Below are 60948 nucleotides of genomic sequence, written 5' to 3'. Positions count from 1 at the left end.
TTCTATCACCCTCGGTTTAGTGATAAATAGTGACAATTGTGGTTATTGGGAGTTTTTATGGTATTTGTTAAGTGCTCACTATGAGTCAGACCCTGTCCCTGACCCTCATGGGGCTCACAGTCTTAGTAGGAGGGAGAACAGGAGAACTGAGGCATAGAGAAGGTAAGTGACTTGCCCGAGGTCACACAGCAAGCATCTGGCAGAGTCAGGATTAGAACCCAGGTCCTCTGACTCCCAGGCTCGGGTTCTTTCCACTAGATCATGCTGCTTCTCCAAGGATGATGTTAGGCACCTATTACATGCTAAGCACTCTACCAAACACTGGGTTTAGCACATTAGGTTGGACGTGGTTCCTGACCCTAAGAGGGCTAAGAGTCTAAGTAAGAGGGAGAACTGGCATTGAATCCCCATTTCACAAATGATGAACCCAGGCCCAGAGCAGTTAAGTGACTTGCTCAAGGTCACACAGCAGACAAGTGGCGGATATGGGAGTAGCTGCCTGCTCATTGGCACATCTGTGATGTGTTGCAAAGGGTGTTTCCACTCTCCCTTAACACATTCCAACAGAAGCTGTGGAAAAAACAATACCCAGGGAAGAAAGGGAGTGACAACTGGGCTAAATACAGCAGGGAGATTTAGGTGCCTTGATAGATTTCCTAACCACGTACAAGTCTGCCTCTAAGTTTAATTTTTAAATAAGTGACTAGACCGTAAGCTCCTCGAGGGCTGGGATCGCGACTCTCAAGTGTACTCCGCACAGAGTAGACTACTAGCAATTTGAGGACAGGAATTGTGGCTACCCTCTGCATTCTACTCTCCCAAGTGCTTTACACAGGGCTCTGCCCGCAGGAAGACACTTAACAAATATTGTTGACCGACGGTTTAGGAGTTTTATGAGGGGTGGGAATGTATGATGGAAAGGCTGGCCTCCTCCGGATGGGCATGAGTGAGCGGAAGGAAGAGGGTAGAGGTTTTCATTTTCCATTCTGTGCTTGGGTGAAACCAGATCTATCTCCTAACTGATATGGCCGTTCAGTTTTTTTTTCTCTGTGTGTGTGTGTGTGTGTGTGTGTGTGTGTGTGTGTGTGTGTGTGTCTTCAAAAGTTTTCGGGTCCCGCTGTCTTCATGAGCCCAAGGCGAGACTGCTCACAGTCGAAGGAGAGGAAATATTTGAGCGCTATTTTTGGTGTGAGGAAATGGGAGTGAGTCAATATCGGAGCTATGCAATGATGCAGTTTGACTGGGGACACTGTGGAGGGCTCAGCCTCTCTCTCAGCTCCTTAACTTTCAGCACATCAGTGTCAGTGGCCGAGGGGCAAGAGAGCCCGGAACCCAAGCCCCCCGGCATGAAGAAGAGACCCGGACAGCACTACCCCGGAGACTCCTAGGGTCCTGGGAACCCGCAGAGGGGAAGGTGGGAGAGTTTTGTGGCTGCCCTCAAGGAGCCCCCAGAAACAGTAGGGATGGGGCACACTACAAACAGGCCCCCAACACCACCAAAGGTCCAGCACTCAGCACAGTGCTGTGCACACAGTCAGCGCTCAGTAAATATCATCGATTGAAAGCAAGCCGGACCAGGGCAGGATTATTTGGAGTGTGCTCTGAGACAGTCCTGCTTGATCCTGTGGGTGGTTTGTCTCTTAGACCTTGGGGGGAAGTGGACTTCAAGCCCCTCGGGGGCAGAGGTTGGCCCTACCCACTTGGTTGTTCGGTGCTCTCCCGAGTGCTTAGTCCAGTGCTCTACACACAGTCAGCTCCCAGTAGCTAGCGCTGGCCGATAGATAGACTGACAGCTCCATTTAGAGGGTGGAACCTGGACATAAGGAGGAGGCAGAAAAAGGGTGTCGGTCCAGACGGGTCAGCGGTGTGACCCTCCCATCAGCTCCTGTCTGGCCTGGAGGAAAGGCAGGAGGGAGGAGGGCAGAGTTCTCCCCAGGCCACCGCCCTACAGGCCCCATCGGAGTCAAACATTTCCTGGCCAGAGTCCAGTAGCCCTGGGCACCCAAAGCCCACGAGGCCCCCTGGGAAACTCCAATCAGGTCTCCAATCCGACGACCCTCTTGGGACCAAGAGGTCAGACCGGGCTTAGACCATGCTGGTCTCCCTGTCATTGGCAACGGACCGTTCATTCATGGACGACATCTTCGTGACGCCCCTGTGGCTGAGGTAAGAGGAGTGGGCGGTCTCCTCGCTCAGAGCGTTGACCAGTCGAGAGAAGATGGCCACCTGGAATTTCTTGAAGTCTTGGCCCATGAAGACGTAGAGGATGGGGTTCATGCAGCTGTTGGCCACGGCTAGAGCGGTGGCCAGGGGCACCCCCAGCTTGAAGACGGCATGGGGGACCACGTGATAGAAGAGCTCCAGGAGGCCCAGGGCGTGGTAGGGGCTCCAGCAGAGGAAGAAGGTGACGATGATGGCGACGATGATCTTGAATGGCTTCTTGGACTTGGCCATCCGGTTGCGCTTCAGCTTGCTGACGATGACCAGGTAGCAGGCCGTGATGACGATGAATGGGAGGATGAAGCCCCCGAGGAAACGGGTCAGGTTGACCGCCATGTGCCTCCGCTCGCCCGACTCCCTGCTGGCCCGGTCCTCTAGGTGGGGGTCGGAGAAGGTGAAGTTGTTGAAGCAGGTTGTTCTTCCCTTGGCCAGGGCTGTGTCCCGGAAGACCAGGGATGGGGAGCTGAGGAAGAAGGCCAGGACCCAAATGACCGCGCAGGCCCCGTAGGCCAGCCGGACGTTCCGGTGGTTCTGAGACCAGACGGGACAGACGACGGAGATGCAACGGTCAAAGCTGATGGTGGTGAGCAGGAACACGCTGGTGTACATGTTGTGGATGAGGAGGAAGGAGTTGACCTTACACATGGCCGTGCCGAAGATCCAGTCGTGGTTCATGGCGGTGTAGACGATGTACAGGGGCAGGAAGATGTTGAACAGGAAGTCGGCCACAGCGAGATTGAGGAACCAGACGGTGTTGACCGACTTTTTCATCTTGAACACCGTGATGACAATCACCAGCCCGTTTCCTAGAATCCCTAGCAAGCAGACCGCGCTGTAGATCACCACTGAAAGGATGCCGGCCACACCAAGGTGGCCGGGGGATGCCTCTTCGGTGACTTCCTGAAAGGAGTCTTCTCCTGGGTCGTAGTTGTCGGTATACCAAGTGTGGTTGTAATCTTCGGTGGCCATTTTCTGAAAATAGAGAGGCGGGGGACGGAGATGGAGGAGAGGACATTTTATTCAGGACTTCATCCCTGAAGCTGTCTGCTCCCTCTGAATTCTGGGAGGGGGGAACGAAAGGAATCGGTGAACGGGAGGCTCGGAGGGGACGGTGACTGCACTATGGGCTTCGAATTTGTGAAGGGTTTGTGGAGGTTTTTATGAGGAGAAGGTTCTGCCGTTTTCCATTTCTAAGCTGGGCCGAAAGAGAGGAAAGAGACTCACATGCGGCAAGAGAGCGTTTGGTGGCCACGAGAAAGAGCTCCTGGACTAGAGGGAAACAGTGTGGTCTGGTGGAAAGAGCTAGGGCCTGGGAGTTGGGAAACTGTGTTCTAGACCCAATACTGCCACTGGCCTTCTGTTGTGACCTTGGACAAGGCACTGCCTCTCTGGGCTTCAGTTTCCTAATCTGTAAAATGGGGATAAGGTACCTGCCTCCCCTGGCCTCTTAATAATAATAATAATTAATAATAATAATGGTGATGATGGTATTTGTTAAGTGCTTACTACGCATCAAGCACTTTTCTAAGCACTGGGATAGATACAAGCCAATAGGGTTGGGCACAGTCCCTGTTCCACATGGGGCTCACAGTCTTAATCCCATTTTACAGATGAGGTAACCGAGGCACAGAAAAGTTGAGTGGCTTGCCCAAGGTCACATAGCAGACAAGTAGCAGAGCAGGATTAGAACCCAAGTCTTTCTGACTCTCAAGCCAGTGCTCTATCCAGTAGGCCATGCTGCTTCCCAGCCTGTGAGCCCTGCGTAGGTCAGGGACTGTGTCTGATCCGATCATCTTATCTTCTCTAATCCCTGGCCAGGAGAAAGGCACTGAAATGACTTTATTATAAATTCATCATGATCTGGTTTATTCACCACTGGAGTAGTTACCAAGGGATCTCGGGGAACACGCATTTAAGAGGTCTTTAGAAAAAAACTAGATTTCTGCCCAACCTGAATGATATAGACAGTCCCTTGCTTGGAGGCAGGAAAGTAGATTTCTTTGGGCGAATCCTGCCTCCCCATCCAAGTCTACCATTTCAGTCTCACTATCCCTATTGGGTCAATCGATCAAAGTAAGCAGTGCTATTTAGTGAGAGGTTTCTGGGGGCAGAGCGCTGTACTAAGCTCTTGGGAGAGAACAATACAGCATAGTTGGAAGACGTGTTTCCCACCCACGACAAATTTACAGTCCAGACGGGGAGGCAGACATTCAAATAAATTACAGATTCGTTGGCGCTGTGGGGCTGAGCGTGGGTTGAATATGAAGTGCTTAATCGGAACAGATCTAAGCTCATTGATGATGAAGACGGGTGAGGGGGATAGGGTGGATACCTCCTTCTCCTTGAGGGTCTCCCTCACCTGCTGACTCAGTTTCCTGTTGTGACCCTGCAGCTGTGACTTTATCCGCTCAGTCAGCAAGGTCCTGACGGCAGCTCAAAGGGCCTGCAAAGATCAAGACCACAATTGGTTAGGTATTCACAGAAGCACTAAAGCAGCATGGCCTAGTGGATAGGGAGTCAGAAGGACCTGGGTTCTAATCCTGGCTCCACCACTTGCCTGCTCTGTGACCTTGGGGAAGTCACTTCACTTCTCTGTACCCCAGTTCCCTCGTCTGTCAAATGGGGATTAAGATTGTGAGCCCCACATGGGACACGGTCTGACCTGATCAGCTTTATCTACCTCAGCGGTTAGTACAGTGCCTGGCACATACTAAGCGCTTAACAAATGTCATTTTTAAAAAAGGGAGCAATCACTTTCCCTGGACACTAACTTGTTCTTTATTTTAGGGTCTGTTCCCATTGCTAGACTGAAAGCTTGTTGTGGGCAGGGAATGTATCTGTTTACTGTTGTACTGTACTCTCCCAAGCGCTTAGTACAGTGTTCCACGCACAGTAAATGCTCAATAAATATGATTGACTGACCCAAGACAGGAATAGTATCCTCCAATTCTATTGGACTCTCCGAATAGAAGCAGCACCATATTGTGGCTGGAGCCCGGGCCTGGGAATCAGAAGGCCAAGGGTTCTAATCCCGGCTCCACCATTTTTTATAGCATTTATTAAGCGCTTACTATGTGCAAAGCACTGTTCTATGTGCCTGCTGCGTGACCTTGGACAAGTCACTTCACTTCTCTGGGCCTCAGTTTCCTCATCGGCAAAATGAGGATTCAATCCCTGTTCTTCCTCCTATTTAGACTGTGAGCCTCATGTGGGACCTGATTATCTTTTTTTTTTTTTTGATGGCATTTATTAAGCACTTACTATGTGCAAAGCACTGTTTCTACCCAGTGCTTAGTACAGTGCTTACCAAATACCACAGTGCTCATTTTCTTAGGTTTTTGCCCACAGTAAGTGCTCAGTCGATACCTAGATTGATTCTAGAACACAGCTGGTCAAACATAGGTTCACCCCAACGCTGACTTTATAATTTCCATCAGTGAGTCAAGGATTGATAAACTAGAGTGGCTCCAAGATGAGGAAACAAATGGTCTCTAGGCTGCCTGCACTTCTTGTTTCGGGATGGAACTGAAATCCCATGAGCACAGCATTTCTAAAGCTGAGAAGGCCCAAGATCAAAGGTCAGTCCCAAACACAACTTGTTTGGGACCGCCCCAAACTTTTATTCAGGAGCCGAATCAGGATTTATCGATTTGTTGAATTTCTGATGGGATTCTATCTCTCTGTATGGTATTTATGCAGCATTTCCCGGGTGCAATCAATCTGTGGTGTTTACTGAGCACTTACTGTGTACTTAGCACTTGTGAAAGTGCAGTACCACAGAGTTGGTAGGCACATTCCCTGCCCAAAATGAGTTTCCAGTCTAGAGGGGGAGACGGACATTAATTGAAATAAATAAACGACGGATATGGACATAAGTTCTGTGGGGCTGAGGGAGGGGAGGAATAAAGGGAACAAATCAAAGGGCAAGGGTGACATAGAAGGGCATGGGAGGAGAGGAAATGAGGGCTCAATCAGGGAAGACCTCTTGAAGGAGATGTGCCTTCAATAAGGCTTTGAAGGGAGACAGAGTCATTGTCTGTTGGATTTGAGGAGGGAGGGCGTTCCAAGCCAGAGGGAGGCTGAATCTCTGAAGAAGATGTAGGTGGGCTTCTCAGTCCTTGGAAAAAGCCAGCCTGGAGTGTTTTGGACAGACTGAAGGGCCTGGGGTTAGGGGGTCGGAGGAAAGGGAGGGCCTAAGGTAAAGATACAGAAGTTCATCGACTGAGTAGTTCAATCCTGAAAAGCAGTGTGACCTAGTGGAAAGAGCACAAGTCTGGAAGTCAGAGGATGTGGGTTGGGTAGGGACCGTCTCTATATGTTGCCAACTTGTACTTCACAATCGCTTAGTACAGTGCTCTGCATACAGTAAGCGCTCAATAAATATGATTGAATGAATGAATGAATGGGTTCTTCCTAATCCCCGCTCCACCACATGTCTGCTGTGTGATCTTGGACGAGTCACCCCACTTCACTGTGCCTCAGTTACCTCATCTGTAAAATCGGAAAACTTCACCAACTCATCTCTTATCTCTCCATGCTATTTCCCCTCCCTATTGTGTCATCCATGCACTTGAGTACACTTCGAGACTGTAAGCTCATTGTGGGCAGGGAACGTGACTCCCAACTCTGTTGAACTGAACTCTCCCAAGTGCTTAGTCTGGTGCTTTGCACACAGTAAAAGCTCAGTAAATCTAATCGACTGAATCATTCATTCATTGTTCAGTTGTATTTATTGAACACTTACTGTGTGCAGAGCACTGTACTAAGTGTTTGGGAAGTACAAGTTAGCAACATATAGAGACGGTCCCTACCCGACAATGGGCTCACAGTCTAGAAGGGGAGACAGACAACAAAACAAAACTTGTAGACGGGTGTCACTCCAACCCCACCCCACAGCACTTGTGAAGATAACTTAATACTCGGTTGCTTCCCCATTCCTATAATTTATTTTAATGTCCCTCCACTCTAGGGTGTAAGCTCCTTGAGGGCAGGGAACATGTCTACCAGCTCTGTTTATAGTTTAATAATAATAATGATGATGGTTCTTGTTAAGCGCTTACTATGTGGCAAGCACTGTTCTAAGTGCTGGGGTAGATACAAGGTAATCAGGTTGTCCCAAGTGGAGTTCACAGTCTTAATCCCCATTTTACAGATGAGGTAACTGAGGCACAGAGAAGTTAAGTGACTTGCCCAAAGTCACACAGCTAAGTGCTCGCCAAGTTCTTAGTACAGTGCTCTGCACACATTAAGTTCTCAATAAGTAGCATTGATTGATTGATGTTTGTTTTCCCTGCTATATTATAAGCTCCTTGAGGGCAAGAATCAAGTCTACTAACTCTTTTGGACTCTTTCAAGTGCTCAATACAATGCTCTGAACACAGCAGATTGTAAGATCCTAGAAGGCAGGGAACGTGTCAGCTCACTCTACTGGACTCTCCCCAGGACTTAGTACAGTGTAAGCTCCTTGATGGCAGGAATCCGGTCTATTAACTCTTTTGGACTCTCCCAGGTACTCACTACATTTCTCCAAGCACAGTAGCTTGTAAGCTCCTTGACTGTAGGGGCTTGTCTACTCATTCTTTTGGACTCTCCCAAGTGCTTAGTTGTAGCTCGGCTCCCAGTAAATACTCAAAAAAAGGAAGTACCTGAGTTCCCCCAGTATTCCAGGGGCAGGTCTGGGATTACACCCTATTTCTCCTGCCTCACAACCCCTCTCCCTTTAATAGTAATAATTACTATTATTATTATGGTATTTGTTAAGAGCTTACTACATGCCAGGCACTGTACTAAGCAAATACAAAGAAATCGGGTTGGACACAGTCCCTGTCCCACATGGGGTTCGCAGCCTCAATTCCCGTTTTACAGTTGTGGTAACCGAGGTCCAGAGAAGTGAAGTGACTTACCCAAGGCCACACAGCAGGTGAATGGTGGAGTTGGGATTAGAACCCATGGCCTTCTGATTCCCAGGCCCAGGCCCATGCCCTATCCACTACACCTCGGGACTTCCCTTTCCACTGAGTCACAAATTTCTCACTTACCTCTCCAAATCTTCGTCTTCTCCTCCCAGCCATGCGTCTCCTTCTAGGAGACGGAGACCCCATCCCCCACACCCCAACCGCCTCTTCCCCAACCACAAGAAAGTCCATTTTTGCATGGACTGGTTTGTTTGAGCATCACTTACATTCACTCTACAGACACCAGGCGAGTCAGCCCTGCTTCCGAGAATGAACCCAACTCCACTCTGACTTCCTGTGAGGGGAACTTCACCGACTGCAAAGGGGTGGCAGATGAAAAAAAGTGTCAGAGCAGATTAGATCTCTGCCCACATGATAGTTGCCGGAAACATGTCATCCCAAGACCTCGAGGCTGCATTCGTCGACCTTTCCCGGGGTGAGTCCAGTCTCCTCGCCAGCATTCCAAGGATGGCCCATGGTGGGTCTTGTCAGAGTCGAGGAGACTCTCATGGGATCTTCTCCCTTCCCTCCCCCTTTGAAGGGAGAAGCAGAGTGGCCTAGTGAAGATAGGAGGGGCCTGGAAGTCAAGGATTCTGGGTTTTAGTCCCAGCTCTGCCGCTTTGCCCACTCCTGTGACCTCAAGCTGGTCACTTCTCTTCTCTGGGCCTCATTTTTCTCATCTGTAAAATGGGGGTTCAAGCCTACTGAGCTCTGAGCCCTAGGTGGGACAGGGATTAGGTTTGATTTGGTTTTGTGTAGCTACCAGTCGGTCAGTCAAAATACCCAGTCTCTATAGGTAGAGTCCGTCTCTATATGTCACCAACTTGTACTTCCCAAGGGCTTAGTGCAGTGCTCTGCACACAGTAAGTGCTCAATAAATATGATTGAATGAATGAATGAATGAATGAACAATCCAATCTATTGAACCCTTCCTGTGTGCAGAGCACTGTACTAAGCACTTGTGAGAGTACAATAGAACAGGTGCATTCCCTGCCCACAGTGAGTTTACAATCTAGAGAGGGAAGACAGACATCAATATAAATAAATAAAATCACAGATATGGACATAAGTGCTGTGGGGCTGGGAGGGAGGATGAATAAAGGGAGTGAGTCAGGGTGATGCAGAGGGGAGTGGGAGAAGAGGAAAGGAGGGTTTAATCAGGGAAAATCTCTTGGAGGAGGTGTGCCTTCAATAAGGTTTTGACAGGGGGAGAGTAATTGTCTGTTCGATTTAAGGAGGAAGGGTGTTCAGTCCAAAGGCAGGACGTGGGTGAGAAGTCCATGGCTAGATAGATGAGATTGAGGTTAGCACATTGTAGGTGCTTAGTAAATACTATCCCTGTAGTATTACTATTATTTTATCCATAATTTATTTACATTAATGCTTAAATCCCACTCTAGACCGTCAGCTCATATAGGCCGGGAATAATAATAATAATAATAATTGTGGCATTTTTAAGCACTTACTATGTGCCAGGCACTGTACCAAGTGCTGGGGGAGATACACGCAAATCACGTTGGACACAGTCTCTGTCCCATATGGGGCTCACAGTCTTAATCCCCCATTTTACAGATGAGGGAATTAAGGCACAGAGAAGTGAAGTGACTTGCACAAGATCACACAGCAGACAAATGGTGGAGACAGGATGAGAACCCAGGTCCTTCTGACTCCCATCCCATTCTCTTTCCAATAAATACCATTTTTAAAAAATAAGGTTATAAGTGTATACACCAGGGGTCAGTCTTGGTGATAGCTATGAACCATTTGGACTGTAAGGTCATCCTCTGGACTGGAAGCTCGCTGTGGGCAGGGAATGTATCTGTTCATTGTTGTATTGTACTCTCCCAAGCAGTGAATCAATGAACGAATGAATCAATTAATGGTAATTATTGAGCGCTTACTATTTGCAGAATACAGAACTAAGCACTTGGGAGAGTACAATGCAACAGAATTAGCAGATACATTCCCTTCCCATAATGAGCTTCCAGTCTAGATTAATTCATTCAATAATATTTATTAATAATCATCATCATCATTAATAATTATGGTATTTGTTAAGCGCTTATTATTTGCCAAGCGTCATTCTAAGCACTGGGGTAGATACAAGGTAATTAGATTGTCCCACGTGGGGCTCACAGTCTTAATCCTCATTTTACAGATCAGGTAACTGAGGGCCAGAGAAGTTAAGTGACTTATTAAGCACTTACTGTGGCAGAGAACTGTACTAAACGTTTGGGAAAGGATGATACAACAATAAACAGTCATTATCCTTCAGCTCAATCTTTCCCATTGAATCCACGGGTTCCTAGAAGTCGATTTTTCCAAAACAGAAGATTCTTCAAGAACACAAGCCCCAGACTATGGAACAATGCCCTGAATATTGCCTGGGAGTTAAGGTCCAGAGTTCAGAATGGTGGAATTTTTAGCATCTTGTCATTTGGGGAGTGGGGGTCCCCCTTTGACTGAGCAACAGTGTCTGTGCTTATTTCTCTGGCTAGGAGAAAGGATGCTTTATTGACCAATGGATGCTTAGCCTATACATCCCAAACCTCTTTATCATCGGGATCATGATCCCACTGTGGGTAGGGATCATGCCTACCAACTCTCCGTGGGAACTCAGTAGAGTGCTCCCCACCCAGTTGGTGCTCAATAAATTCCATGGACTAATTGACCGGATGTCACGCAGGACTTTCTCAGCCAGCGGGAGGTGCTGGAAAATACACTAAGGAAACACAAACAAACCGCAGGATACAGAACGTGCCCATCCGAGGCGGAGACACTCGGGGAGATGGTTAAGAATGAGGAATTCTTTGCCAACTGTTGTTTTCCTGGAGCTGGCTGCTAGTGAAGGAGTTTGAGGAGCCAGGAGACAGCTGCAGCTACTCTCCCCATATTTATTTTTAGCGATGAATGCCACCTAGGCTTAGCTCAGAGAAGAGTTGCTTCTTTTTCTTTTTTTCAGCTAAAGGAATGATCCATCTCAGCTCCAAGAGTGCTACCTCCTGTCTCTGTCCAAACAATCCATTAGGAGATTGATGGTAATTTACTGAGCACCTACTGAGGGCTGGGCGCTGTACTAAGTGCTTGAGAGAGTAGTAATGATAATAATTGAGGTATTTCTTAAGAGCTTACTATGTGCCAGGCACTATATTAAGCGCTGGGGTAGCTACAAGCTCATCTGGTTGGACACAGTCCCTGTCCCACATGGTGCTCACAGTCTCTATCCCCATTTTACAGATGAGGTAAAGGAGGCCCAGAGAAGTGAAGCGACTTGCCCAAGGCCACACAGAAGTCAGGGAGCCGAGATTAAAACCCAGGTCCTTCTGACTCCCAGGTCTGCGCTGTATCCACTAGGCCTCACTAATTCTCAACTGCAGCAAGACACCTATTTCCTGCCCTCAACAAGTTTACCAAAACAAAAACAACACAATAATAATAATAATAATAATAATAATGGTATTTATTAAGCACTTACTATGTGCAAAGCACTATTCTAAGCGCTGGGGAGGTTACAAGGTGATCAGGTTGTCCCCCAGGGGGTTCACAGTCTTCATCCCCATTTTACAGATGAGGGAACTGACGCACAGAGAAGGTAAGTGACTTGCCCAAAGTCACACAGCTAACAATTGGCGGAGGCGGGATTTGAACCCATGACCTCCGACTCCAAAGCCCAGGCTGTTTCCACTGATCCACGCTGAAGGTTCCTGACCTCAAGGAGCTTAAAGTCTAATCAATTAATGGTATCTATTGAGCATTTACTATGTGCAGAGCACTGGACTAAGCGCTCGGGAGAGTACAATACAGCAGTATTAGCATACATGTTCCCTGCCCATAACGAGCTGACAGTCTAGAGGGGAACGAGGGAAGCAATGATAAAGATGCCATATTTAGGGATGAAAGAATAAACTCACGCCTAGCATAAATACATTAATAAACACATGAGTGCTTAGAGTGGAGATGGGGCGGGTCTTTTTTTAATGGTATTTGTTAAGCACTTACTACATGCCAGAAACTGTACAAAGTCCTGGGGTAGATAGAAGATGATCAGGCAGGACACAGTCCCTGTCCCAGATAGAGCTCAAAGTCTTAATCCTCATTTTACAGATGATGGAACTGAGGCCCAGAGAAGTGAAGTGACAGTTGGCGGAGCCGGATTTGAACCCATGACCTCTGACTCCAAAGCCCATGCTGTTTCCACTGAGCCACGCTGCTTCTCAAAGCAGAAGAATAAGGTAGGATAAGTGATTGGATTAACATGGTAGCAGTTTGGATGGAGAGAAAAAGGCAGATTTTAGCCATGTTGTGAAAGTGGAACTGACAGGATTTAGTGATGGACTGAATATGGGGGTTGAATGAGAGAGAGGGGCCAGGGATAATGCCAAAGTTACAGGCTTGTGAGGCAAGAAGGATGGTGGTGCCATCCCTTTAGACTGTGAGCCCACTGTTGGGTAGGGACTGTCTCTACATGTTGCCAATTTGTACTTCCCAAGCTCTTAGTACAGTGCTCTGCACATAGTAAGCGCTCAATAAATATGATTGATGATGATGATGATGGTGCCATCTACAGTGATAGCAAAGTCAGGGGGAGGACAGGGTTTGTGGGGGGAAGATAAGGGATTCTGTTTCTGACATGGTTGAGGTGACGGGAGGACATCCAAGTGGAGATGACTTGAAGGTGGGAGTCAGAGGTTATGGGTTCTAATCCCAGCTCCACCACTTGTCAGCTGTGTGACTTTGGGCAAGTCACTTCACTTCTCTGTGCCTTAGTTACCTCATCTGTAAAATGGGGATTAAGATTGTGAGCCCCATGTGGGACAACGTAATTACCTTGTATCCCCCCCAGCGCTTAGAACAGTGCTTTGCACATAGTAAGCGCTTAACAAATGCCATTATTATCATTATTATTATTAAATGTGAGACTAGAGAGAGGAGAGAGAGCAGGGCTGGAGATGGAGATTTGGGAATCACCCCCCTAGAGGTGGTAGTGGAAGCCATGGAAACAAATGAGTTCTCGAAGTGGGTGGGTATAGATGGAGAATAGAAGGGGATCAAGAGGGGCAATCCATGAATGTGAGGTGGGGGGACACAGAGCCCAATGCAGACAAGCAGCTTGGCTTAGTGGGCAGAGCTCAGGCCTGCGAGTCAGAAGGACCTGGATTCTAATCCCGGCTCTGCCACATGTCTGCTGTGTGACTTTGGGCAAGTCACTTCTCTGGGCCTCCGTTACCTCATATGTAAAACGGGGATTAAGAGTGAGATCACCATGTGGGACATGGACCGTGTCCAACCTGAGTGACTTGTATCTACTCCAGTGTTTTAGATCAGTGTTTGGCACATAGTAAGTACTTAACAAGTACCATTATTATCATTATTAGCAGGGGAAGACTTGGAGGCTCCAGTCAGCCAGACTACAATCATCTCCCAAATGCTCACACATCATTAGTCCTGGTTCATCCCCGGGCCCTTCCCTCACACCCCCAGCCCCCTACGCATGGAGCCAAAATCCTTATCTGAGTCCACGTCTTCTTGACTGGTCAGTGACATCAAAGGCAGGCACAAACTTAAAGTCCCCTTTCCAACTCATCCCCATGGATGCTGACAGGAAGACAGATTTCAGAGCCAGCTGGAAACAACTTAGGCAGATGGAACCAGATTCTCATTGTACTTGGATCTATATATATATATATATATATGTATATATATATATATATATATATTTATATAGACATATATATGTCTGTAAAGTAAAAATTGTTGATCTATATTAACGTGTCTCCTCCTCTAGTCTGTGAGCTCCCTGTGGGCAAGGAATAATAATAATAATTGTGTTATTTGTTAAGTGCCTTACTATGTGCCAGACACTGTGCTAAGTTCTGGGGTGGATACAAGCAAATTGGGGTGGACACATTCCCTGTCCCACAAGGGGCTCACAGTTTCTCCATTTTACAGATGAGGTAACTGAGGCCCAAAAAAGTGAAGTGCCTTGGGCAAGTTCACACAGCAGACAAGTAATGGAGCTGGAATTAGAAACCATGACCTTCTGGCTTCCAGGTCTGCGCTCTAACATGGTCCACTACACCATGTTGCTTCAACATAATAATAATAATAATAATAACGATGGCATTTATTAAGTGCTTACTATGTGCAAAGCACTGTTCTAAGCACTGGGAAGGTTACAAGGTGATCAGGTTGTCCCATGGGAGGCTCACAGTTTTCATCCCCATTATACAGATGAGGTAACAGAGGCACAGAGAAGTGAAGTGACTTGCCCAAAGTCACATACCTGACAGTTGGCGGAGTCAGGATTTGAACCCATGAACTGTGACTCCAAAGCCCGGGCTCTTTCCACTGAGCCATGCTGCTTCTCCATGCTACTTCAATACAACAGAGCCAACTCTGTTGTATTGGACTCTCCCAAGCGCTTAGCATAGTACTTCACAGTAAACACTCAATAAATACCACTGATTGATTGATTAAGCTCGTTGTGGGCAGGGAACTTGTCTAGCAACTCTGTTGTATTGGACTCTCCCAAGCATTTAGTACAGTGTTCCACACACAGTAAGCCCTCAATAAATACAGCTGATTGATTAAGCTGGTTGTGGGCAGGAAGTGTGTCTACCAACTCGGTTGTACTGGACTTTTCCAAGTGCTTAGTACAGTGCTCTGCACACAGGAAGTGCTCAATAAATACCACTGATTGCTTTATGGAGCATTGCAAATGTATTTTCTCATTCTTCTCATGGGCTCAAATCCTTAATCCCCATTTTACAGATGAGGGAACTGAGGCCCAGAGAAATGAAGTGACTTGCCCAGAGTCGCCCAAAAGATAAGTGGCGGAGCCAGGATTAGAGCCCAGCTCCTTCTGACTTCCAGTTCCGTGCTCTATCCACTAAGCCACGCTGCATCTCATAATTAGTTATTATTATTATTGTTATTAAATAAGGGTAAGTTTGGTCTCCAAACTTCTAAAGAGCCATTTGGTCTGGGAGCAGATGTAGGAGCTAATGGAAAAGCTGAGAGGTCTTCCATCCCAAACAGTCTGGAATGAGTTTGTCATCAAGTAGCAAGTCATCTATTTGCCAGACTAGTTACACAGACAAGGAGGGACCAAACAGATGTTTTCACTCCTGTTAGTTGGCCCTCGGCACCAAAGTCAATTTAGCTCTCTTCCGGGGCAGAATTTCCACAAAGCTCCCACACCCAGTGACAGGGAAATTTGTAGAGAGGCAGAGACCCTGGGGAGGCAGCTGGGTTGTTCAAGTTTCTGTGCTTGTTGGGATCAGTCAGGAGATTTTGCGACATGCCCAAAGGCACCTAGCAGGCAAGTCGGGGAACCAGGGTTCCCTCATTTTACAGATGAGGGAACAGAGGCCCAGACCAGTGAAATGACTTGCCCATGGTCACACAACAGACAAGTGGTGGAGCTAGGATTAGAACTCAGGTCCTTCTGACTTCCACCCGGGCTCTATCCACTAGGCCACACCGCTTCTCCAAAGCCACCCACCTTCTAGCTGTCTAGCATCTTTGGCTATTCCCCTTCGAATGGGGCAGTTCTCAGGTGATTGCCTTTAAGTGTCATCCCCCCTGCCTCACCCGGAAATGGGTGATTGGAGGAGGAGGACGCTATCCTCAGATCACCGCAATTTTGGGAAGACAAATCTGGCAGATCTAAGAGACCCATTGTACCTTAGTGATTTTTCCCTCAGCCCATATTTGCAGTTCTTTAAAAGATCAGTTTCCATGGCAACCCCCCATCCTCCAAGAAGAATCACAGAGCTGCGGTGAGGCTCTAGGCCCTAGGATCCTTCTATGGGTTCTGTGAGAGCCGGTTCAATGGGGGAGACCACTCGAAAAGGGAAGTAGGATCTTGTACCTGAAGGTGGTATTATTGTTGCTTTTATTTTTTTCAAAGGGCTTTTGCAGCCGTTACCTCAATAAACTAGAAGCGTTTGGCCCCTCGCAAAGAGCGGCCACTATTCTGCTGCCTTTCCTTCTCCCCTTCTAGACTCTAAGCTCATTGTGGGCAGGGAATATGTCTGTGTATTGTTGTATTGTACCCTTCCAAGTGCTTAGTTCAGGGCTCTGCACACAGTAAGCGCCCAAAAAATGTGATCGACTGCCTGATTGACGGACAGAAACCAAAAGCCTTAGCAATTAGCCTGACTAGGAATTGGAACTCCCCACCTCCAACTTGTGGAAAGTTGAAACTGAGATTTAGAAGCCTCTGAGAGCCCTTCCCGAGGCCAAAATGGTGAGGGGTGGAGGACAGAGAACACCTGCAGATTACAGTCATCCACCATTACAGTCAGTCAACCAATCAATAGATCAGTTAGTCTTATTCATTGAGAGCTTACTATGGGAAGGGTGCTGTAGTAAGCGCTTGGGTGAATACAATAGAGTTAGTCAACATGATCTTCACCCTCAAGGGGCTTACACTGTACTGTGTATAGAACACTGTACTAAGCAATTTGGGAGAGTACAACAGAGTTAGTCAGCACAATATCTGCTCTCAAGAAGCTTAGACTTCTACTGTGTGTAGAGTACTGTTCTGGGCTCTTGGGAGAGTACAGTGGAGTAAGAAGACACGATGTCTGCTCTCTCCAACGCTAAATAATAATAATAATGATGGCATTTATTAAGCGCTTACTATGTGCAAAGCACTGTTCTAAGCACTGGGGAGGTTACAGGGTGATCAAGTTGTCCCACGGGGGGCTCACAGTCTAGAAGGGGGAGACAGACAACAAATCAAAACATATAAACCAAATAAAATAAATAGAATAAATATGTACAGGTAAAATAAATAGAGTAATAAATATGTGAAAACATATATACATATAATAATAATAATAATAATGGCATTTATTAAGCACTTACTATGTGCAAAGCACTGTTCTAAGTGCTGGGGAGGTTACAGGGTGATCAGTTTGTACTAAAGAGAATAGACTCCAGAATCCTTCCATTAACACTGGTCTGAGAACCTCTGCCTCTTCCAAATCCCAATATCCCTCTCCTGGAGTGGAGTCCAAGGTATACCAGAGTGGCTTAGCGGATAGAGTCCGGGCCTGGGAGTCAGAAGGACCTGGGTTCTAATCCCGGCTCTGCCTCGTGTCTTCTGGGTGATCTCGGGCAAGTCACCTCTCTGGGCCTCAGTTTCCTCATCTGTAAAATGGGGAATTAGAGTGTGAGCCCCTTGTGGGACAAGGACTGTGTCCAACCTGATTAGATTCAAAACCTCAGAGTTTTGAACAGTGCTTGGTACACAGTAAGAGCTTCACAAGTACTGTAATTATTAAATCCAAAGTCCTTCTGACTTTGGAGCAGTGCTTGTCTGACCCCTCTGGGTGGATGTTACTTCAGTCATTGTTCATTAGGGAGTCACTGAGATACAAGGGTTCAGCAGGTTTCCAGAATGTTTAAAAGTCCTGCAAGAAACATTCACCAAGGGTTCAACGCTCTATGCACTGACAAAAACAACGCCTTCCCCCCCAAAAAAAAATCATGATTTCAAGTCTTTCATTTCTTCATTAATTCATTCGATTGTATTAATTGAACGCTTACTGTACTAAGTGCTTGGGAGAGTACAATAGAAAAATGTAACAGACACATTCCCTGCCCGCAACGAGCTTACAGTCTAGAGGGATGGAGACAGACATTAATATAAATAAGTAAATAAATAAATTACAGGTACAGACATATATGCCATGGGGCTGGGAAGGGTGGGAATGAAGCCCTTGATTTCTCAGGTAATAACAATTATAATTATGGTATTTGTTAAGTGCTTACTATGTGCCAAGCACTGTTCTGTGCTGAGGTAGATACAAGGTAGTCAGGTTGTCCCACATAGGGTTCACAGCCTTAATCCCCACTTTACAAATGAGGTAACTGAGACACAGAGAAGTGAAGTGACTTGTCCATGGTCACACAGCAGACAAGTGGTGGAGCTGGGATTAGAATCCACAACCTCTGAGTCCCAAGCCCAGGCTCTTTCTACTAAGCCATGCTGCTTCTCAGGTGCCATTAGATCCATCAATTGATAAAAGGCATTTATTGAGTGCTTTTTTATGGTATTTCTTGTGTCCACTATCTAAGTGCTGGAGTAGATACAGGTTATTATTATTATCACGGTACTTGTTAAGCATTTACTATGTGCCAAGCACTGTTTTAAGCTTTGAGGTAGATCCAGCTTAATCAGGTTGGACAAAGTCCCTAACCCACATGTCACTCACGCTCTTAATTCCCATTTTACAAGTGAGGTAACTGAGGCCCAGAGAAGTGAAGTGAGTTGCCCAAAGTCACACAGCAGACACATGGCAGAGCTGGCATTAGAACCCAGGTCCTTCTGATTCCCAGGCCCACGCTCTGTTCACTAACCCACGTTGCTTCTCATTATTATTAGCATTAGCATTATCATCATCATCATTATTATTATTATTACGATTATATTTGTTAAGCACTTACTGTGATTAGACCTCAGATCCTTCTGACTCCCATTCCAGTGCTTACTGAATGTGGAGCGCTGTCCTTTCAAAAATGATTTCTTTCCCTCTCAAAATTCAAAGTAAACAAACACTGTTCCTTGAGGAATAAGAACCCTGGCCCTTCTTTGCAAGATAGAATGGAAAATCAGGTGGCGCCTCAAAAACACATTGTCACCAGAATCAAATGCTTTCGAGTTCTGAAGTTTGGATACAAGCAGAAACTTCAGAAGTAGGATTTTCCGGTGGTTACTAACTCCGGCACAGACGATTCTCCCTCCCTAATATGACAACAAACCCAGTCTGGTTTTAATCATCTGTCTGCCAGGAACAGACCATTTTTCTTTATCCAGCTAAGCTCCCCAAAGAGAAAACAGCTCCAAAACCTTCTCGTCCCTTGCCAGAACCTTGTGACCCAAATGTCAGTTTCTGAGTGGGATGGGTGAGAGAGGCAAAGGCGTGGAGGGGAAGGAGAGGAGAGTTTTTCCTGAGAAAGGAACACCGGGATCCAGAACCATTGATGGGGACCAGATGGGGATGGTGAATGGAAATGTTCCATCTACACTCTGGTCCGTCTTCTGACGTCTTCCGCCCTCAGAGATCAGTCAAAAAAGTCGTCCAGAAGGCTGCTTACCAAGATGGGGTTCATGCCAGCCCAAACCATTGCCAAGGGAAGGACTGTGGTTGCGAGGTCGAGATCTCCCCCTCTAGATTGTGAACTTGTTGTGAGCAGGGAAAGTGTCTGTTAGTTGTTATATTGCACTCTCTCAAGAGCTTAGTACAGAGCTTTGTACACAGTAAGTGCTCAAAAAATGTGATTGAATCCCTCCATCCCTCATCTTGTACTACAGCTCAGCCCACTGGCTTCACCCCTCAAAAGACAGCCTGTTCTCTGTACCCCGATTTCATCTATCTTGCTGCTGACCTCTCGCCTGCATCCTGCCTCTGACCTGAAACTCCCTCCTCCTTCATATCTGGCAGACCACCACTCTCCCCACCTCAAAGCCCTCCCTAATCTTTAAGCTTTGGGGGAGGGGAGTGAATGAGGAGTCAGTGAAGAGCTCAGGAGAGACACCCAGTTCATCCAGAGCAGGAATCCAGATCCCTGGAGATACAGCCCAATAATCTAGGACAGACATCCCTTATTACCCAGCGTCCTAGAGAAACAGCCCAATAATCCAAAATCCAGGAGAGACACCCCTATTATGAAAAGCTCTGGAGAGACAACTCTTTATAGCCAGAATCCAGGAGAAACAGCCTTATTTTCCAGAACCCTGAAGAGACATCTCTATTATATCTGTAATTTATTTCTTTATAACAATGTCTGTCCTCCCCCTGTAGCCTGTAAGCTTGTTGTGGGCTGGGAATGCACCCGCTAATTGTTATATTGTACTCTCCCAAGTTCTTTGTACAGTGCTTTGTACACTGTAAGTGCTCAAAAATTTTGAATGAATGAATATTTCTATCCAGAGCCTTGGCTAGAGAGTGTCCCCTTATCCAGAGCCAAGGTGATACAGCCTTATTATCCAGACCTCTGGAGAAACAGCCCTACTATCCAGAATCCTGGAGAGACCTTCCTATTATCCAGAGCTCTGGAGAGACAGGCCTTTATAGGACAAGTGATTCCTGACAGTTTTAATCCCCATTTTACAGATGAGGTAATCGAGGCCCAAAGAAGTGAAGTTACTTGCCCAAGGCCACACAGCAGACAAATGGTAGATTATCTGATATCTACCGCAGTGCTTACTACAGTGCCTGGCACATAGTGTGGCATAGTGGATAGAGTTTGGGCCTGGGAGTCAGAAGGTCATGGGTTCTAATCCCAGCTCTGCCAATTGTCTGCTGGGTGACCTTAGGCAAGTCACTTCACTTCTCTGGGCCTCAGTTACCTCATCTGTAAAATGGGGATTGAGACTGTTAGCCCCATATGGGGCAGGGACTGTGTCCAACCCAATTTGATTGTATCCACCCCAGAGCTTAGTACATTGCTTGGCACATAGTAAGTGCCTAACAAATACCATAATTATTATTATTTACATAGTAAATGCTTAACAAATACCACAGAACTCATCTGCAAAATGGGGATTAAAACAGTGATCCCCATGTAGGACAGGGATTGTGTCTAACCTGATTAGCTTGGCTCTATCGAACAGCGTCTGGCACAGAGTAAGTGTTTCATAAATACCATAAAAAATGGTTCTGAGCCCACTGCCTAAAGCAGACACCTCAGAGAGATCAACCTCCGTGCCAGGCAACCCAGCATCTTCCTCCAGTTGTTTCTGGACTCCTAGCCTCCTGTCTTCAGGCCCAGAGAAAGCCAGACCAGGAAAAGAAAAGTGAGGCCCAGGCTATGTTCAGATGGCTTCTGCAGAATCCCTGAGAAGGGACTGGGTTAAGAAAGTTGAGAAGCTGCGTGGCCCAGTGGATAGAGCATGACCCTAGGAGTCAGAAGTCCTTGGGTTCTAATTTCACCTCTGTGGGTGACCTCGGGCAAGTCATTTCACTTCTAGGTGCCTCAGATCCCTCATCTGTAAAATGGAGATTAAGACTGTGAGCCCCATGTGGAACAGGGACTGTGTCCAACCTGACTAGCTCGTTTCTATCCCAGTGCTTACTACAGTACTCATTGTATGCACTTAACAAATACCATAAAAAGTTGCCATAGCTTCTTGGTTTTTTCTTGTTCCCTGCCCTTTACTGGAAACAAAAGCAGGAACTCCCCCCTCCCCCCGCCCCCACCACAACACACACACACACACACACAGAGTCACCCCACCCCTAAGCATGTGTCTGTCTCCCTCTTTGTCTCTCTTTCCCTCTCTCCCTCTCTTGCTCACATTTGCCCAGTGAGGTGAGTGGCTACCCAGAAATACCTCCCCCTTCCAATGCATGAAACCCCTTCTAGACTGTGAACCCGTTGATGGCTAGGGACCATCTCTATATGTTACCGACTTGTACTTTCCAAGCGTTCTGCACACAGTAAGCGCTCAATAAATGTGATTGAGTGAATGAATGAACACCAGCACTCCCCACCTGCAAAGTTCTCCTAAGATGTCACCTCCTCCGGGAAGGCTTCCTGGAATGAGGTGCAAGGCACAGCAGAGCTAGTGACTACAGAGACATTGGCCATATCAAGTTGCCCTCCTCACTTGCCCTAGGCTTAGCGGGAAGGTTGGGTTGAACCCATGCAGAGCTGGAGCAAAAGAGGAATTTCCCTTTTGACAGAGACCAGTGGCCCTGTACAGACGCAACCGATGGGTGCTTTCTGGGGCAGAACTTCCCATTAGTAGCAAGACTTCTGCTCTTCTCCCCTTGTGAGAGGAAGAGTTTCATAGTAGCCTGGCCTAGGGGATAGGCCTGGGAGTCAGAAGGTCATGAGTTCTAATCCAGGCTCTGCCACTTGTCTGCTGTGTGACCTTGGGCCTGTCATTTCACTTCTCTGGACCTCATTTACCTCATCTGTAAAATGGGGATTGAGACTGTGAACCCCACGTGGGACAGGGACTGTATCCAACCCGATTTGCTTGTAACCACCCCAGCGCTTAGTACAGTTCTTGGCATATAGTAAGTGCTTAACAAATACCACAGTGACTATTATTATTATGCGTAAAGTGGATATTCAATGCCTGTTCTCCCTCCAATTTACACTGGGAGTCTCATAAATGACAGGGTCCAACCTGATTGCTTTGTATCTAACCCAGGGTTAGAACAGTGCTTGACACTTACTAAAAACTTAACAAATATAATAATAATAATAATATGCACTCTCCCTTACACTGCTCTATCCTGGGTGGTGCTCTGTCCTTCTGCCACCATGACTCTTTTGGTCAAAGGTCCACAACCAAAGGACCCTTCCTGATCAGTACTGTGGGCTAAGTCCAGATTTTCCCCGGAATCTAAAAACGTCTTTGGGATCAGTTTGCAAAGTTTCAGCTTTCTCCTCAAAATGGGTTTCAGCTCTTTTGTGCACTCACGCTGGTTCCCAATCGAAGGTGGGAGGATTTTTCTCTAATCTCGGCTCCGCCGTGGGTGTGAGGAAAGCACACAGTGACACTTCCCACTCAAATCTACATAAGAACTTGGCTTTAGGAACGTTAAAGAGTCTCAGGGCTCCACACGATGGTGGTTTCTTGTTCCGGGAATCAGAGAAGCAGCAGAGAAGTTGGGGAGGAGGACATTCTTGGCAGGGAGAGAAGGGGAGAAGGGAGGGTGAGAGAGAAACAGAGGGAGAGAGACAGAGAGAAATGGGAGAGAGGAAAGGAGAGGAAAGGAGAGAGACAGAAATAAAAAGGGAGAGGGAGAGAAAGGGACAGGGTGAGAGACAAACAGAGGGAGAGAGACAGAGAACCAGAGAGAGGAAAGGAGAGAAAAGGAAAGTCAGAGGCTGAAAGAGAAAGGGAGAGGGAGAAAATTGGGAGAAAGTCAGAGACACAGAGAGAAAGGGAGACAGAAAGAGAAAGGGAGAGGGAGAGAACTAGGAGAGGGTCAGAGACACAGAGAGAAAGGGAGACAGAAAAGGAGAGTAAAAGGGAGAGGGAGACAGAAAGAGAAAGGGAGAGGGAGAGAGAAAGAAATTCAGAGAGAGACTAGAAGAGGGGGTCCAGGCTCTTTCCACTAGGACACACTGCTTTTCGTGTCTTTGTTTTCTATTTCCCAAGTGGTCAGTACAATGCACTGCATCCCGGGGTTGCTCAATAAATAGATTTATTGTGAGGGAGACTTGTGACAAAGTTGAACCTATCCTGCCCCTGTATTAGCTAATCATGATGATGATGATGATGATGATGATGATGATTGAAGTATTTGCTAAGCATTTACTATGTGCCAATCACTTCTAGACCACGAGCCCGTAGTTGGGTAGGGATTATCTCTATTTGTTGCCGAATTGTACTTTCCAAGCACTTAGTACTGTGTGCAGAGCACTGTACTAAGCACTCAATAAATATGATTGAATGAATTGAGTAAGTGAACACACTAAGTGCTGGGGCAGGCAAAGGTTAATACTTATGTCCATATTCTTATACTCTGCGGTTTCCCCTCTCTGTAATTTATTTTAATGTCTTTCTCACCAACCAGACAGTTAGCTCTTTAAGGTCAGGAATAATGTGTACCAGCACTACTGTTTTGTATTGTATCATCATCATCAATGCAATTTATCGAGTGCTTACTCTGTGCAGAGAGGTGTACTAACCACGTGGGAAAGTACAATATTGTACTTGCCTAAGCACTTAGTACAGTGCTCTGCACAGACTAAGTGCTCAATACATACCACTGATGGGCTGATTAACTGATCACGTTGGAGGCAGTCCCTGTTGCACCAGGGGTTCACAGTCTAAAGTAGGAGGGAGAACAGGCATTGAATCCCCATTTTACAGATGAGGAAACGGAAGCCCAGAGAAGTGAAGTGACTCACCCAAGGTGATGCAGCAGACAGGTGATGGAGCTGGGATTAGAATCCAGGTCCTCTGACTACCAGGACCAAGGTCCTTTCTGCTATTATGACACTCGGAGAAGTCAGAGCCCAGTGACTTTCTCCCTTTATTCATCCCCCTTCCAGCCCCACAACACTAATGTCCATATTCGTAATTTATTTATTGTTATTAATGTCTGTCTCCCATCTAGACTGTACGCTCATTGTAGGCAGGGAATGTGTCTGTTTATTGTTCTAGTGTACTCTCCCGAGTACTTAGTACAGTGCTCTGCACACCATAAGGGCTCGGTAAATAAATTGACTGACTGACTGGAAGTGACTGGAAGCACCGCCCTGATGTGATCTTCACTGGTTGGTGACCACCATTGGCCAAAGGGGATGAAGACTACAGAAGCAGTGTGGCCTTCTGGGAGTCAGAAGGCCTGGGTTCTAATCCCAGCTCTGCCAATTGTCTGCTGTGTGACCTTGGGCAAATCACTTCACTTTTCTGGGCCTCAGTTACCTCATCTGTAAGATGGGGATTAAGACTGTGAGTCCCATGGGGGACACAGTCTGTGTCCAACCTGACTAGCTTGTATCTACCACAGTGCTTAGTACAGTGCCTGACACATAGTAAGCACTTAACAAATACCAAAAAAAAAAAAAAAAAGGACTAAGTCGGGACAGGCAACCCTTTGCTCAGCTTCCGGGCTATTCCGATCGGGGCTCTGGTCCTACAAGCCTTCTATTGAGGGTGAGGATGCCCATGAACAGAGGAACACTGGCCATAGTGGCTTCAAGGGCTCATTTCTGGCTGCCCTCCCCTTTCCCCAATGTGGAGTAGTCCAGCTACACCGAACTCTGACCCTTGTAGAAGGCTTCATGCTTCCTCCTCTGCACTGCCCAATTACCTCCCCCACCTAGAGGCTACCTACATCCCTGAAAGGAAAAATTCCTTTTCTTTTTCTCTTTCCATTCCAGTCTGTCTCACACAGTGGGGTGGCCTTCTGGGTAGTGGAAAAATGTGTCTGAGTATTTTTCACCGGCAGGAGGAATGGAAGGAATGGTGAAATTCAGAAAAAGCAGCCTACAGCTAACCTGCCAACCCAAACACAATTCAAGGAGCTGGTGCAGGAGGAATGCTTCAAATTCCAGGGAGCGGCAGGAGCTGGAGGCTGCTGCCCTGGGCCCCAAGGACAGCCTCAGCAGAGATTACTTGGGCCTAAGATATACCTGGGGCAGATAATAAATGCTAATAATAATTTTTATTATTACTATTATTATTATTACACTTGTTAAGTGCTTACTATGTGCCAAGCACTATTCTAATTGCTGGGGTAGATCCAAGTTAATCAGGTTGGACACAGTCCCTGTCCCCCAAGGGACTCACATTCTTAATTCCCATTTGACAAATGAGGTAACTGAAGCCCAGAGAAGTTAAATGACTTGCCCAAGGCCACATAGCAGAAGCGTGGCGGAGCTGGGATTAGAACCCAGGTCCTTCTGATTCCCAAGCCCGCGCTCTATCCACTAAACCACGTTGCTTCTCATTATTATTAGCGTTGGCATCATCATCATCATTATTATTATTACAGTTGTATTTGTTAAGTGTTCATTGTGTCAAGCAATGTTCTAAGCCCTGGCATAATATGAGTTAATCAAGTCGGACACAGTCCCTGTCCAACATGGGGCTCACTGTCTAAGCGAGAGGGAGAACAGATCAAGCAATTAGGTGACTAAGCAACAATAATAGAGACAGGGCCAGAGAAAAGGGAATTCCCCTCCCCGCAGGAAACAAATCCAGGATGTTTTCCTTGGATGCGGGGGTCAGTTCCCTGAAGAACCTCATGTTACAATGAATTGGTGGTGATGGAGGAGTGCTTACTCTGGGCAGAACACCTTGTGTCTCCTAAGTGATAGGAGAGCACAATACTGAATACTAAGTGACTGGGAGAGCACAATAGTGATAGTAGTCACAGTCCCTGCCCTCAAGAAGCTTACAATCTAGCAGAAAAAAAGGCACAAAAATGAATTAGAGGCAGGAGAAAGCAACCAAATTCAAAGATACAGCTCTCAGCATGGAGGGGAGAGAAAGTAACTCAGTCGTGAAGGGGGTGAGGACTCCAGGGCATAGGTGATGAGGAAATGTTTAAATGGCAAGGACAGAGGAAAGAACACAGCATGAAAACTGCTTTGTAGGGGCTATTACTGGGAGGAACAGGTTAGACTTTGTTGATTCAAAGAAACCACAAGGACTGAAATAAGATTTCACTTGTTTTTACAGTACACTTTTCTTTTCTGGCTTGCATTTCTGGATGTGTCTTCGACCTGAAGTATAAGGGAAAAGAAGTTTAAAGCTGGAGACGTCTTTTCTGAGATGCCGCCTCTTGTCTTTGATGTTCTTCAGGCACTTTCCAGCTGGGAACTTCTTGCTTTTGCCAGGAAAATCAACTTCGACGTGATACTGGTAAGAGTCAACTTAAACTCAGTTTCAGCTCCCCGAGGTTAAAAAATAAGTGCCTGCAATAATATGTTGCTAACAACTGATTACTCCCTCAGCCTCCTTGCTCACTTCCCTGCCGCCTATCTCTCCCCACTCCATTCCATACTTCAATCTGCTGCCTGGATCATTTTTCTACAAAACCTTTCAGTCCATGTTTCCCTACTCCTCAAGAACTTCTAGTGGTTGCTCATCCACCTCCACATCAAACAAAAACTCCTTACCAAAGACTTGAAAGCATCCACTCACCTTGCCACCTCCAACCTTACCTCCCTGACTTCCTCTTACAACCCAACCCACACACTTGGCAGTATTCCACAAGTTTGGTGGGCGTGAGATGAGATGGTTGTTGTGTGCCTGAAGTCAAGGCTCGATCCCTCTAGTCTGCCCAAGCCTGGCTTCGAATGACAGGACTATTGTGTCTCTTGGGGTTTTTTGCTACCTTGCAATCAGTAATATAATAAAACAGCAGCACGTGGCCAACGTGAAAAGCATTCTGCTAGCGGTGGATAGAACTGTAACATCAGTCAGTCGATGAAGCAGATTGAGTGCTTAATTGTGCACTGAGCGCTGTTCTAAAGACTTGGGAAAGTACATTACAACAGAGTTGGTAAGCACATTCCCTACCCACAACGAGCTCATAGTCTAAAGAGGAGGACAGACATTTAAGTATGTTACAGAAAGGGGAAATAGTAGAGCATAAGGATGTGGACATAAGGGCTGTGAAGCTGGGGCCGCAAGCTCACAAGACAGATTCTCTTGTGGGGAAAACATTCTCCGGTTCTTCCCTCGGGCTATTACCAAATCATGTAATGAAAGCAAGTGTTAGAAATGTGAGTTCTTTTCCTTCTCAAGAGAGAGTGCTTGGAACCCTAGCTGCTAACTCTCTTGCTAGAGAAATGGAAAGAGCACAGGCCTTGTAGTCAGAGGACGGGGGTTCTAATCCTCCCTTGCTGCCGTTTGACCTCTAGCAAGTCACTTCTCTGTGTCTTGGGCCTGGGAATCAGAAGACCTGGCTCCTTATCCCAGCTCGGCCACCTTGCCCGTTGAGTGACCTTGAGCAAGTCACTTAACTTCTCTGTGTCTCAGTTACCTCAACTGATAAATCTAGATTAAATGCCTCTCTCCCTCCTACTTAGATTGCAAGCCCCACATGGGGCATAGACTATGTCCAACCTGGTTATCCTGTATCTACACAGCGTTAGAAGCAGCATGGCTTAGTGGAAAGAGGCTGGGCTTGGGAGTCAGAGGACATAGGTTTGAATCTCAGCTCTGCCACTTGTCTGCTGTGTGACCTTGGGTGAGTCACTTAACTTCTCTGTGCCTCAGTTACCTCATCTGTAAAATGGGAATTAAGACAGTGAGCCCCACCTGGGGCAACCTGATTACCTTTATCTACCCCAGCGCTTAGAACAATGTTTGGCACATAGTAAGCGCTTAACAAATACCATTACTAGTAATAGTAGTAGTAGTACACAGTCCCTGTCCCAATAGGGATTTATTACAACAGTGTTTGGTACAGAAGGAGCACTTAACAAATATCATAATTACTATTATAAATCAATCAATTGCATTTATTGAGAGCTCACTGCATTTACTGAGAGCACAGTACTAAATGCTTGGGAGGGTACAACAGAGCAGAGTTGTCAGAAGTGTACCCTGCCCACAAGAAGCTTACAGTCTAGAGGGGGAGACAGACATGAATATAGATAAATACATCACACATATGGACATATCTGTTGTAGGGTTGAGGGGGGGATCAATAAAGTCAGTCAATCAATCAATCAATCACATTTACAGAGTGCTTACTGTGTGCAGAGCAAGGCACTAAGCACTTGGGAGAATGTAATAGAACAATATAACAGACACATCCCCTGCCCACATCGAGCTTACAGTCTAGAGGGGAAAACAGACATGAATATAAATGAATAAATGATAGATATGTCGATAAATTACTTATGTAATATGTAAATATATAAACTAAATTATGGATATATAAAGCGTGCAAATCCCAAGTTTTCTCTTGGGTCCCGGCACAGGGATTGCGATTTTTCAAAGGGACCAAGGAGCTCACATTGCCCTCAGAATGGATGACTGGAGCCATCTTGGGAAGAGAACAGAACAGTACTCTTGTCTCACTTCCTTGCTGAGGGAGCCTTGCATCAACAACCTTCCAATCGTTCCCCAGCTCCAGTGATCTCTGCTCTAAAGAGCTGGAGGCGGCAGTGACCACCAAAGCCATCTCTCTGTTCCCCCAGCAGAAGTTTCCTCCTTCCTCAGAGCCCTCTCCTCACCACGAAACTGTGGTGCTGTCACTTCTTTGGCTCGGTGGTTTGTTTTTGAGAAGCTTGTGATAAGGAGAAATCACACTCTTGGGCTCTGGGCTCCCCCTGAGTTATCAGCCCATCTCCCTCCTACCATTCCTCTCCAAACTCCTTAAGCGAGTTGTCTATACCTGCCGTCTGTCTCCTCCAGTTCTCTCCTTGACCCCCGCCAATCTGGCTTCACTCCACAGAAACTGGCCTCTCGAAGTTCACCAGTGATCTCCTTCTTGCCAAGCCCAGAGGCCTCTACTTCATCCTAGTCCTCCTCGACCTCTCAGCTGCCTTCAATACTGTGGATCTTTTGATACTTTCCCCCTTCTCCTGCAAACATTATCCAACCTCAGCTTCACTGACACTGTCCTCTCCTGGTTCTCCAATGTCTCCGGCTGCTCATTCTCAGTCTTCTGGCCTCCCACCCCCTAACTATGGGAGTCCCTCAAGGTTCAGTTCTGGGTCCCATTCTATTCTCCATCTACACCTACTTTCTTGGAGAACTCATTCGCTCTCATGGCTTCAACTACTACCTCTATGTGGATGATTCCCAAATCTAGATCTCCAGCCCTGATCTCTCTCCCTCTCTGCAGTATTGCTTTTCCTCGTACTTTCAAGACATCTCTACTCAGATGTCCTGCTGTCACCTCAGACTGAACATGTCCAAAACAGAACTTATTCTCTTCCCACCCAAACCCTGTCCTCCCCCTGGCTTTCCAGTCACCGTAGACAACACCACTATCCTTCCTCAAGCCTGTGACCTTGGCGGTATCTCTCATTCAACCAACTTATTCAGTCTATCACTAAATCCTGTTGGTTCAACCTTCACAATATTGCTAAAACCCCCCCTCCTCTCCATCCAAACTGCTACTATATTAATCCAAGTACTTATCCTATCCTGCCTTGATTACTGCATCAGCCTCCTTATTGGCCTCCCAGCCTCCTGTCTCTCCCCACTCTAGTCCATACTTCACTCTGCTGCCTGGATCACTTTTCGACAAAACCTCTCAGGCCATGTTTCTCCACTCCACAGGAACCTCCAGGGGTTGCCCATCCACCTCCACATCACCAGAAACTCCTTTCAACTGGCTTTAAAGCAGTCCATCACCTTGCCCCTCCTTCCTCACCTTGCTACTCCCCTACAGCAGTGCAGCCCACACACTTCACTCCTCTAATGCCAACCTTCACACAATACCTTAATCTCATTCATTTATTCAGTCATATTTATTGAGCTCTTATTGTGTGCACAGCACTGTACTAAGCACTTGGAAGAATAACAGTATAACAACAGACACTTTCCTGCCCACAGCGAGCTCACAGTCTAGAGGGGGAGACAGACATTAATTTAAATACAGAAATAAATAGATAAATCAATCAAGCAATAAAATAAATCTCATCTATCTTACCCACCCCCTCAGCCCCACGGCACTTATGTCCCTATCTGTCATTTGTTTATTTACATTACTGTCTATCTCCCTGTCTAGACTAAAAGTTCACTGTAGGCAGGGAATGTCTGTTATGTTGTCCTCTCCCAAGCACTTAGTACAGTGCTGTGCATACAGTAAGTGCTCAAAAAATGCAGTTAATTGATTGAATGATTGATTGACTGTAAGTCCCTTTGGGCAGGGACCATGTCCATCAACTGAGAAGCAGCATGGCTCAGTGGAAAGAGCCTGGGCTTTGGAGTCAGAGGTCATGGGTTCAAATCCCAGCTCCACCATTTGTCAGCTGTGTGACTTTGGGCAAGTCACTTCACTTCTCTGGGCCTCAGGTACCTCATCTGTAAAATGGGGATGAAGACCGTGAGCCCCCCGTGGGACAATCTGATCACCTTGTAACCTCCCTAGTGCTTAGAACAGTGCTTTGCACATAGTAAGCGCTTAATAAATGCTATTATTATTATCAACTCTGAGAAACAGGGTGGCCTAGTGGTAAGAGCCTGGACCTGAGAGTCAGAGGACCTGGGTTCTAATCCCACTCTGCCAATTGCTTCCTGTGTGACCTTGTGCAAGTCACTTAGCTTCTCTGTGCCTCAGTAAAATGGGGAATTAAGACTGTGAACCCCATATGGGACAGGGACTAAGTTCATTCTGATTCAACTGTATATACCCCAGTGCTTAGTACAGTGCCTGGTGCATAGTAAGTGCTTAACAAATACCATTAAAAAAAAACAAAACCGCAGTTCCAGGTTTCATGGGCTAGACCATCCCCACTTGTTCTTCCTCCCTCCAGAGCAGGGAAAGGAGTCAGTCAATCAGTCAGTCAATCATATCTATTGAGCGTTTCAGTCAGTCAATCATATCTATTGAGAGTTTACTGTGTGCAGAACACTGTACTAAGCTCTTGGAAAAGTACAATAGAACAGTAAACAGAGACATTCCCTGCCCACAATGAGTTTACATTCTAGAAGGGGAGACAGATGTGTGAGTTTGTTGTGGGCAGGGAAGGTCATTGTTGTTGTATTGTACTTTCCCAAGGGCTTAGTACAGTGCTCTGCACACAGTAAGTGCTTAATGAATACAACTGAATGAACAAATAATATAAATAAAGGAGAAAACAGTTCTGCAGGTCCACCAACTCTGTTACAGTGTTCTCTCCAAGCGCTTAGGAGCCTCTAGACTGTTAGCTCCTTGTGGGCAGGGGATGTGTCTGCTTATTTTTATGTTGTCCTCTCCCAAGTGCTTAGTACAGTGCTCTTCCCAGAGTAAGCACTCAATAAATACAACTTAATGAGTGAATGAATGAAGCACTCAGTACAGTGTTCTGCACACAATAAATGCTCAATAAATACGACCGATGGATTCTGCATCTAAGGACTCAAAGGGGAAAACCAGCCAGCCCTCCCGCCCTGAGAGCCCGGCTCACCTGAGACGGCCCCAGGCTCGGGGTCTCCAGTGTGTGAGACCCCCCATCACTCCCCACCTCTGCCTTCACCACCACCACTCTTGGGCTCCTCGAGGAGAAGCCGGGTGGAGGGGGAGAAGCCGGAGAAACGGGCTGGCCTGGTCTGTGATTCACTCCGCCTCCCACTCCAGCTGAGGAGATTCAGCGGCCACCCGCTGGCCCGTGGCTCTGCTCTGTCTGTTTCCTGAGGGACAGCGGGCGAGCCTGGCAGGGCGATTCGGGTTGCGTCAGGCCCCGTGCCCACGCAACCCCTTGACCAAAGCTTCTCCTTTAAGCTGCTACCCAAGCTTCATTCATTCATTCATTCAATTGTATTTATTCAGCTCTTACTGTGTGCAGAGCACTGGACTAAATGCTTGGGAAAGTACAATACAACAATAAACAGACACATTCCCTGCCCACAACGAGCTTACAGTCTAGAGCGGGAGACAGATGCTAATATAAATCAATGACACGTAAGTGGCGTGGGGCCGGGATGGGGGATGAAGAAAGGGAGCAGGTCAGGGCGACGCAGAAGGGAGTGGAGAAGAGGAAAGGGGAGGTTAGTCAGGGAAGGCCTCTTGGAGGAGATGGGCCTTCAATAAGGCTTTGAAGGCGGGGCAGATTTGAGGAGGGAGGGTGTTCCTGGCCAGAGGGAGGATGTGGACTTTGGCTTTCAGTGTGGTGCTGAAAGGGAGAAAAGCAGCCCCACAACGAGGGAAGAAGGCAGTCTGGACAGAGAAGACAGCCAAAGTAGCAGTAACTGGCCTCAGGACTCATGTTCTTCTAGGTAAAAAAACCCCCAGGACCCCTCTGTGTGACCTAGGGCACATTACTTCCCTTCTCCAGTCCTCAGTTACCTCAGCTGTAAAAGAGGGATTAGAACTGTGAGTCTCATGTGGGATTTGGACAGTTTCTAACCTGATCAGCTTGCATCTACCTCAGGGCTTAAAACCTCAGGGCCTAGCACATAGTAAGTACTTAACAAATACCACAAAAAAAATTGGAATGGGCATAGGTGTAGAAGCGGAGATGCCCAGGTTCTTACCAAAAATCTCCCCTGGGGAAACACAGCAATGTGGTAGAACAGAACATCCAAACATTCCATAATTTTTGTATGGTATTTGTTAAGTGCTTACTGTGTGCCAGGCACTGTTCTAAGTGCTAGGGTAGATCCAAGCTAATCAGCTTAGACCCAATCCATGTCCCACGCGGGGCTCAAAGTCTTAATCTCCCTTTTACAGATGAGGGAACTGAGGCCCTGAGAAGTGAAGTAATAGTAGTAATAATAATAATGGTATTTGTTAAGCACATACTATGGGCCAGGCACTGTACTAAGTTCCGGGATGGATATAAGCAAATTGAGTTGGACACAGTCCCTGTCCCATATGGGGCTCACATTCTTAATCCCCCTTTCACGGATGAAGGAACTGAGCCCCGGAGAAGTGAAGTGATTTGCCCAAGGTCACACGGCAGATCAGTGGTGGAGCCAGGATTAGAACCCAGGTGTGTCTGATTCCCAGGCCCAGGCTTTATCCACTAGGCCACGCTGCTTCTCATTTGGATTGTGTTAAAGAGTGGGAGCATTCAGACAACAAGGTCCATTCTCCTTCTAGTTCTGCCCCTCTCCCTCACTGTCCCCCACTACACACCGGGCTCATTACCTGGGTCACCCTACTTACAGCTGTTTGAGAGGGGAGACCTCTGTGGAACCCGAGGAAGAGGTTGAGAGCCCCACTGATAAAATATTAATTGGGGTAATTATTGAGCATTTCCTACGCGCCCAACACTTGTTAGTTACAAGATAATCAGGTTGGACACAGTCCCTGTCCCAAGTGGGGCTCACCATCTCGGGGGAGGGAGGAGAGGTAATGAATTCCCATTTCACAGATGGGGGAACTGTGGTCCAGTGAAGTGACTTGCCTAAGGTCACACAGTCTGGGAGATGGAGGGGAGGGTACGTGTAGGTGCCAGAGCTGAAGGCTGCCGTGTTTCTGGGCTTGGGGTGGAGTTGGGTCAGGGGGGTTCCTGGAGCTATTTGGGGATGGACTGCCTGTCTAAACTGGGACAAGCCCCAGTCCAGGGGGGAGGTTCTTTGATTGACACCTGTCACTCTCCCCGGGGTCATGGGCAGGGAGCAGGTATGACCATCGCTTTTTTTACAGGTGAGAAATCCGAGGCCCAGAGAGGTTAAGTGACTGGCCCAAGGTCACACAGCAGGCAGGCAACAGAGCCAGGATTAGAACTCGATTCTCCTGACCCTTCCAGCCATGTGCCTTCCACTAGGCGACGCTACGACAGTCACAAATAGGACCACCCAGATGAACCACACAAACACGGCAGTGATGTAAAGTGCCGACCCACAGAAACATGAATAATCAGAGCCTCAGCAGTGCCAGAGGGTAACCAGGCAAGGAGGGGAACCACCTGGCTGGCATCCTTTCAGAGTTACACTGGCCTCCCACTGTCAGTTGTTCCTGTTTTGGAAAATGGCTTCCAGCCAGAGTTCCCCTCCTCATCAAGACATCTATTAAGTGGAGGTCGCTGTGCCAAGCACTGGGGTAAACACAGGATAATCAGGGCACACACGGACTCCATCCCACACGGGACATCCAGTCTTAGGCGGAGAGGGATAAGTTATTTGTTCCCCATTTTACAGATGAGGAAACTGAGGCACAGCATGGTTAAGCAATTCACCCAAAGTCACAGATTTTTTTTTTAATGGTAATTGTTAAGCACTGACTAAATGTCAGGAAGTGTACTAAGCCTGGGGTAGATACAGGGTTATCGCATTGGACATAGTCCCTGTCCCACATGGGGCTCACGGTCTTAAACCCCATTTTACGGACAGAGTAACTGAGGCCCACAGAAGTGAAGTGACTTGCTCAAGGTCAGAACTGGGATTAGAATCCGGGTCTCCTGACTTCCTGGTCACCCTGGGGGCTCTCAGCCAGTGTGAGGGTCGGGCGGAGTTGGGGAGGGAGGGAAACGCAGGATATCAGAAGATGATTTCCTACCGATCATCGCAGATGAGGCTGGCCCTGACACTTGAGCATCGGGGACTTGGGTGGAGGAGTTGATGTTGGTACTAGTGGCTTGCTCTAGGGCCACCCGTCCCTTCTCTAGTCCCCGTCCGTTGTCGTGTTCCCACCGGGGCCCGGAGTGCAACGAGCAAGCTGGCGGGTAGGGCCACAGCATATTGCGAAGGGTGCAGATGGTCTGCCCCTTCATTAGCCAATTGCACCCCAATTCCCAGATCCATGCCCGTTCCCCCACACCAACAGCAGAACGACTCCACAAGTCAGCCAGCATTCATTCATTCTTTCGATCGTATTTTTTAGTGCTTACTGTGTGCAGAGCACTGTACTAAGCAGTGGGGAGAGTACAATACTACAATAAACAGGCCCGTTTTCTGTCCACCACTAGCTCAGCTCAGTCAGATGGGCTTTCAGCTCAGACACGTTCTCCTCGCTCCTTCTATTCCAGCGACCCTTGGGTTTCGTCATAATCCAGCCACGCTGCTGAGTTCCAAGGGTTTTCCAATTTTTTTTATTCCCTCTTTGCGTCTGGCATCTCCCACACACGGAGCACTGTCATTAGAAATGGGAGGAAGGGCGGAGCTGTGGAACTAACAGATCCCATCGGCTCTCTGCCTGCCCGGCTTCATCTCCTGGATGCTCACCAAGGCCCATTTCCTGTTTTCCCGTTTCATATTTCCTTTCTGTTATTGTTTGCGGCTTTCGGGGTGGAGGGGCAGAAGGGAGAAGTAAACAAGAAAATGGGCCTCGGGTCGGTAGGCTGCGAGCAGGGCCTGGCCAGTGATGAACACCCAAAAGTGGCCACCACTTCCAGTTTGAAAATCAACACAGACCTTTTCTCCTTTCCCTTTCGATCTTTATGGAATAACGGACTGTACTGAGCGCTAGGGAGAATATGATAAAGTAAATCGATATGATCCCTGCCTTCAGGGCTTTCAGTCTATTGTCCTCAGTGCACTGTAGTAATAATTATAATAATAATAATAATGGTATTTGTTAAGTGCTTACTATGTACAAAGCACTGTTCTAAGCGCTGGGGAGGTTACAAGGTGATCAGGTTGTCCCAAGGGGCTCACAGTCTTAATCCCCATTTTACAAATGAGGTAACTGAGGCCCAGAGAAGTTAAGTGACTTGCCCAAAGTCACATAGCTGACAAGTGGCGGAGCCGGGATTTGAACCCCTGACCTCTGAGTCCAAAGCCCGTGCTCTTTCCATTGAGCCACGCTGCTTCTCCATAAGTAAGAACTTGTAGTAAGCACTTGTAGCAGTTGTAAGCACTTGTAGTAAGTAGTAAGCACTTGGGAGAGTAAAATACAGTAAGGTTAGTAGGCACGGTCCCTGCCCTCGGAACCCACAGTCTGCTATGTGCAGAGCACTGGACTGAGCACTTGGGCGAGGACAATAGCGTTAACAACCCCCATCCCTGCTCCGGAGAATGTGTTCTTCCCAGGAGAGTAACAGCTGCCCCAAGCCCAAGGTTGGATTTCCTGGAGGTAACACTCCTAGCAGTGAGGGAAGGCCAAGTAGTCTCAGCAGCCCGGAGACCCCCAGCCTTGGAGATGGACAAAACGGGGGGCTTCAATTTGGCCCACCCGCGGGGCGGCAGGCTCGACTCCAGATTACCCCTCCTCGGGACACTGGGGCGGAGCGGAGGCATCGAGAAGAATATGGCCTCTAACTAATTCTTTTATTTATTTATCAGTTATTTAGTTGATTCATTCATATCATTGTCTATCTCCCTGTCTAGACTGTCAGCTCGTTGTGGGCAGGGAATGTGTCCACTTATTGTTGTAGTGTACTCTCCCCCAGTGCTTAGTACAGTGCTCTGCACATAAGTGCTCAATAACTACGGCTGACTGACTAATTTATTTTCATTTTCAAAGGAGCAACTTGGCCTAGAGGAAAGAGCGTGGGCCTGGGAGTCAGGGGACCTGGGTTCTAATCTCGACTCCACCATTTGCCGGCTGGGTGCCTCAGTTTCCTCATCGGTGACTCAAAATCCATTCTTGCCCCCGACCTTAGACCGTGAGCCCCATGTGGGACAGGAATTGTGTCCAATCTGATGATTTTTTTACCCACCCTGGCTTTTAGTGCAGTGATAGCAGGTGTTTAATAAATATTATTATTATTGTAATAATTGTTATTATGAACATTGCAAGAGAGAACCGCTACTTTGACATCAAAGTACTGAGCCCAAATCTATAATCACTCAATCAATCATATTTATTAATGCTTACTGTGGGCAGAGCACTGTACTAAGCACCAGTAAGACAGACATGCAACAAATTTAGTGAACACATTCCCTGCCCACAAAGAGCTGACAATTATTATTATTAATATAATATTCATTCATTCAATCATATTTATTGAGCACTTACTGTATTAAGTAAGTGTTGACTATGTACTCAGCATTGTAGCAAGCATAGTTTATTCAGATCAGACCCAGTCCTCTGTCCCACATGGGACTTACAGTCTAAGTAGGAGGAGAACAGGTACTGAATCTGCTCTGCACACAATAAGCACTCAATAAATATGATTGAATGAATGACTCTCCAATTGACAGGTGAGGAAATTGAAGCACAGAGACATTAAGTGATTAGCCCAAGGTTTCACAGCAGACAAGGGGCAGAGAATCATTATTACTATTATTATTATTATTTGTTAAGGTCTCACTATGTATCAGGCACTGTTCTATACGCTGGGGTAGATACAGGTTAATCAGGTCGGACACAGTCCCTTTCCCACATGGGGCTCCTAGGCTAAATAGGAGGGGAACAGGTATTGAATCCCCATTTTACAGATGAGGAAACTGAGGCACAGAGATGTTAAATGACTTGTCCAAGGTCACACAGCAGGCAAGCTCTGCCTGTGATCCCTCTCTCTGACGTTGGCCCAGAGACCAGAAGTGTGCCTGAAGGTTCAGGGTCTCGAATGTGTTTCCAATTCTCCAGCTCATCAGCACTTAGGCAACTGTTCCGGCATTACGACAGGATATGAACTCTGGTGACTTCTCCGCTCGATTGCAGAAATACCGAAATTCAGGCCAGCAGTCTTCTGGTCCCGGGGTTCTCCAGCTTTGTCATCTGTGGATTTGCTCAACCATCTCAGAGAGGTTGCAGAATTCCAGTGGCTCTTCAGTTTTCCAGAAGGAGATCCGTATGTTTTTCCATTCTCCCCAGCTACCTGCTTGGCTTCCCTCCAATCAATCAATCAATCAATCAGAGTATTTCTTAATCAGCTACTAAGGACACATCACTGTGTCCAACAGCGTTTATATATGCATCCGTAACATTTATTTATATTCATGTCTGTCTCCCCTTCTAGACTGTAAGCTTGTTGTGGACAGAGAATGTGTCTGCTGATTGTTCTATTGTACTGTCCCAAGTGCTTAGTACAGTGCTCTGCATGCAGTAAGCGCTCAAAAAATATGACTGAATGAATGAATGAACTGTGATGGATTCTCTGCTCTAGATAATAAGACTGTGAGTCCCTTGAGGGTAGGAATCATGCCTACTAACTCTGCTATATTGTCCTCTTCTGAACGTTTAGTACAGTGCTCTGCACAGAGTAAACGTTCAATAAAAAGCTCAATTTATTGGACGGATTGATCGAAGGAGAGTGCAATAGAATTAGTAATCAATGGCATTTATTGAGCGCTTCCTGTGTGCAGAGCACTGTACTAAACACTTGGGAGAATATTACAGAACTGAGTTAGACACATTTCCTGCCCAAAAGGAGCTTAGAGTGTAGAGTGTACACCCAATTCCCAGCCCTCAGGAGTTTTAAATCTAGCCAGGCAGGAGGGGACAGACACGAAGTTAAATTTAAGAGAGTAGAGGGGTAAGAAGGAAGAGGCACAGAAAGAGAACCAGCCTTGACAAGTTTTTCTGTACAAATGCAAATGGTATTTGTTAAGCTCTTACTACATGCCAGGCACTTTGCTAGATATAAAGTCAATTATGTTGGACCCAGTCCCTGTCCCACATAGGGCTCACAGTCTTAATCCCGATTTTACAGTTGGGGTCACTGAGGCACAGAGAAGTGAAATGACTTGCTCAAAGTCACGCAGCAGACAAGTGGCGGAGCCGGGATTAGAACCCAGGTCCCTCTGACTCCCAGACCCAAGCTCTATCCATTAGACCATGATGCTTCTCTAGTTTTTGTTGTAGCCAAAACATTGAAGGCTTTTTGGTACAGTAGGGGTGTGGTCTGAATGATCCTTTAAAAAGATGCTGCCAGCAGCTTCTGTGGAACAGGGGGGAAAAAAGAAGGGTTTGAGGCGGTGAGGATGTTGTAGAAAAATGTTAGAGAAGCAGCATGGTGTAGTGGGTAGCGCATGGGCCTGCCCCTTGTCTGCTGTGTGACCTTGGGCAAGTCACTTCACTTCTCTGGGCCTCAGCGACCTCATCCGTAAAATGGGGATTGAAACTAGGAGCCCCAGGTGGGACAGGGACTGTGTCCAACTCGATTTGTTTGAACAGTGCTGACACATAGTAAGTGCTTAACAAATACCATTTCCCCCTTTCCTTACACTCCCTTAAGGAAGTTTTCGAGGCGTGTGAAAGAGGAAGCTACCAGGACTCAGCAAGGGGTTTCAGGAACTGTGAAAACTGGGGCAGGAGATGATACAGCAGAGGGGTCGGTGGGGAAATGAGGAGATGGGGAGAAGGCGACAGAGGCCCCAGAATAGAGGGGGGTGTTGCGGGGGTGGAGAGAAAAAAGCAGCATGGCCCAGTGGAGCATAGGTGAATCAACTTCGTCTGACACTTCAACCCTGTACAGCCTAGCTCTAAGCTTCATTGGCATACACAAACTCTCCTGCCACGATAAGGCGTAGGGTCTGTTTCACACATGAGGTAATGGAGGACCAGAGAAGTGATGCAATTTGCCAAGGTCACACAGCAGAGAAGCAGCGGAGCTAGGATTAATGGCATTTATTAAGCGCTTACTATGTGCACAGCACTGTTCTAAGCGCTGGGGAATTTAAAAGGTGATCAGGTTGTCCCACGTGGGGCTCACAGTCTTCATCCCCATTTTAAAGATGAGGGAACTGAGGGCCAGAGAAGTTAAGTGACTTGCCCAAAGTCACACAGTTGACAAGTGGTGGAGCCGGGATTTGAACCCATGACCTGTGACTCCAAAGCCCGTGCTTTTTCCACTGAGCCACACTGCTTCTCTCAAATGGCAGCAAACCTTGTGCCTCCCAGGCCCGTGCCCTAACCCTATGCAGCAGACAAATGGTAGCAAGCCTTGTGACACCCAGGCCCGTGCCCTAACCCTATGCAGCAGACAAATGGCAGCAAACCTTGTGACTCCCAGGCCCGTGCCCTGACCCTATGCAGCAGACAAATAATAATAATAACAATAATAACAATAATAATAATAATAATAATAATAATGGCATTTATTAAGCGCTTACTATGTGCAGAGCACTGTTCTAAGCGCTGGGGAATTTACAAGGTGATCAGGTTGTCCCACATGGGGCTCACAGTCGTCATCCCCATTTTAAAGATGAGGGAACTGAGGGCCAGAGAAGTTAAGTGACTTGCCCAAAGTCACACAGTTGACAAGTGGTGGAGCTGGGATTTGAACCCATGACCTCTGACTCCAAATAATAATAATAATAATGGCATTTATTAAGTGCTTACTATGTGCAAAGCACTGTTCTAAGCGCTGGGGGGATACAAGGTGATCAGGTTGTCCCACGGGGGGCTCACAGTCTTCATCCCCATTTTACAGATGGGGTAACTGAGGCCCAGAGAAGTAAAGTGACTTGCCCAAAGTCACACAGCTGACAAGTGGCAGAGGCTGGATTTGAACCCATGCCCTCTGACTCCAAAGCCCCTGTTCTTCCCACTGAGCCACGTTGCTTCTCTCAAATGGCAGCAAACCTTGTGACTCCCAGGCCCGTGCCCTAACCCTATGCAGTAGACAAATAATAATAATAATAATAATGGCATTTATTAAGCGCTTACTATGTGCAGAGCACTGTTCTAAGCGCTGGGGAATTTACAAGGTGATCAGGTTGTCCCACATGGGGCTCACAGTCTTCATCCCCATTTTAAAGATGAGGGAACTGAGGCACAGAGAAGTTAAGTGACTTGCCCAAAGTCACACAGCTGACAAGTGGCAGAGGCTGGATTTGAACCCATGCCCTCTGACTCCAAAGCCCCTGTTCTTCCCACTGAGCCACGCTGCTTCTCTCAAATGGCAGCAAACCTTGTGACTCCCAGGCCCGTGCCCTAACCCTATGCAGCAGACAAATAATAATAATAATAATAATGGCATTTATTAAGCGCTTACTATGTGCAGAGCACTGTTCTAAGTGCTGGGGAATTTACAAGGTGATCAGGTTGTCTCATGTGGGGCTCACAGTCTTCATCCCCATTTTACAGATGAGGGAACTGAGGCACAGAGAAGTTAAGTGTGCTCAGTGGGAAGAGCACAGGCTTTGGAGTCAGAGGTCACGGGTTCAAAATCCTGCTCTGCCACTTAGCTGTGTGACTTTGGGCAAGTCACTTAACTTCTCTGGGCCTCAGTTCCCTCATCTGTAAACTGGGGGTTAAGACTGGGAGCCCCCCGTGGGACAACCTGATCACCTTGTAACCTCCCTATCGTTTAGAACAGTGCCTTGCACCTAGTAAGTGCTTAATAAATGCCATTATTATTATTATGTAGGGAGAGCATAGGGTGAGCCTCCCACCAAGTGCGTGGGTAATGGAATGGATTCTTTCCGTGTGGGAAAGTAAGTGGATTCGTCCCGAGTGGGAAGTGCACGTGGGTCAGAGCTCGCCCCCTCACCCACGCGCGATTAATGGATGATTGTGTTCCTCCCGTTAGGGAAGCTCGAATATTGCTACTTGATTACATCCCTCCCGAAAGGGAAGCTCAATCCATTGCGCCTAAACAGCTAAATAATTCAATTCGCCTAGCGGAATAAATTTTATATAAAACTGAGGCTTTCCGTTCCCGGCCTCTCTCTCTCTCTCTCTCGCCTCTCCAATTACTGAACGAACCCGTCTCCCCGGACGACGGGTGACAGGATAGGCCGAGAGGGTTGGTTAAATTCCTCGTGGATCAGGAATGGGAAAACCCCCAGTTGGGACAGCCCGTGGGTGAAGGAGCACTGGGAGGATCCGGCCAATCCGGTGAGGGAATTTTGAGATTGGCAGGAGGCTACCCAAATCGGGAAAAAGAGGAAAGACCGCCCTCGGTCTCCTAGCAACGGCTTTGCAGGCCGCCGCCCAGGCTCGCCGGCACGAAGGGCAGCCGTAGAAACAAAACTAAAGGAACGGGAGACGAAATGCTTCCTATTGCAGACAGCGGCGGAGGTAAAAATGCATTAGGTGATCTTTTTAGAGCAGAAATTGGCACCCCGGGCGGCTTAGGAGTTAGAAGAACGGAGGAAACTTCCTGTAACTGAGCAGGGGGTCAAGCGGGTCATGTACGAAGAGCTGGGTGGGAAGAATTCCTCGGGGGAGGAGAAGGGGGATCCCCAACTGGAACCGCCCTCTTCCCCGTGGGATTGGGAGGTGCCCCCGCAGAACCCCGAGGGGCAGCCCCAGCCCCTCTATCCTATTATCAAGGAAAAGCGGAATCCCCAGGGAAGGGTCACCCCCCCCCCCCCCACTACAAAATTCCCAGCCACTGAACTCAGGCAGCTCTCTAAGGAGTTTTCCCGGGACCCCGGAGAACCGGAGATAGGCTGGCTGGCCAGGGTATTGAAGGGAAAGGCCGCCCAGGTTGACCTCGGCCCAAATTAATTCACTCCATCGTGTTTATTGAAGCAGCGTGGCTCGGTGGAAAGAGCACGGCCTTTGGAGTCAGAGTTCATGGGTTCGAATCCCGGATCCACCAGTTGTCAGCTGCGTGACTTTGGGCAAGTCACTTAACTTCCCTGTGCCTGTTACCTCATCTGTAAAATGGGGATTAAGATTGTGAGCTCCCCGTGGGACAACCTGATCACCTTGTAACCTCCCCAGCGCTTAGAACAGTGCTTTGCACGTAGTAAGCGTTTAATAAATGCCGTTATTATTATTATTATTACTGAGCACTTACTGTGTGCAGAGCACTGTACTAAGCGTTTGGGAAGTACAGGTTAGCAACATATAGAGACGGTCCCTACCCAACAATGGCCTCAGTCTAAAAGGAGGAGACAGACAAGAAAACAAAACATGTGGACAGGGGTCAAGTCATCCTCCCTTCAAAGCCCTACTGAGAGCTCACCTCCTCCAGGAGGCCTTCCCAGACTGAGCCCCCTCCTTCCTTTCCCCCCCTCCCCATCCCCCCGCCTTACCTCCTTCCCCACCCCACAGCACCTGTATATATGTATATATGTTTGTACGTATTTATTACTCTATTTTAGTTATTTTATTTGTGCATATTTATTCTATTTATTTTATTTTGTTAATATGTTTTGTTTTGTTCTCTGTCTCCCCCTTCTAGACTGTGAGCCCACTGTTGGGTAGGGACCATCTCTATATGTTGCCAACTTGTACTTCCCAAGCGCTTACTACAGTTCTCTGCACACAGTAAGTGCTCAATAAATACGATTGAATGAATGAATATATTTGTACATATTTATTACTCTATTTTACTTGTACATATTTACTATTTATTATGTTAATGACGTGCACATAGCTTTAATTCTATTTGTTCTGACCATTTTGACACCTGTCTACATGTTTTATTTTGTTGTCTTTTTCCCCCTTCTAGACTGTGAGCCCATTGTGGGGTAGGGACCATCTCTGTAAGTTGCCGACCTGTACTTCCCAATCATTTAGTACAGTGCTCTGTACACAGTAAGCATTCAATAAATATGATTGAATGAAAGTAAGTGGATTTGTCCTGAGTGGGAAGTGCACGAGTGAGAACTAGCCGCCCCACCCACGCGTGATTAACGTATGATTGTGTTCCTCCCAATAGGGAAGCTCGAATATTGCTAATTGATTACATTCCTCCGGAAAGGGAAGCTCAATCCATTGTGCCTAAACAACTAAATAATTCAACTTGCCTTGCAGAATAAATTTTATATAAAATTTAGGCTTTCCGTCCCTGCCTCTCTCTCTCTCGCCTCGCCGATTACTGAACGAACTCATCTCCCCGGACGACGGGTGACACAACTACTCTCTGAAAATTTTCCCGATTTCAAAAGTGAAAGTGGGGTCACTCGGGGACACAAATGGGGTCACGGGGATTTCAGGGGGGCATCTGAGGACACGAGGGGGTCACGGAGGGTTCATCGGGTCATTTGAGGTGAAATCGAACCTTAAACTGCTCTCTGAAAATTTTCCCTATTTTAAAAATGAAAACGGGGTCACCCGAGGACCCAAATGGGGTCATGGGGAGTTCAGGGGGCATCTGAGGACACGAGGGGGTCACAGAGGGTCCACGGGGTCATTTGAGGTGAAATAGGACTTTAAACAGCTCTCTGAAAACTTTTCCGATATCAGAAGTGAAAGCGGGGTCACCCGAGGACACAAATGGGGTCACGGGGAGTTTGGGGGGGCATCTGAGGACACGAGGGGGGTCATGGAGGGTTCATTGGGTCATTTGAGGTGAAATCGGACTTTAAACGGCTCGCTGAAAATATTCCCCATTTCAAAAGTGAAAGTGGGGTCACCCGAGGACACAAATGGGGTCACAGAGAGTTCAGGGGGGCATCTGAGGACACGAGGGGGTTCACGGAGGGTTCATCGGGTCATTTGAGGTGAAATCGGACTTTAAACCGCTCTCGGAAAATTTTCCCGATTTAAAAAATGAAAACGGGGTCACCCGAGGACACAAATGGGGTCACGGAGAGTTCAGGGGGGCATCTGAGGACACAAGCGGGGTCACACAGGGTTCATCGGGTCATTTGAGGTGAAATCGGACTTTAAACAGCTCGCTGAAAATTTTCCCGATTTCAGAAGTGAAAGTGGGGTCACCCGAGGACACAAATGGGGTCATGGAGAGTTCAGGGGGGCATCTGAGGACATGGGAGGGTCACGGAGGGTTCATCGGGTCATTTGAGGTGAAATCGGGCTTTAAACCGCTCGCTGAAAATTTTCCCGATTTCAAAAGTGAAAGTGGGGTCACTCGAGGACACAAATGGGGTCACGGAGAGTTCACGGGGGCATCTGAGGACACGAGGGGGTCACGGAGAGTTCATCGGGTCATTTGAGGTGAAATCGGGCTTTAAACCGCTCGCTGAAAATTTTCCCGATTTCAAAAATGAAAACGGGGTCACCCGAGGACACAAATGGGGTCACAGAGAGTTTACGGGGGCATCTGAGGACACGAGGGGGGTCACGGAGAGTTCATCGGGTCATTTGAGGTGAAACCGGACTTTAAACCGCTCGCTGAAAATTTTCCCGATTTCAAAAGTGAAAGTGGGGTCACCCGAGGACACAAATGGGGTCACAGAGAGTTCACGGGGGCATCTGAGGACACGAGGGGGGTCACGTAGAGTTCATCGGGTCATTTGAGGTGAAATCGGGCTTTAAACCGCTCGCTGAAAATTTTCCCGATTTCAAAAATGAAAACGGGGTCACCCGAGGACACAAATGGGGTCATGGAGAGTTCACGGGGGCATCTGAGGACACGAGGGGGGTCACGGAGAGTTCATCGGGTCATTTGAGGTGAAATCGGGCTTTAAACCGCTCGCTGAAAATTTTCCCGATTTCAAAAATGAAAACGGGGTCACCCGAGGACACAAATGGGGTCACGGAGAGTTCACGGGGGCATCTGAGGACACGAGGGGGGTCACGGAGAGTTCATCGGGTCATTTGAGGTGAAATCGGGCTTTAAACCGCTCGCTGAAAATTTTCCCGATTTCAAAAATGAAAACGGGGTCACCCGAGGACACAAATGGGGTCACAGAGAGTTCACGGGGGCATCTGAGGACACGAGGGGGGTCACGGAGAGTTCATCGGGTCATTTGAGGTGAAATCGGGCTTTAAACCGCTCGCTGAAAATTTTCCCCGATTTCAAAAATGAAAACGGGGTCACCCGAGGACACAAATGGGGTCACAGAGAGTTCACGGGGGCATCTGAGGACACGAGGGGGGTCACAGAGAGTTCATCGGGTCATTTGAGGTGAAATCGGGCTTTAAACCGCTCGCTGAAAATTTTCCCGATTTCAAAAATGAAAACGGGGTCACCCGAGGACACAAATGGGGTCACGGAGAGTTCACGGGGGCATCTGAGGACACGAGTGGGGTCACGGAGAGTTCATCGGGTCATTTGAGGTGAAATCGGGCTTTAAACCGCTCGCTGAAAATTTTCCCGATTTCAAAAATGAAAACGGGGTCACCCGAGGACAAAAATGGGGTCACGGAAAGTTCACGGGGGCATCTGAGGACACGAGGGGGGTCATGGAGAGTTCATCGGGTCATTTGAGGTGAAATCGGGCTTTAAACCGCTCGCTGAAAATTTTCCCGATTTCAAAAATGAAAACGGGGTCACCCGAGGACACAAATGGGGTCATGGAGAGTTCATGGGGGCATCTGAGGACACGAGGGGGGTCACGGAGAGTTCATCGGGTCATTTGAGGTGAAATCGGGCTTTAAACCGATCGCTGAAAATTTTCCCGATTTCAAAAATGAAAACGGGGTCACCCGAGGACACAAATGGGGTCACGGAGAGTTCATGGGAGCATCTGAGGACACGAGGGGGGTCACGGAGAGTTCATCGGGTCATTTGAGGTGAAATCGGGCTTTAAACCGATCGCTGAAAATTTTCCCGATTTCAAAAGTGAAAGTGGGGTCACTCGAGGACACAAATGGGGTCACGGAAAGTTCATGGGAGCATCTGAGGACACGAGGGGGGTCACGGAGAGTTCATCGGGTCATTTGAGGTGAAATTGGACTTTAAACTGCTCGCTGAAAATTTTCCCGATTTCAAAAATGAAAACGGGGTCACCCGAGGACACAAATGGGGTCATGGAGAGTTCATGGGGGCATCTGAGGACACGAGGGGGGTCACGGAGAGTTCATCGGGTCATTTGAGGTGAAATCGGGCTTTAAACCGCTCGCTGAAAATTTTCCCGATTTCAAAAGTGAAAACGGGGTCACCCGAGGACACAAATGGGGTCACGGAGAGTTCATGGGGGCATCTGAGGACACGAGGGGGGTCACGGAGAGTTCATCGGGTCATTTGAGGTGAAATCGGGCTTTAAACCGCTCGCTGAAAATTTTCCCGATTTCAGAAGTGAAAGTGGGGTCATCTGAGGACACAAATGGGGTCATGGCGAGTTCATGGGGGCATCTGAGGACACGAGGGGGGTCACAGAGGGGTCATCGGGTCATTTGAGGTGAAATCGGACTTTAAACGGCTCCCGAAAAATTTTCTCGATTTCAGAAGTGAAAATGGGGTCACCTGAGGACACAAATGGGGTCACAGCGAGTTCATGGGGGCATCTGAGGACACGAGAGGGGTCACAGAGGGGTCATCGGGTCATTTGAGGTGAAATCGGACTTTAAACGGCTTCCGAAAAATTTTCTCGATTTCAGAAGTGAAAGTGGGGTCACCTGAGGACACAAATGGGGTCATGTCGAGTTCATGGGGGCACCTGAGGACACAAGAGGGGTCACAGAGGGGTCATCGGGTCATTTGAGGTGAAATCGGACTTTAAACGGCTCCCGAAAAATTTTCTCGATTTCAGAAGTGAAAGTGGGGTCGTCTGAGGACACAAATGGGGTCACGGCGAGTTCATGGGGGCATCTGAGGACACGAGAGGGGTCACGGAGGGGTCATCGGGTCATTTGAGGTGAAATCGGACTTTAAACGGCTCCCGAAAAATTTTCTCGATTTCAGAAGTGAAAGTGGGGTCACCTGAGGACACAAATGGGGTCACGGCGAGTTCATGGGGGCATCTGAGGATACGAGAGGGGTCACAGAGGGGTCATCGGGTCATTTGAGGTGAAATCGGACTTTAAACGGCTCCCGAAAAATTTTCTCGATTTCAGAAGTGAAAGTGGGGTCGTCTGAGGACACAAATGGGGTCACGGCGAGTTCATGGGGGCATCTGAGGACACGAGGGGGTCACGGAGGGGTCATCGGGTCATTTGAGGTGAAATCGGACTTTAAACGGCTCCCGAAAAATTTTCTCGATTTCAGAAGTGAAAGTGGGGTCACCTGAGGACACAAATGGGGTCACGGCGAGTTCATGGGGGCATCTCAGGACACGAGAGGGGTCACAGAGGGGTCATCGGGTCATTTGAGGTGAAATCGGACTTTAAACGGCTCCCGAAAAATTTTCTCGATTTCAGAAGTGAAAGTGGGGTCGTCTGAGGACACAAATGGGGTCACGGCGAGTTCATGGGGGCATCTGAGGACACGAGAGGGGTCACAGAGGCGTCATCGGGTCATTTGAGGTGAAATCGGACTTTAAACGGCTCCCGAAAAATTTTCTCGATTTCAGAAGTGAAAGTGGGGTCGTCTGAGGACACAAATGGGGTCACGGCGAGTTCAGGGGTGCATCTGAGGACACGAGGGGGTCACGGAGGGGTCATCGGGTCATTTGAGGTGAAATCGGACTTTAAACCGCTCTCGGAAAATTTTCCCGATTTCCGAAGTGAAAGCGGGGTCACCCGAGGACACAAATGGGGTCACGGGGAGTTCACGGGGGCATCTGGGGACACGGGGGGGTCACGGAGGGGTCATCGGGTCATTTGAGGTGAAATCGGACTTTAAACCGCTCTCGGAAAATTTTCCCGATTTTGAAAATGAAAGCGGGGTCACCCGAGGACACAAATGGGGTCACGGCGAGTTCGGGGGGGCATCTGAGGACACGAGGGCGGTCACGGAGGGGTCATCGGGTCATTTAATGTGAAATGGGACATTAAACCGCTCTCGGAAAATTTTTCCGATGTCAGAAGTGAAAGTGGGGTCGTCTGAGGATACAAACGGGTTCACAGAGAGTTCGGGGGGCATCTGAGGACGCGAGGGGGTCACGGGGCGTTCATCGGGTCATTTGAGGTGAAATCGGACTTTAAACGGCTCGCTGAAAATTTTCCCGATTTCAGGAGTGAAAGCGGGGTCATCCGAGGACACAAAAGGGGTTACGGGAAGTTCGGGGGGCTTCTGAGGACACGAGGAGTGTCACGGAGGGGTCATCGGGTCACTTAAGGTGAAATGGGACTTTAAACCGCTCTCTGAACATTTTTCCGATATCGGAAGCGAAAGCGGGGTCACCCGAGGACACAAATGGGGTCACGGGGAGCTTGAGGGGGGCATCTGAGGACACGAGGGGGGTCACGGAGGGTTCATCGGGTTATTTGAGGTGAAATCGGACTTTAAACCGCTCTCGGAAAATTTTCCCGATTTCAATGGTGAAAGTGGGGTCACCTGAGGACAGAAATGGGGTCGTGGGAGTTCAGGGGGGCATTTGAGGACACGAGGGGGGTCACAGAGGGTTCTTCGGGTCATTTGAGGTGAAATGGGACTTTGAACCCCTCTCTGCAAGATTCCCCGATTTCAGAAGTGAAAATGGGGTTATCTGAGGTCAATAATAATAATAATAATAGTAATAATATTTATTAAGCACTTATGTGCAAGGCATCGTTCTAAGCACTGTTGGGGTCACGGAGAGTTCAGGGGGGCATCTGAGGACACGAGTGGGGTCACGGAGCGTTCATGGGGTCATTTGAAGTGAAATTGGAAATTCAGTAACTTTTTGAAAATTTTCCCGATTTCATAAGTGAATGTAAGGTCATCTGAGGACACGAGTGGGGTAACAGAGAGTTCATGGGGTCATGAGGTCACGAGTGGTGTCACGGAGAGTTGAGGAGAGAGAAGCAGCATGGCTCAGTGGAAAGAGCCCGGGTTTGGGAGTCTGAGGTCATGGGTTCAAATCCCAGCTCCACACAACTTGTTGTGTGACTTTGGGCAAGTTACTTAACTTCTCTGGGCCTCAGTTCCCTCATCTGTAAAATGGGGATGAAGACTGAGCCCCCCCGTGGGACAACCTCATCACCTTGTAACCTCCCCAGCGCTTAGTACAGTGCTTTGTACATAGTAAGCACTTAATAAATGCTATTATTATTATCTCTGGCTCTAAAGTCATCCTGTCCAGGCATTCTAAGTTTGCCCAAGCTGGGAGCCAGGAGAGAAATGAGTCTGGTTACAACCGCAGTAACGTGAGATATTGAACAGAAAATGTTTCTGGGATTTCTGCTAAATCTGTTAACACAACAAGCACCTTGGCCTAGCCCGAATCCAGCCCACACACTTCGCTCCTCTAACAGTGCTTTGATCTCTTCTCTCTCACCGCCAACCCCTTGCCCACGTCCTGCCTCTGGACTGGAACACTTTCTCTCCTCAAATCTGACAATGAAAAGCCTTACTGAAGGCCCACCTCCTCCAAGAGGCCTTCCCTGACTAGACCCTCCTTTGTTCTTCTCCTACTCCCTTCTGTGTCACCCTGACTTGCTCCCTTTATTCATCCCCTCTCCCAACCCCACACCACTTATGTCCATAGCTGTCATTTATTTATTTCTATTAATGTCTGTCTTCCCCTCTGAACTGTAAGCTTGTTGTGGGCAGGGGATGTGCCTCTTTATTATTATATTTTACTCTCCCACTTAGTACAGTGCTCTGCACACAGTAAGTGCTCAACTGTCAGCTGTGTGACTTTGGGCAAGTCACTTAACTTCTCTGTGCCTCAGTTACCTCATCTGTAAAATGGGGATGAGGACTGTGAGCCCCCCGTGGGACAACTTGATCACCTTGTATCCTCCTCAGCGCTTAGAACAGTGCTTTGCACATAGTAAGCACTTAATAAGTGCTATTATTATTATTATTATTATAAGTACAAATGAATGAATGAAAGGGAACTCCTAGAAGCCATGAACCCCCTTTAACCTTCCCAGATCTTGGACCACCCACCACTTAGTCTCACCTACGGCACCCACCAAGGGAGTTTGTGGGGGGCCGCCACCCCTGGAGGAAAGCGTAGCAACCCCCATCACTTCTCCCTGGCTCCTCCCAGGATCCCACAAAGACTCCCATGACGAGATTGACTCCCTTTGCCTCCCGGCTTGACCTTCACCCAAAAGCGACGGAAGCTTCCAGTTGTTCGGTGAATCGCGTTGATCCTTCCCTGATGGCAGGTCGCCCTCCCAGACGCTCCAGCCCTTTGTTACAGGATTCAATTTCTCCTTCTTCATTTCTCTTGGAATAACGGTCACCCAGGAGGTGGCGAAATCTCATGCACTTTGACAGTATCTGGCAAAACTTAACAGTCACAGGAGAATAGAGTATTCTCACGTTTAAATGGTAATAATAATAATAATAATAGCATTTATTAAGTGCTTACTATGTGCAAAGCACTGTTCTAAGTGCTGGGGAGGCTACAAGGTTAGAGAAGCAGTGTGGCTCAGTGGAAAGAGCCCGGGCTTTGGAGTCAGAGGTTATGGGTTCTAATCCAGGCTCCACCACTTGTCATCATCATCAATCATATTTGTCAGCTGTGTGACTTTGGGCAAGTCACTTGACTTCTCTGTGCCTCAGTCACCTCATCTGTAAAATGGGGATTAAGACTGTGAGCCCTACGTGGAGCAACCTGATCACCTTGTAACCTCCAAAGTGCTTAGAACAGTGCTTTGCACATGGTAAGTTTTTAATAAAAATGCCATCATTATTACAAGGTGATCAGGTTGTCCCACGGGGGGCTCAAAGTCTTAATCCCCATTTTACAGATGAAGGAACCGAGGCACAAAGAAGTCAAATGACTTGCCCAAAGTCACACAGCTGACAATTGACAGAGTCGGGATTTGAATCCATGACCTCTGACTCCAAAGCCCATGCTCTTTCCACTGAGCTACGCTGCTTCTCATTTTTCCCATTTAACTGATCGATAACCCACCAGTGGACATCCTCTGGGATGGTCAGTTTCTGGAAGCTTGATCTCGCTCTGCTGACCCCTCGCCCACATCCTCCCTCCGGCCTGGAGCCCCCGCTCCCCTCATTTCCGACAGTCCCTCTGCCCTCAATCCCACAGCGCTTAGGACTATATCCTTACACTTTGCCCTGTCTGTAATTCATTTTATTTTCCCTATCTGTAATTCATTTTATTTTCTGGCTCCTCCTCTAGACTGTAAGCTCCTCATGGGCAGGGATGCTGCCTACCAACTCTGTTGCTGTTGGTTTTTTATAGTGCTCTGCACTCATTAGGTGCTCAATACATACCATTGATTGATTGGTTGAGGAGGGGAGAGAAAAGTTGGGGGAGAGCACTCAAAGAATCCTTGGAAGAAAGTTCCATTCTCTGATCACATTTTCCCAGGGTCCTCTCTGTCCCCTGTATTCCCCTCCACATTAATAACTGTGGTATTTGTTAAATACTTACCATATGCCAAGCACTGTACTACTAAACACTGGGGTAGCTACAAGATAATCGGGCTCCCACGGGGCTCATAGTCTAAGTAGGAGGGAGCACAAGTATTGAATCCCCATTTGGCAGATGAGGCCCAGAGAAGTAAAGTGACTCATCCAAGGTCACACAGCAGGCAATTGGCAGAGCCAGGATTGGAACCCGGGTGCTCTGGCTCCTAGACAGGTGTTTTTTCCAGCCGGCCATACTGATTCTTCACTATCCATCCACGCATGTCCGGGTGACCTTTGCTTTCTTCCTAAGCAGCCCTGCTTGTCTTAACGATGAGCTGTTTCTGAGAGGACCATGAACAAACACTGACTTTTTTTTTCTTACCAATGAGACGACTCCACAAATCCTAATTCTCCCCCTGAAAGAGTGAGAACCTTACTGGCTTCATCCAAAGGCAGACTCTTATTTCAGGCCTGTCTACCCTTCTCCAGGAAGCCTTCCCCGATTGACTGGCAAAACCCCAGTTATATCAGGTTGCCACCCACCCTGTACATGGTATATTCAGTGCTTTGCACATAGCAAGTGCTTAACAAATGCCATTATTATTATTATTATTATATTCATTCATTAAATCATATTTATTGAGCGCTTACTGTGTGCAGAGTACTGTACTAAGCACTTGGAAAGTACAATTCAGTGACAAATAGAGACAATCCCTGCCCAACAACGGGCTCACAGTCTAAAAGGGGGGAGACAGACATCAGAACAAGTAAACAGGCACATAAATATTTTATTCCTTTCCTCAGCCCTTACATCTATTTCATTTGAATATCCCATTATCTCTGTAGCGCTTGGGTCTTTTTTACAGCATTTTTTTAAGTGCTTACTATGTGCCAGGTTCTTTACTAAGCACTGGAGTAGATTCAAGCCGATCAGGTTGGACCCAGTCCATGGCCCACATGGGGCTCAAAGTTTTAATCTCCATTTTACAGATGAGGTAACTGAGGCCCAAAGAAATGAAGTGACTGGCCCAAGGTCACACAGCAGACAAGTGGCAGAGCTGAGGTTAGAACCCAGGTCCTTCTGACTCCCAGGGCTGTGCTCTACCCACTAGACCACTCTGTTTCTCTGTCATTCATTCAGTCATTCACTTATATTTATTGAGCACTTACTGTGTGCAGAGCACTGTACATAAAAGCTTTGGAAAATACAACACAAACAGTGACATTCCCTGTCCACAACAAGCTTACTTTTATGCTACCTCCTGACAGATCTGTGCTGATTGGGTACCTATTTTCCCTCTTGCTCCCACTGAATCTGCAGATCGTTTTAGTCAGAGGCCATGGGTTTAAATCCCGGCTCTGCCAACTGTCAGCTGTGTGACTTTGGGCAAGTCACTTCACTTCTCTGTGCCTTAGTTACCTCATCTGTAAAATGGGGATTAAAACTGTGAGCCCCCTGTGGGACAACCTGATCACCTTGTAACCTCCCCAGCACTTAGAACAGTGCTTTGCACATAGTAAGTGCTTAATAAATGCCATTATTGTTAGTAGTAGTAGTATTTTTGTCTGACCGTCCGTCCCTCTCATTAGACTGGAAGCGCCAAGAGGGCAGGTGATGTAGAGTCCTCTTTCTCTGGTATCAATTAATCATTGGCATATATTGAGCATTTATTTGCAGAGCACTGCACTAAGCGCTTGAGAGAGTACATTCCTTGAAATAAGTTCATTTCTCCAGGCATCCTTCAGCCTAGTTTTCTTTTCCTAAGTAAGGCAGCGCTGTGCACACAGTAAGCACTCAATAAATACGATTGAATGAATGTTTGTTTGTGTGGAAACCGCCCCCACTCTAAATCCCCTCTCAACACACACCCCTAAGCTCTACATAATGATAATAATAATAATGATGGTATTTACTAAGCGCTTACTATGTGCCAGGTACTGTACTAAGCACTGGGGTGGATACAAGCAAATCAGGTTGGACACAGTCCTTGTCCCGAATTCGGCTCAGTTTTAGTCTTAGGAGGCGTTCCCAGACTGAGCCCCTTACTTCCTCACCCCCTCGTCCCCCTCTCCATCCCCCTCATCTTACCTCCTTCCCTTCCCCACAGCACCTGAATATATGTATATATGTCTGTACATATTTATTACTCTATTTATTTTACTTGTACATAACTATTCTATTTTTTTTTTTTTTTTAGTATGTTTGGTTTTGTTCTCTGTCTCCCCCTTTTAGACTGTGAGCCCACTGTTGGGTAGGGACTGTCTCTATATGTTGCCAACTTGTACTTCCCAAGCACTTAGTGTAGTGCTCTGCACACAGTAAGCGCTCAATAAGTACCATTGATGGATTAATCCCCATTTTCCAGTTGAAGTAATCGAGGCACAGAGAAGTGAAGTGACTTGCCCAAGGCACACAGCAGCTTCCTTATGCCATGCTGCTTCCTTGCCATATCACTGGTCCCAGCCTATGCCCAAGGCAGAAAGAAACCTTCAGGCTCCCCAAGAAGGATTTTCCTCCTTGGAGCCTCTCAGGTCCTACAGGTCAGGTGGAGGATTGTGACGGTGGAGTCCGGTGGAATGAGCCCCCTTTTTTTTTTTTAAGAGAAGGAAGGAAAATCCCCCGGTGGGACCTACCTGCCTGGTTCTTGGGGAGAAGAGAGGAGTCCTCCTGCTGGGTCCTTGGCCCAGTTGGCTTGGCAGATTCTTCAGAGCGGCATCGGTGCCCGGAGGGGCGGCGTGAGAGTCCTGCTCCTCACCGGATGGCGGGCAGCCGCCCCCTCCTACAGCCACACCTTGGCTCCCAGCGGCTTCAGGCCTCCGAGGGCATGTGTGGGGGGGTGCGTGTGTGCGTTGGTGCATGTGTGTTCATTCACGACAAGCAGACCCCGCTTTGCCTCTCCCCTGATGTTCTCTCGGACTGGCAGGACTCAGAAGAGCCAGATGTTCCAGCCACTTTCTGGTCGGGGGAACAGACCTTCGCCCCTCCTGCTTGCAACCACCCACAGATGCACTCGCTCAGACACACACACACACACACACACACACACACACACACACACACACACAGACACACACACACACACAGACCAAGTGGCTGTCCCGGACGCTTCTAAGCCTGACGATTTCTGGGGTGGGCTTCTGGCACAACCTCCCTGCAAGAGAAACAGCTGAAAAAGGGTGTAGCAGAAATGAGGCTGGAAAGTTGGCGGGGATTCCAGCAGTGACCAAATCCCCGGGACGGCTGGGCCCCGTCCAGGCCTCTCTGTCAGGATGGAGGCCAGGCTCAGGGTCTCCCCAGGCTGAAGGCCAAGGTCAGGGTCTCCCCCCAACTCTCAGGCCGGAGGCCAAGCGCAGGGTCACCCTCATGCCTCGGGCAGGCCAGGACACTAGACAGGGACCCCTGCAGCCGGCCAGGACACTGGGGCTGATCAGATGAAGGAAGGAAAATCAGGAAGTTGTGCAGCTGGGCTAATGGAGTGGCCCGCTGGGTCAACGGGAACTCTCCCAGTGGCCCACCGTGTGACCGCTGTGTGAACGGGGCCTCTCATGTGTCTGGGGACTCTCAGAGTGGCCTGCCGTGTGACCGCCCGCCAGATGAACGGGAGCTCTCATACTGGCCCACTATTTCAACAGGGGCTCCAAGAATCATAATCATGATAATAATAATGATGATGGTGGTGGTGGTATTTGTTAAGCACTTACTATATTCCAGGCACTGTACTAAGCTCTGGGGTCAATGCAAGCAAACCGGGTTGGACACAGTCTCTGGCCCCACTTGGGGCTCACAGTTTCAATCTCCATTTTGCAGATGAGGTAACAGAGGGACAGAGAAGAGAAGTGATTTGCCTGGCACACAGCAGATAAGTGGCGGAGCTGGGATTAGAATCTGTGACCTTCTGACTCCAAGCCCCGTGCTCTATCCATGATGTCATGCTGCAATCCCTTATCAGGATCTCTCGTAGTGGCCCGCTGGGTGAACGGGACCAGAGAAATCCCCACTTCTCCCAACTCTGGACTGAATCCTGAATCTCCCTGACCCTCTCCGACCAGCCCATTGAGAGGCAGTGGCCGGACCGTCCTGGAGCTCAAGTTGAAATTCCCAAACCCCGGTGATGATCCGTTTTGGTGCCGGGCCATTCTCAGCTGCTCCCCTAGTCCTACTCCTATCCCGAGGGATTTGTGAGTATAAACTCCGCCGCTTCAGAACCGAGATGGACCTGGGCCAGTGCCATCCAAAGCCTTTAGACCCGAAGGCCATGATGCCCTCTGACACTTTGGGGGCCCTGGAGGACAGACCTCTGGCAAACAGCATCTGGAAGTCAGCCCTCGCTTGATCAATTGGAAGTGGACCCAGCTGGCCAGAAATCCTGAATTCGTTCTAAACTCTGACCCCATCCATCCAGAATATCTCCCCCAGGCTCCCAGTTCATTGACTCCCCTCTCTGATTCCAAGTGCCCTTTGAAAAGCTGATTTTGAGATAGAGCATCTCACTGTGGTCAAGGAATGTGTCTGTTACATTATTGTGTGGTACTCTTGCAAAGCGCTTAGTACAGTGCTCTGCACACAGTAAGCACTCAATAAACATGATTGAATGAATGAAATGCTCAGTACAGTGCCCTGTACACAGTAAGTGTTCATTAAATAGATAGATCAATTAATTGATTGATTGATTGATCCTGACTGTCTCTTAACAGCAGGAGAAGGCATGGGGATCACAGGACCTGAGTTTACATTCCTACCCTGCCGCTGGCCTGCAGAATGATCTTGGGCAAGTCATTGAACCTCTCTGGACCTCAGTTTCCTCACCTGTAAAATGGGGATAGAAATGCCCTGCCTCTCCCTAACTGTGGGCCTGTTGTGAGATCATCGAAAGCTTTAAACTGCTAAATGACTCTAAGGAGTTCTGGCTGAACATGCATGGTAATTAATCAGTCATGGGAAGCAGTGTGGCCTAATGGATAGAGTCCGGGTCTGGGAGCTGAAGAAACTGGGTTCTAATTCTGGCTCTGTTGCTTGTCTGCTGTGGGATATCAGGGAAGTCACCTCACTTCTCTAGGCCTCCATTTCCTCACGTGGCTCAGTGGAAAGAACACCGGCTTTGGAGTCAGAGGTCATGGGTTCAAATCCCGACTCTGCCAATTGCCAGCTGTGTGACTTTGGGCAAGTCACCTAACTTCTCTGGGCCTCAGTTACCTCATCTGTAAAAATGGGGATTAAGACTGTGAGCCCCCCGTGGGACAATCTGATCACCTTGCAACCTCCCCAGCACTTAGAACAGTGCTTTGAACATAGTAACTGCTTAATAAATGCTATCATTATTATAAAATGGGGATTTGATACCTGTCCTTGCTCTTATTTAGACTGTGAACTCCACGTGGGACAGTCACAGTCTCTGACCTGATGATTTTGCATCTACTCCAGCACGTAGAATAGTGCTTGACATAGAGTAAAACACTTAACAAATACCTTAAAACATGTAGTTCTTGAAAAACAGTAAGCACTAATCAAATGCTGTAGAAAAAAATCAGTCAATAGCATTTACTGAATGCTTACTCTGTGCAGAGCACAGTACTAAGCGCTTATGAAGTGTAATATGAACTAAGTACTGAAAATGCCTCTTTGCTCCAAAGACCTGTTTTAATTCCTTCAGAGTCTTAGAAAAACATGACCATTTCACTGAGCTGTTCCTTATTTAGCTTTAAAGCAACGATGAGAATTCTTGGAAAATTCAAGTTAAAACCAGGCTTGGAGGGAGCTCAGAGGAAGAAAACAAGGGGAAATGTGTACTGCACGCCGTCTGTCCGAACCGCAAGGAAGTTGGCTCACGGAAGACGGAATGACTTGAAAATTGAAAGCTGCAAAGTTGAACTCCTAATGAATCCCAGCGAATCAAACACTTAACACTCCCATCTGGATAGCCAATTTGCCTGCACTGCACATTTGCTGTGTTTCAGATTAGCAGTTCCTGAAGGAATTATTGTTATATATTGTTATATTGTACTCACCCAAGCACTCAGTACAGTGCTCAGCATGCAATAAGCACTCAATAAATACGACTGACGGAAATAGCGGAGCTATAGAACAGGCGGAATGGAGGAGGGCTTTAGCCATTTTGTGTCTGGATTTTCTGCGTGTTGTCTCTTAGGGGGCACCGAGTCTGCCCCCCTCAACTGCCCAGCCTGGCTCAAAATCTAACAGGCTGGAAGAACAGGTATTGAACCCCCATTTTATAGATAAGGAAACCAAGGCACAGAGAAGTTTGGTGACTGGCTCAAGGTCACAAAGGTAACTAGTGGCAGAGCTAGGATTAAAACCCAGGTCTTCTGATCCCCAGGCCCAGGCCCTTTCATATTAATGTGTGTCTGCCCCTCTAGACTGTTGTTTCATTATGGGCAGGGAATGTGTCTGCTAGTTCTGTTGGATTGTACAGTGCTCTGCACATACTGATTGATTGATTGATAGATATTTCCTCTAGGATTTGTGGGAGACTTGTGGTTGTGGGGTGTGAGCTGGGGGGGAAGTCTGGGTGTCAGACTGGATGAGGGGACACTGCATCCCTCCCTTCTGGGCAATTGAACCAGCTGAGATCTGGGATGGACAGAGGAGTGTAGTGGATAAAGCACAGGCTTGGGAGTCAGAAGGTCATGGGTTCTAATCCCGGCTTCTCAACTTGTCTGCTGTGTGACCTTGGGCAAATCATTCCACTTCTCTGGGCTTCAGTTACTTCATCTGTGAAATGGGGCTTGAAACTGTGAGCCCCATATGGGACAGCGATTGCGTCCAGCCAGATTTGCTTGCATCCACCCCAGTGCTCAGTACGGTGTCTTGGACATAGTGAGCATTTAACAAATGCCATAGTTTTCTTTTCTAAGCAGTTTTTTTTCTAAGCTCTGATCTCATCCAGCCAGAATCTCTTCCCATTCTCTCAGTTTACTAGCTCCCATCTTGAGCTCTCCCTGGGAAAGTCAACCTGAAATCATGGGTAAAGGGAGATCATTAGCTTACCAATCAGGTTCCCTTCTGAGGTGGGATTGAGGAAAAGGAGCAGCGGGAGAAGCAGTGTGGCCTAGTAGATAGACTATGGGTCTGCGAGTCAGAGGACCTGGATTCCAACCCCAGCTCTGCTGAATACCTGCTGTGTGATCTTGGGCAAGTCACTTAACTTCTCTGGGCCTCAGTTTCTTCGATTGTCAAATGGGGATTCAATACGGGTTCTCCCTCCTACTTAGACTGTGAGCCCCATGTGGGTCAGGGACTGTGTCCAACTTGATTAACTTATATCAATCCCAGTGCTTAGAACAGCACCTGACACGTAGTAAGCGCTTAACAAAAACATAATGAGTACGATGATAATAATAATAGTAATGATATGCATGCAAACACTTTAATCTGGATTCTAATCCCTGATCTGCTCTGCCACTTTTTTGCTGTGTGACCTTGGACAAGTCCCTTAACTTCTTTGTGCCTCAGTTCCCTCATCTGTAAAATGAGGGTTAAGACTGTGAGCCCCATGTGGGACAGGGACTGTGTCCAAACTGATTATCTTGTATCTACCCCAGCACTTAGAACAGTGCCTGGCACATAGCAAGCGCTTAAATACCATAATTATTATCATTATTATCTTTAACCACACACTCTCCAATGGATCCCTCCCCACTGCTTTTAAACACGCCCACGTATCTCCCATCAAAAACATTCCTTCTTCCACCCAATGGCTCCTTCCAGTTATCGTCCCATCTCCTTCCTTCCATTCCTCTCCAAAACTCTTTGATCACTCCACTTCCGCCCTCCATCTCCTCTTCCTCTCTCCCAACTGCCTCCCTCGGCCCCTTAAAACCCGACTCCCACCCTGAGCCCTCCCTCCCTGCTGACGAGGCCCTTCTGTTTGTCTTTATCACGGCACGTTTTCCCACCGTTACCATCGCCAACCAACCAGGTGGGCCTCACTGGCAAGCTATGCCCATCTTCAACCAAAGTAATCGGGATGTGGGGCTGGAAATGACCTTTCACCCCCTGGCCTCTGGACTCCAGCCACGGTCCGGCTTGAGATGGAGCTAGGCTCAGCGAGCTTCCAGAGAGACTCCAGGCCATTTGGAAGGAGAACAGAAGGAGGCGGGATTGCTGTTCCTTGGCTGTTCCTGCGTGGCTGCTTTCAGACACCCACCTCCTTGCCAAGAGTGGGTCTGGGAGTGCCAGGAGGGGGATTAACTTTCCATCCGGCGGGAACCGCAGCTGGCAAGGCCCCAGGACACTGGGTGGGTCAGGCCAACTGGCCTCCAGACACATACTGTTGGGTTTTTTTTCTGTGTACTTTTTAAAAATGGTATTTGTTAAGGGCTTACTATGTGCCAGGCGCTGTTCTAAGTGCCCAGTGTAGATACAAGCTAATCTAGTTGGGAACAGTCCGTGTCCAACATGGGGCTCACAGTTCATTCATTCAGTCAGTCAGTCATATTTATTGAGCGCTTACGGTGGGTAGAGCACTATTCTAAGCGCTGGGGAGAGTACAATGGAACAATAAGCAGACACATTCCCTGCCCACAACGAGCTTACAGTCTAGAAGGGTAGATGGACATTATTATAAATAAACAGATGGCAGATATGTACATAAGTGGTGTGGGGCTGGGAGGGGGGTTGCATAAAGGGAGGAAGTCAGGGTGACGCAGAAGGGAGTGGGAGGAGACAGATGTGGGAACTGAGACCCAGAGAAGTGAAGTGATTTTCCCAAGCTCACATGATAGGCAAACGGAAGAGCTGGGATTAGAACCCAGAGCCTTCTGACTCCCAAGCCTGGACACTATCCAATGGACCGCACTGCTTCTCCAACCAGTTCTGAAGGCAGTG

At 47.8% G+C, this 60948-nt stretch overlaps 1 protein-coding gene across 3 annotated transcripts; it reads right to left on the bottom strand.

Annotated features, from left to right (window-relative positions):
• Positions 1-258: 258 nt before the first annotated feature.
• On the bottom strand, positions 259-55473 carry CMKLR1 (chemerin chemokine-like receptor 1). 3 transcript variants are annotated; one of them, XM_038763915.1, is made up of 4 exons: positions 54738-55473; positions 8402-8490; positions 4580-4663; positions 259-3192 (listed from the first exon to the last, which is right to left on the bottom strand). In XM_038763915.1, exon 4 carries the CDS (start codon positions 3187-3189, stop codon positions 2086-2088), a length of 1104 nt encoding a protein of 367 aa, XP_038619843.1. In that variant the 5' UTR covers positions 3190-3192; positions 4580-4663; positions 8402-8490; positions 54738-55473; the 3' UTR covers positions 259-2085. The 3 variants fall into 3 exon arrangements, with proteins under 3 accessions (XP_038619843.1, XP_038619844.1, XP_038619842.1); XM_038763916.1 differs by lacking the exon at positions 54738-55473 and adding an exon at positions 18633-18801 and having other exon boundaries at positions 4553-4663; XM_038763914.1 differs by lacking the exon at positions 54738-55473 and adding an exon at positions 18633-18801.
• Between the last annotated feature and the right edge of the window lie 5475 nt (positions 55474-60948).

The sequence above is a fragment of the Tachyglossus aculeatus genome, chromosome 21 (assembly GCF_015852505.1).
Source record: "Tachyglossus aculeatus isolate mTacAcu1 chromosome 21, mTacAcu1.pri, whole genome shotgun sequence".
NCBI classification, from domain to species: domain Eukaryota; kingdom Metazoa; phylum Chordata; class Mammalia; order Monotremata; family Tachyglossidae; genus Tachyglossus; species Tachyglossus aculeatus.
This window is presented reverse-complemented; position numbering and strand designations above follow the sequence as displayed.

Coding starts and splice junctions, on each gene's coding strand:
- CMKLR1 (XM_038763915.1), bottom strand. CDS start 3,189: ATGGCCACCGAAGATTACAACCACACTTGGTATACCGACAACTACGAC.